Raw genomic sequence first — 72089 nt, forward strand, 5'->3', positions numbered from 1 at the left:
AGTGAAGAAAATAGTTCTTTGGGCAGTCCCAAGAAACAAGAAATTAAAGAGAAACCCTGTTCTAAGTGGGATACATGGGAGACGAAGGAATTAGTGAAGAAATACATTATAGGTTTCCTCACTCTCTGAAAGTAGAGCATTTCTATGAAAACTTTTATAAACTGAAATGGTGTAGAAAGAAGCAATTACCATTAATTTATATGGGAAAAGCTTTGAGCATTCCCAGACCCCAAAATCACTATTCTTAGGCTTTTCTGATACCTTAGAACACATCTTGCTAATGGATCCCGGAGTTAACCCAGATAGAGCCCAGATGCTCATAGACAGTTCCAAGTTATGGCTGCTGGATTCTGAGGCACTGAGTGTAGTTCCCCGGGAAGGAGTTCGGTGGCGCCACTCTCACTGCACAAGGTGCACGCGGCCTCCATAACCGTTTTGCTTGCTGAGCGCTATTTTTGCTTTTTGCCTTTTTCCATAAAAGTGAAAATCTTCCTCAGATTTCTTTCTGTTAGCAAAAAGGGATACTAATGTAGGCAGGCCTTTTGTAAAAAGGAAGTGGTGAAGGCGTACTTTTGAAAGATGGGGGATACATGTATCCTTAACATAAATACAACATAAATACAAGTGTTTTTAAAACTGGTGCCTTGCTAAGTTAAAGGAGATAAACTTTTGTACCATAATAGAGCTTTTTGTAGTATCTCTATATTCAGGAGAAGCTAGAATGTACATCCCAGTTCACCAAGAACAGTCTAATTTATCCTAGTGCACATCTTTTCACTCAAAAATGCCCCAATTTGGACACAAAATTACATGGTCATCTCGTCAAGATTTAGTCAATGGCATTACCATTCTTCCAGCATCCAATCAGAAACATGAGTTTTATCTTATGTTTTCTTAACTTTCATTCATTCATTCACTCAGCAAGAAAGCAAACGAGCAAGCAAGCATCTACTCACTGCTTAGGATGTGGTATTCATTGTGCTTGGGACTAAGGATACAGAGATAAATAGAACATAGTTTCTCTTCCCAGGGAGTTTACACACTTGCAGGAGGAACAAGCATATTTATATTAAATAAATATATTATCAAAATAATATATTATTAAAAATAATGTATCATCAAGGAAACAATAGACGTGTACATATCATACTGTAAAAGAATAGATGAGAATATACCAAGGAAATCTTAGAAGAGGTAACTCTTGAATTAAGTCTTAAAAGATCACTGAGCCAGGTGAGCAGAGGAAGGCCTAGGGAGATCAGTGGAGAGAGCATCCTTAACAGTGGAAAGAACATCCTGAACATTGTATTAATTTTCTATAGCTTCTTAACAAATTACCACAAACTTAGTGGCCTTAAACAATGGACATTAATTCTGTCATGGTTTTCTGTAGATCTCAAGTCTGGGCACAGCATGGCTGCATTCTTTGCTCGGGGACTGAAATCAAGGTGTTAATCAACAATACAGTTCTATCCGAGGCTTGGGCTCTTCTTTCAAGTTCACTGGTTGTTGGCAGAATTCATCTCCTTTCAGCTGTAAGGCTGAGATACCCCATTTTCCTCCCAGCTATTGGCCAGAGACCACTCTCAGAAAGTAGTGGCCATCCTCAGTGTCTTGCCATGTGGCTGTTCGTAGCCACAGTGTGGCTTGCTTCCAGGAAAGGAAGTCTGTGTCTCTGATTTCCTGGTCTGTGATCCACTGGATAAAATTCTCTGCTTGTAAAGGACTCATGTGATTGGATCAACCTACCAGATCATCTCCCTATTTTAAGGTCAACTGATTTGAGATCTTAATTACAGCCACAAAATCCCCCACAGCAGGAGATACAGTAGATAGTGTTTGATTGGTCACATAGAAGATGTGTGTACACCAGGGGTCAGGAATCTGAGTGGACTGGGGGAATTAGAACTCTGGCTACCACAGAGGAGACAAGGGACAGGACCTAGAGAAATCACAAAGAATGGGTTGTGGGACCTTAACATTTCAGACTTTCTCAGTGTTTGTCAGTGTGGCCTATAGCACTCTTGCATAAGAATCATCTGCTGTTATTTACACCAAAGACGCAGGGGTAGTGAATAGAAGGGCCACATGCACCCCAATGATCATAGCAGCAACGTCTGCAATAGACAAACTGTGGAAAGAGTCGAGATGCCCTTCAACAGATGAATGGATAAAGAAGATGTGGTCCATCTATACAATGGAATATTACTCAGCCATCAGAAAGGATGAATACCCAACTTTTACATCAGCATGGGTGGGACTGGAGGAGATCATGCTAAGTGAAATAAGTCAAGCAGAGAAAGTCAATTATCATATGGTTTCACTTATTTGAGGAACAAAAGGAATAGCATGGAGGACATTAGGAGAGGGAAGGGGAAAATGAAGGGGGGGAATCGGAGGGGGAGACGAACCATGAGAGACTATGGACTCCAAGAAACAAACTGAGGGTTCGAGAGGGGAGGGGAGTGGGGGGATGGGTGAGCCCAGGGATGGGTATTAAGGAGGGCACATACTGCATGGAGCACTGGGAGTTATACGAAAAGAATCATGGAACACTACATCAAAAACTAACGATGTACTGTATGGTGACTAACATAATAAGATAAAACAAAATTTTTTTAAAAAGTATCACCTGCTGTGCTTGTTAAAAATGCAGATTACAATTTTAAATGTAGACTTCTGAAGAAGATGGCAGAGTAGGAGGATCCTAAACTCATCTGGTCCTGGGCATATACCTAGATAGCACCCACATCAGTGTAAATAATCTGGAAAAGAGCCCAAATAACAGACTCTTCACAGCTAAACATAGAGAAGGGGCCACATCGAAAGTGGTAGGAAGGGTGGAGATATGACCCCTGAGACTGTCTGCAGGAGGGAGACCCACTGCAAACACAGAAAAGACATCGGAGACACTCGCTGAGAAGACAAATCCCCATAACATTCAGTTTTGAAAACTAGAAGGACTTAACATCATGAGTTTTTATAATCAGTAGGACTTAACAGCTGGAACTTTAAAAATCAGTAGCTCTGCTCTGGGAGAGCCAGAGGGTGATAGGAAACTGAATCCCTGCCCTTAAAGGGACAGCGTAACAAACAGCCCCACCAAAATACAGCATAGAAGCCTCAATTTGAAAAATGCCTGGGGTATATGGGAAGATTTCTTGACTAATCTTAGAACATGTGCTGGAGAGGCAAGGTTCTCTTGGAGACTTATCTTTTTTTTTTTTTATGTTATGTTAATCACCATACATTACATCATTAGTTTTTGATGTAGTGTTCCATGATTCATTGTTTGCATATAACACCCAGTGCTCCATGCAGAACGTGCCCTCTTTAATACCCATCACCAGGCTAACCCATCCTCCCACCCCCCTTCCCTCTAGAACCCTCAGTTTGTTTCTCAGAGTTCATAGTCTCTCATGGTTCGTCTCCCCCTCCGATTTCCACCCCTTTCTTTCTTCCCCTCCTGTTATCATCATCTTCTTCTTTTTTTTTTAACATATAACGTATTATTTGTTTCAGAGGTACAAGTCTGTGATTCAACAGTCTTACACAATTCACAGTGCTCACCATAGCACTATACCCTCCCCAATGTCCATCACCCAGCCACCCCATCCCTCCCACCCCCCCCACTACTCCAGCAACCCTCAGTTTGTTTCCTGAGATTAAGAATTCCTCATATCAGTGAGGTCATATGATACATGTCTTTCTCTGATTGACTTATTTCGCTCAGCATAACACTCTCCAGTTCCATCCACGTGGTTGCAAATGGCAAGATCTCATTCCTTTTGATGGCTGCATAATATTCCATTGTGTATATATACCACATCTTCTTTATCCATTCATCTGTCGATGGACATCTTGGCTCTTTCCACAGTTTGGCTATTGTGGACATTGCTGCTATAAACATCGGGGTGCACGTACCCCTTCAGATCCCTACATCTGTGTCTTTGGGGTAAATACCCAGTAGTGCAATTGCTGGGTCGTAGGGCAGCTCTATTTTCAACTTTTTGAGGAACCTCCATACTGTTTTCCAGAGTGGCTGCACCAGCTTGCATTCCCACCAACAGTGTAGGAGGATTCCCCTTTCTCCGCATCCCCACCAACATCTGTCGTTTCTTGACTTGTTCATTTTAGCCATTCTGACTGGTGTGAGGTGGTATCTCATTGAGGTTTTGATTTGGATTTCCCTGATGCTGAGCAATGTTGAGCACTTTTTCATGTGTCTGTTGGCCATTTGGATGTCTTCTTTGGAAAAATGTTCTTGGAGACTTATCTAATAACAAAAGAGCTGGTGGGGATCATTTCCCTGTCCTCCCCCAGCCTAGAAAACACAGATACCTGCAGGAACAGTACGGCAGAAACGTCAACCTTGCTTGCTAATAGCACAGCCCACCCCTAGACCCACCCTCTCCACCCCACCCTCCACAGCTACCCAAAGCAGCACCAGGTCTCCTCCCACAGCTGACAGCACAAACCTTATTAATGCTGCCCCTGTGCATTCTCCCGTGGACTTGCACCCTCCAACCCCATATTCCTGCTCCTGTTCCCCACATACATACACTACATCAAAAACTCATGATGTACAGTATGGTGACTAACATAATAAAATTAAATTAAATTAAAAAAAAAGAATCACCTGCTGTGCTTGTTAAAAATACAGATTACAATTTTAAATGTAGACTTCTGAAGAAGATGGCAGAGTAGGAGGATCTTAAACTCATCTGGTCCTGGGCATATACCTAGATAGCATATAGAGTGACACCCATGTAGAGTGACTATAGTTTATTTAGTATTGTTACTAATCCACCTTCCGTGTGTCATTAAATATATGCACATCCTTGATAAATACACAATGTTGTTTTGTGGGTGTATGTCTTATTAGATTGGTCATATAAGACATTGTGCTGTAAATCTCGCTCAAGTTCTCTTACTTTGTTCATCACTTTTACTCACTGACTGTTGTAACAGGTTCTGTCGTATTCAGAATCACAATTTGCTCATCCACTCCTCTGGGACTGGAAACTGGATTGCCTCCAACTTTTTGGAATCACATCCTTTGTTCTCTTATGGAGCTGTGTGAGAGTTTCTCAGGGCTACATATCCATACATAACATTGCTGTGTTATAAGGCATACACATACTTGATTGCATTAAGTGCTATCAGATTTGTCTGTAGAAATCTTGCGCTACTTCAGCCTTCCATCGGAAGTGCTTGAAGGCTTTTGTTTGTTTCTCTGTATATCTCCCTACAGTAGGTATTTTTTTTAAACCTATTTTTGGAATTCTAGTGGGATTAAAAGGGTCTCTTGTTAATTGAAGTGCATGTATCTGATTACCAGTGAGGCTGAATATTTCTTCATGTTCTTTGTTCGGTATTCTTTTGGATATTTTGTCTTTCTCTTGCTGTTTTACAGGAAGTTGTTTTATTTATATTCTTGCTTTTAGATAATAGTAAGTTTAAGAAATTGCAAATACCTTATACTGTCACCTATCTGTTAATTTTGGCTTTGATACCTGTAGTTGAATAGAATCTTGAATTGTGATATTTTTAAATTCCTTCTTGTATATATGATGTTTACTAAAATTCAAAGAGTTATTATACACTTTTTCTTTCTTTGGAGTTATATATGGTATGAAATAGGGATCTAACTTAATCATCTCTTCTCCACATTGTAAGCTAATTATTCCATATCCTTTACTGAATCATTTCTTATTTCTAAAACTTATATAATATCATCTCCATCAGATTATTATCTATAAAGTGGCCTGATCCTGAGCTTTCTCTGTTCAATGGGCTTATTGGACAGTTGCTGTGCCAGAACTATAGTGTTTTAAGTGTGGTAGTTTTATAGGATGTCAATAGTGAATAGGGAAAGCCACTTTCTTTGTTTTGTTTTTGTTTTTGTTTTTTCTAAAATTGCCTTTGACATTCATTCAAATACATTTTAGAATCAGTGTGCAAGTTTTAGAAACAAACATAGACATTGTTACATCCTTTATTAGACTCTAGACATTTTTTGTTGTTCTTGCTGGTTTTAGTTTCTTGCTCTTGTGACTTGTATCTTGTTTTCTCTTATAACTTCCTCTTGTTTCTTATGTAGACAAATGCTAATGGCTTTTCTTTGGCGATCTAGTACCATTGCTGAACATTCCTATATTCTCACTATAACAATTCACATGTTCATAAGCACAATTAAGGACAATTCCAAAAAAAAAATTAATATCTAAAGAGAGAAAATGTATTAAACTTGTTACACAATGACCTGGATGAAAGATACCCTTGATAGGAAAAAGAGAAAATGTATCACAGATTACAAAACCTCTTGCCAAAACTTACTATACAAATATCATGTCTTTAATATCATTACTTTAAGTGTAATTATAAAATTAAAATAATATACTCCTGTAACAAAAGATTCTATAACACATTGCATATTTACTTTTTATATTGTTACTTTTTCAAAAACTGTGCAATACTGTATATACTTATGCTTTTTTACTTATTCAGTGAAGATTTTTACTTTATTGATTTTTTTAAATATGGCTTTTAAGTCTTTAACCATTTTCTTTTTACTGTTACATTTTATTGCATATAATACATTATATATGTGTGTGTATATATATACACACACACACACAGAACAGTGAACAAATCATTATTCTACAGCTTGATAAATGTTCATGAAGTGAAAACACTGGTATAACCAGCAGCCAGACTAGGAAACACACACAAAAAGCATAATTTTGAATGTCTAGGTTGTTTCCAATTTCCCAACACATAAAACTTTATTTACAATTCTGATTTTATTTCCTTTGGAAAGATTCCTAGAAATTGAGTTACTAGTTAAATAACAGGAGAATTTTTAAAGTTCTCTCTGTATATTGGCAAATGCCTTTTGGGAAAGATTGAACCATTTCATGGATCCAATAAAGGAGCTCGTGGACGAGCATCTGTGCCTGTGGAGTACTATTGCTTTGTTAATATTTTCCAATTTGTTTGGTAAAAAAAAACAAAAAACAAAAAAATTATTTTTCCAATTTTTACCACTAAAAGAATTGTACTCTTTGGCATCTCTTTCCTTACAATTATCTCTCCTTCACTTATTTTCATTTTCATTTATTTTTTCTACTGAAGTGTTACTGATTTTTTTAATTAATTGAAAAACAGTTTGTATTTTAAGGATATTAATGTTGGGTAATACTTTCTACAAATGGTCTTTTACTTCTGTCTATTGTTTTTCAATTTCTAGATGGTTTAAATTTAGTTTTAATTTTTCAAATATAGACCTGTAATTCATTTAGGGATAAGTAATTCTAGAAAGCTTAATCATTCTATCATCTATCTATCTATCTATCTATCTATCTATCTATCTATCTATCATCTATCTATCATCTTCTCAGTCTAGATTTCAGTCTCCCAGGACAAAATTTTCCTTCTAAAAGTGTCTAACATTTTCTTTAGTTCTTTCTTTTGGCATTCATATTTGCATTTCTAAATAGCATACTTCTATTTCCACTTCTTTTTTTTTTAATGTCAGTCATTACCTTTTGACTACCTCTTGTGAAAAATGAAGATTTATCCCTCTTTCACTGTCCCACTACCATCCACTATCCACAAACACCTTATCCATCCACCCAATACCAATACAATACAATAATACTACTTCTTAGGTCAGGATTAGGTGTCTACATCATCATGGCTGTGCAATCGTGTTCACAGCTATACCATGTACAAATCATAAGATTACCTTTAGTCTTCATTAAAACTTTTTGTTTCCCCTGGAGTTAATATTTCTTGTTTTCTAAATTGTTGTGTCTTGTTCTTCCCCAAACACTCTAGATTGCATAAATTTCTTCCTAATATGTTAGAAATGATGATAGGTATTCTATCCATTTAATCTACCAGGAGATATTTCTTTCTCCCAGAGCCTCTGAGCAGCTGCAGTCCATCCATGCTATTCCCTGGGCCTGCTCTGCAGATGACATCCTAAGAGGTCTTTCTGCCACCTCCCTCGTATACTTGAACTCTGGTTTTCTGGATTTTATGATTCATTCCTTCTTTTTTAGTCACTTGCTTTGATTTAAAACTGCCTTAAAATGTTGCCTATCTGAGATTATTTTCATCCTTCTCTCACACTTTATTGATAGTCTTGCTATATGAAGGTTTTTCATACTCAATGATGAGATATCACCACACACCCTCATTTTCTGGACTCAGCTCACAGAATTCTGGCTACCAGGTTGTACCCTCCAGGCAGGAGATTAGACAATTCTTTTCCATGAAATCTTGACCAATCTAAAAAGAAAGCTAAAGATAATGACATCCTGGACTCTCTAATGAAATAAAAGAAAATTCCCAGATAATAATCCCACAACCAGCAAATTGTAGTTAGAATTTTCCCCAGGATTTTGAAAGCATTGTTCCTTTCTCTTCTAGCTACGAGGGTTACTCTTGAGAGTCTCTTTTCATCCCAATTATTTTATCCTTTGAATAGAATCTGAATTTGGGGGGTTTTTTGTGGAAGCTTTTAGGATTTTCTCTCATTCTTTCTTCAGTGCTTCTGAAATTCCATGATGTTATACCTTGATATGTTTCCATGTTCATCATTTGTAATGAACATTCAGTGTACCCTTTCAATATGGACACTTTTGTCCTTCAGTTAGGGGAAATATCTGATATAATAGCTTGATATTTAGATATCAAGCTTTCTGGACTAATCCATTGATTTTCTTACATTTTCCTTCTTATGTTCCATCTTTTTATCTTTCTTCTCTACCTTCTGTAAGATTTTCTCATGTGTAACCTTCTTCCTTTTAAAAAAAATTGCTATTATACTTATAATTTCTTTTTTGTTTGTTTCTGGACTGGTCCTCTTTTAAAAGTAGAATTTTAAAATATAATCCCATTGATGTGTCTTGACTGCCACATGTCTTTTATCCCTCTGAGAATTACAATTTTTTATAAGTTTCTATGTCCTTGCATTTTCTCTGTTGTTTTTGAGTGGGTTTTTTTCTTTTTATATTTCATGTTAGAGTTTTCTCGACATGTCTAGTTTTTATCGGTTGTCTATTAATGTAAGAGGAAGACCAAAGCACTGACAACAATCCTTCTGTGCCTCGTGGGCTATCACCTGTAGGCTTCACTACAGGGTACTGCGCTGGGCAGTTTTTGTAGCTGTTGATGTTGTTTCAATGGGGAAGCTGTGATGTAAGTATTTTAGGTTTCTTTGGGACTGTGCAGGATGCCACAGAAAAGAATCTTCTATTCTTCTGCCTGGAAGGTTAAATCTGGCTGTCAAAACTCAATGGGCTGACTCCAAACAAGGGGCAAGGGAGTGGTTTCTTAGCTTTCAATCTGTATACTTTCCTTAATCTGCCTGTTTGCAGCATAATAATCTTGCCTACTATTGTACTTGGTGTCCTCCAACCTAGAAAACATGTTTTGCTCTCTTCAGAGAGTATGCCGCTGGTTTTCTGCCAGGTAGAAAAGGAGAAATTCCCCCAGCTGCTTTTTATAGTGGCATTGATTAGGGTTGGGGATAACCGCTTTTTAAACAGAACCTCACACCATCCCTTTTTTTTCCAGCTCCAATCTCACTCTCACTTCCCGAGGTAACTGGTACCAATACCTGAGCTCTGGGGGAGTCTGCAGCACAAATCAAGTTGCTTCTCAGCTTTCTCTGCTGCTGACAGAATTCTCTCTCCATTTGCTAAATCAGTTATCAACAATCCTTTTGCTCCATACTTTCGAGTTACGTTTCTGTGATCTTCACTCCTCCTTGTTCTTGTGAGTTCACTGTTTTTTTTTCTTTAGCATTTATGTCATTTTGGTGGATATTGGAAAGAAATGGAGGCAATTTTTCAGTTCACTCTCAACAACTTAATGTTGGCTTTGAATACAGAAATATTTCATTTTTATAAAGTGGCATTAATTAATCTTTTCCTTGACAACGTTTTATCTGTTTTTATGTTTAGAAGTCTTTCTATATTCCAAAATTAAACATGTTCACTCATGCTTTCTTCTACATTTTATGGTTTCATTTATATTCAATTTTTAAATTCACTAGGATTTATTTGTATGTATGTGTTCTTTAAATACTTGATTTTCCCTTGCCATTTGTTGAATAATTTATTATTTTGCCATTGTTTGATTAGGCTGTGTTTATTATCATTCAATTCCTATAATATCTAGGAATGCTTTTTGTATTTTACGGATGTGTTGGTTTATTATCATGGCTAGTCCATAAAACCACATCATAGAGAGATCTGAGGGCTATCTTTTTTCAAAGAAACAAAAAGAAAACTTGGTGAATATTCTTCCTGGGAAATAAGTAAGATAATTAGGTGCTAAGTGTGTATAATTCTGTTTTTAGAATACAAAAGTAACCTTTTACTTTATAATCTAGCTAATTTAGAACTAAGTTAATTTTTTAAATGCAATTTTTAAATTTAAGTTCAGTGAACACATTTGTGGATATTTTATCCAATGGAAGAATTCAGAGTTCAAAAACAATCAAAAGAAAACTTGCTGCTTAATTATCTTAAAATTTATTTAACCTGCATTGTTACATTTCATCTAGTTAATTCAGGTTCACTGGTTTTAATTCTACTGACACTTTTTGTCTAATTTCTTTCTGTATTAACCTTGAGTCAAATATTTTTCTGTCTCGTGGCAGAAGATACCTGTGGTACTGACATTCACATTAAAAAAAACTGTGGTGGGAGTTTAGATAAAGAACAAGTAGGATTGTGTTATGGACTAAATTGCCCATATATATTGAATTGATATATTGGATTTATATAAATTGAAGTTCTAAGTTTATATATTGAAATTTATGTTCAATTTATATATTGAAGTTCTAAACCCCTATGTGACTGCATTTGGAGATAAGATCTTTAAAGAGGTAACTGAGGTTAAATGAAGTCATAAGGCCAAGACCCTAATAGGGGTCTTTCTATATTCAAAGCCAACACTGGACCCAATAGGACCAGTGGCCCTATAAAAAGAAGATGAGACCCAAAGATGAATGCACACAGGCAAAAAGAAGGCCATGTGGAGACAGAGTGAGAAGGCATCTGCCTGCAAGCTACGGAAAGAGGCCTCAGGAGAAACCAACCCTGCCGGAACATTTCTCTTGGACTCTAGCCCTCCAGGACTATGAGAAAATATATTTCTGTTATTTAAATGACCCAATGTGTGATATTTTGTTATGGCAGCCTCGGCTGACTAATACAGGTAGATAATTGTAAAAGATCTTTATGTGTGTCCCTTCAAGTTCACTGGACATATTTAGGAAAACTGATGTCATTGTATTTGTCTTCTTTAAAAAATAATTCTTATTGCAGTCTACAAAACTGCATTATCCATTAATGGATAATTTGAATTTTAAAATGCAGATTTGTCCTACTGCATCAACATCAGGTCACAGGACAAATAGGAAGGATAGCATATCCACTTGTGTGATCATGAGGTGTGCTTCCAGAGAGGGCAGAATGCTTAGCTGGGTCACTCACATAGACAGGAGAGGCACTTAGACAGATTTCCTGTTGCTTAAGACAAGAATGCTACTTCATCACCATGCCAAAATTTTTGTGTTTGGTTATTTATTTTAAAGATTTTATTTATTTATTTGAGAGAGGGACATCAAGAGGGAGCATGAACTGGGGAGAGGGGCAGGTGGAGAGGGACAAGCAGACTCCCCGCTGAGAACAGAGCTGGACACCGGACTCCAGGAGAGGATTCAACCCCAGGACCCTGAGATCATGACCTGAGCTGAAGACACACACTTAACCAGCTGAGCCATCCAGGCACCCCTGGTCATACCTTTAAATAAAGCAAGTCACTCAGTTGTTCTCTATCCCAGTTTATCAAAAAGTAAAATAGAAATAACTCCCAGCTTAATATCAGACATTGTTTGGGTTAAAATAAGTTACATGTGAAAAACATCTGAAAAGTAAAATTTAAAAACAAGTGCCAGACCATGATATTTAATGGTTTATAATTTATTTCCCTTTTGTATTTTCCCTTGCCAAAATATGTACAAGGAAGAAATCACAGCAATAAAAACAAATGATCATAAAATAAAACAAATGTATGAGTTGGTAAATTTGAGGAATTCTTAACAATAAAGCATTCCATTCTTTGATCTTAACTTTTTTATCAAAGGAAGATCAATTGGATGTATCATGTTATTTTTTAAAAACTGAACATCATTTGGTTATGGTCTGTTAGGTTGATTACATCAAATTAATTGTATGTCTTTTTCAGTATGATGGCTTACTGTTTTGATTTTTTTTCTATTTATGAAATAAGACAAAGAGTATACGAATTCAGAGACTACAGTAGATTTTTTTAGGTTTCTAAAATTACTAAAATTTCACCTCTCAGAGATAAAGATTGCTATCATCAGTTTTTGTCCCAAGATAAAATGGGAAAATATGAAGGAAAGACAAGTGGGAATGGAGCCAGAGAGATGGCAGGCACCATCAATTCTGAGCCTTGGCTTCCAATGCACAACCATTTAGATCTTTAGTAAAGCTCCTACCTGATGTCTTACCAGCTGTGTGTTGATTTGGGAGAACACTAGTGAATGGGTTGTGTTTCTCATAGGAGCTGGGACAGGAGGTAGAAGATATGGGGATGAGGACGGCTAGTCATGGGCTGCAAGGCTATGTCCTCCCCACACATTGCAAATATTGTCCTCTACTTTCCTTGGCTAGTCATCTCTATGTATATTTTAAGATAAATCCATTGATTTTGCATTTGCCCTTGATGTGACATCACTTGCCCCTTGGGCCCCTTCCTTTGGAGGCCCCATGGTCAGTTCTAAGCCAGTCACTTTTCCCCCTGGGGCCTGTGCACCTCAACCCTGAAATGAAGAGTTCGGAAAAGAGTCTTTAAAATCTCTGTCTCTAGAAACCTCTGCTTTCTCTGTGTAGGATCTCTAAATATATGTTTTATTCCTTGAGAGTAGACTTTTTATTTAATCTCTTTATAGTTTCCATAATGCCTAATAGTTCAGTTCCATACACATTTGTTACATTATTAAGTGCCTACCATGATGTTGGCACAGTATATCAGCTGAATAATATCCACTAAATAAATAACAAGTCAAATTCTTCAGATAAAATAACTTTAACAAGAGCCTACATGTTGTAGCTGGTTCTACTAAGTTTCTGTGTATTTGTTCATTTTTGTTTGCATGACAGAAATGTTACAAATTAAAATGTCCCAGGGACAGAATAGATAATACCATAAATAACTCTTTTTTTTTTAAGATTTTATTTATTTATTTGAGAGAGAGAGAATGAGAGAGAGCACATGAGAAGGGGGAGGGTCAGAGGGAGAAGCAGACTTCCTGCCGAGCAGGGAGCCCGATGTGGGGCTCGATCCAGGGACTCCAGGATCATGACCTGAGCCGAAGGCAGTCGCTTAACCAACTGAGCCACCCAGGCGCCCTACCATAAATAACTCTTATGAATTTTTTTTTATTAGAACATAGCTGACTTGGTTATTATAACACATGAATAATCTCAGTCAGAAAAAACCTTTGCAAAACCATTTCTATACATATTTAACCTGTTTTTCAGCAAAATCAGTATCGTTGCTTAAAATAACATAATGTCATAACATAATGACCAATGAAAGCTGAATACACCTGTGCTTGAGGCCTATAAAAAGAGCAAACTTAACTAAAAGTTAAGCGTGTGTTAAACCTTGACTATATTTTTTCAGAATTAATGGAAATGCAAACTTCATATGGAGCCAAATCTCCGGGTGTGACTCTGCCAAGAAAAATAGATCTTTGGGGGCGCCTGGGTGGCTCAGTCGTTAAGCATCTGCCTTCAGCTCAGGTCATGATCCCAGAGTCCTGGGATCGAGCCCCGCATCGGGCTCCCTGCTCAGTGGGGAGCCTGCTTCTCCCTCTCCCACTCCCCATGCTTGTGTTCCGTCTCTCGCTATGTCTCTCTCTGTCAAATAAATAAATAAATAAATAGATAGATCTTTGAAGGGTAAAAGCAGGAGGGAAACAAATGTCTTTCTAAAAATCATTCAATCATAACCCACTTAATGAAAGTACTAGTGAAATTCAATTGCTCAAAACCAGCATATCCTTTTATACCAAGGATATGGCCTATTCTGACACAGGAGGCTTTATTTCTGACATTCCCCATAATAATCCAACTCACCTTATTCACCTGTGTTTTAGTCATCTAACAAGTAGTTTATGTGATAAATGCTTTGTCATAAGTGCTAAGCCAGGTGGCTTTGAAGAAGAGTTGATTTTTCACTAGAATCTTGAAATACATACTAGCAGTTCACCAGTGAAGACATCAAGAGGAGCTCATTCTAGTCAGAGAATAGGGTCAGGACTGATGGATCTTCACATGACAAGGCCATTCATACTGTGGCCTTACTTCTTTGCCTATCTTGAGCCATCTCTTCCTCTCCTCTATTTATATCATAATATCCAATCATGCTCAACTCTAAGCTCTCTACTTCCATGATTTGAACATACAATTTACTCGGATATTTGCTTGAAAACCATGCTCAGCTTTTAAAAATAAATTCAAGGGCGCCTGGGTGGCTCAGTTGGTTAAGCGACTGCCTTCAGCTCAGGTCATGATCCTGGAGTCCCAGGATCAAGTCCCGCATCGGGCTCCCTGCTCCTGACCCTCCTCCCTCTCATGCTCTCTGTCTCTCATTCCCTCTCTCTCAAATAAATAAATAAAATCTTTAAAAAATAATAAAATAAAATAAAAAAATAAAAATAAAAATAAATTCAAGCATTATTTCTTCATTGAATCTTATCTTATTCCTGTCCCCATCCTCAATATAAAACCTCTCCTTCCTTTGTGTCCCCAAATATTTCATGGCATCTATTTGTTTACGTGTGAGTCTCCCCTCCTAGCCCCTTTAGCGTAGAGCCTTACTTTTTAGTAGTCATGGAACCCTGAAGCATAAAACAGTGCCTGGCATAGTGGAAAATCAATAAATATGTATTTAATAAGTAGAATTATTTATTTGTGGAAAAACCATATCAGATGTTTGAAGGAGCCCATTCTTTCCTACAATTTGGAAGATTTTTAAAGGATTAATATTAAAACATGCTGTTAAAACATTTATGTAAAGTTAGACTAGGAGAAAAGGATTTTAGTCATCAGTAATTGGGTTCTGTGTCCTCCTCGATATATAGCTTACATTTTTCTTAAGCAAAATTTAAAAAGGAATTTTTAAAAAGGAATGGTGTGCTGAAATTGAGAGTGGAGAGCCCACTGTCTATTCCTTATTATATATTTAATCTTACATTAAGTACAGTCAGTATCTATTAAAGTAAATAAAAATTAAGTAATTTTTACTGCCTTGAAATTTCGGAATGACTCAAAAGACTTCGAGCATAAGTTAGGTGATGCCAGATACCTATATTATATCATATCATATTTTGTGGCCAGGGTAATTTGACTTTAAATCCAGGTCATTATCTATGTTATATTATTCCACTCTGACAGATCTTTAAAGAATAATTGCTTTTTCTAAGCAAGTTTTAAAATTAAAAGTGAGGTGTTTACTGTAAAATGAGATTTAAGTAATATTCAGTAAAGCATAAAGAAAAAAGTCAAATTTTTTTCTGAAATATCCCTTCAGATATATCAGAAATAATCACTGTTAATGTGTTGATGAACATTCTTCCTAATCTATTATCTATGTATTCTCTCATGCATTCATACACACACACACACACACACAGGTACACACATATACACACACACACCCAATCAGTTAAAGCTATAATGAAAAAGAAGATGATATTTAAAATAGTAACTCAAAAGATGTACCTTTAGGGTTACTATTTTAAATACCATTTTCTTTCTGACTGCATTGTTTCATATTTCCAATGTAATATAAGTTTCCTTGTTTTATCCCTGTCTTTAGCAGGAATGGGTCCCGTGTTTCCAAATTATGTAAAATGCTAGCTTGGGGATTGAGGTATATATATTATAATGTCGAGGAAGGAATATCCTTGAATACTTTCCCAGTATCTATAGATTTGATAAGAATCAAATAGAACTATTTTTTTTTAATATTTTATTTATTTGACAGAGAGAGACACAGCGAGCGAGGGAACACAAGTGGGGGAGTGGGAAAGGGAGTGGGAAAGGGAGAAGCAGGCTTCCCATGGAGCAGGGAGCCTGATGCGGGGCTTGATCCCAGGACCCTAGGATCATGGCCTGAGCTGAAGGCAGACGCTTAATGACTGAGCCACCCAGGCGCCCTCAATAGAACTATTAATATGGTGAATCAAACCAATGGATTTCCTAATATTGAACCATACTTGCAATCTTGAAGTAAACACAGCTCTTTTTTTAATGTGCTATTGGATTCTGTTTCCTATTTTTATCTTAAAATTTTTGCATTGCTATTCATAAGATCAATCTGTAGTCATTCATTTTGTGTACTTTTAATGCAATTTTAGTACCAATAAACAAAAAATTATTGGTTTAAGTGGAAAACTGCTTGATATGTGAAAATAAATGAGAGAATGACCAACAATAATAATATTTAATACTGGCAAAGATAACAGTGAAATTGAGAATATTTTTCTGAGATTCCTTCAAAATAAGATGTTCATCTATCAAATATAATATGTAAACTTTTTTTCAAAAAGATTGGACCCTCAAAAAAATTAAAAATAAATAAAATAAACTTCAAAAAGATTGGACCTTTACTGGGAATTCTTTCCATGGATTTTTTTTATCAGCCTTTTGCTTATGACATGTTTTACATTCATAATCTGCTAAATTAAGTTGTATCATTGGCTATTTAATGTAAAAAAAAAAAAAAAAGCTAAGCCTAGTAAGGATATAAGTACATTCACAGGCCACAGAATTAGTAAAGCAACCAAAACACTTAAGCTCTTTATGAATCTCCTTGTTACTCCTGAAACTCAACATAAAAGTTGAGTTCTCATTTTACTTGGCTCTAATATTAACATTATCATTGTATTGAATTCCACTGTGTGTTGCAAAGCTGAACCTCAAGATGTAGGATTAAATGGCCATAAATTAGAATTATTTGACATGTGTCAATAAAATAACATTGCCAAGCACTAAAACATGTTGGCTTTGTGTCAAGTCTGAGGTCAGGATTTGTAAGAATGACATAGTCCTTTTTCTTGCCTGCTTATTGCTATCACCCTCAGGCTGTAGTAACCAGATGTCTGGCACTTTGCATTTAAAGGTCTCACAGTTTTAGCAGATAAAGTCTCAATTTTTCTTTCTTTAACTCAAGTTATACTGTTTCCATGAAACACACTTCTTTTTATCAATCTTACTTTTTCTATAATCTGTCATCAACAATGAAAAATAAGAAAATTGTAACTTATTATGCATTTGAATTACCCTTTCGACTAAGAATCAAAGAATAAATACATTTAAATTTTCCCTTATGCTGCTTAAATTGTGGCGTGTAAATCTTAGATACTGTTTGAAATTTAATCTCCCCATGCAGTATAAGCAATTTGATGGCAGTTTCTTATCTTCTTCTTCATCTCTGAATCTCCAGTCCCCTAGATACTTAAGCAGTGTGCAATAAATATGTTGAAAGGATAAATAAATGAATGAGTCTGGAACTAACATCATTTGAAACCATGACCTTCTAAGACTACCTCCATATTGTGATTCAAAAACAAAACAATAACAAAAAGAAAAAAAAAGAAACCACCACCAACAAAAATGGGCTGAACTAGTTTTTTGGAAAGATTGTTAGCTAACTCCCTGTAGGGGAATTTATAGTTAGACCTACTGTCATAGGTAAAGATAATTGAATCTCATAGGTATTCAGCTTTATTTTTAGTGGTTTATATGGGGAGATGAGGATCCAAAATGTACTCTCAGGGATGATAGCAACTTTATCATTAAGTTCCCTTTATTAAATTTTAAAATTAAATTTTATTATGGTAATTATGACCAACCATCTGGGTTTTATCTGAGTAACTTAAAGACCATAAGGGCTCTGTTCCATCTACAATAATCTTTATTTCAGGAAAAAAAGCCTTTCATAAAATATAGGAAAAGATTGTAAACACTATCTAATGAACAGTTGAATCCCAGAATAGTCCTATAAAAACAGAGTCAAGGGGTGCCTGGGTGGCGCAGTTGGTTGAGCATCCGACTTTTGGTTTTGGCTCAGGTCATGATCTCAGGGTCGTGAATTTGAGCCCTGTGTCGGGCTCTGCAATGAGCATGGAGCCTGCTTAAGATTCTCTCTCTCCCTCCGCCTCTACCTTCCCCCCCATCTCTCTCACTCTCTCTCCAAAATAAGTAAATAAATCTTAAAAAGAAAAAGAGAGAGAGAGTCAAAAAACAGAAGCCATGAAAGCACCAAGACTGATTTCAGGTCAGTCACAGAAACACCAATGAACCTGGGACATTGAGTCCCATGAGAAATCAAGGAATGTGTTATTTAAGGGGATGTCAAAATCAAGTCGAAGAGGCTCCCACTGGCCAAAAGTGGAATAGTTCGAGCATCCATAGCAATAAGTGCAGTGTATTGAAAACACATGTTTAAAATCCATAATTTACCACACATGTGCACACATACACATCCATTATTGCCTTCATAGATCACCTTTGGAGGATCTTGAGTAAAGCACCTCAGTATTTTTAGAACTGGTAATAAAGGGAAATAAGCAAAGATTTATCCTGCCTTTCCTATATGAACTGTATCTCAAAGTAACCCCGCAAGTAGATAAAAGGAAGTTTCTCAATATAAAACCATCCCAATTAATATATGAAAAAGGAAAGATAGAATAAGACTATTATTTTGCCATTACTTGTGAACTAATACATCTAAGAAATAATTACTAAATGCAGTTAACACCACAAATACTGAGATAACCAGACATTCACATCTGCTGGTGGAAATATACAGCACCACCTAGGAAGCTCTCCTGCCAAAGAATTAATTCTCCATCTGATTGAGGCATTAGATGGCCTACCAGTCTACATGAAATAGGGGAGACAAGGGAATATGCTACATGACATTCTGAAGATTCAGAAAACAGCACGAAGACAGTGATATACTCTAAAACAGTGCTTCTCAAAATGCAGTCTCCAGAGTGAAAGGTTTGGGAATTGTTGCCAGTCCATAATGAGATGAGGAGCTGTGCCAGATTGTAAATCAATTACGTCACTAAGCACACTCTTCAGTTCAGCTGAAGGAAGCTGTGTGTCATTGTCATCCTGAGTCAATCTCCTTATCTCATACAGACCAGCACTATTGCAAAAATGACCTGGTGTCTTTTAAAATTTATATAAAACAGGAAATAAAACTCACAGATTAAAGGAGATTTAATAGAAATATCAACTAATTACAATGTTAAGTGTATTTTTACACCGATTTAAGCAAATTATAATTAAAATGTATAAGAAAATCAAGAAAATTTGAGCACAGGCCAATAATATTAACGAATAGGGACATTGTGGCTATAGTTAATGTTTGGAGACACTTTTTGGAATATTATGGATAAAATTATACCATGTCTAGCATTTCTTCAAGATAATATGGATGGATGTGTGAAGTGGGTAAGAGGGGTCAAAGTAACAGGATCAGACATGTGTTGAAGTTAAGTTGGATGGTAGATATATGTACTTTCTTCACATTATTTTCTCTACTTTTGTATATGTTAAAATTTTCCAAAATAAAAGGTTAAGATCTAAAAAAAAAAGAAGCAAGCCTGAATTTCATCTCTGTAAAAATAAATAAATAATAAAGATAGAATTTGTAGAAAGTGAGAACTAGAATTAGGACCAAAATATCACTGAGTAATTTTTAAATAGGCAGCAATAGCTTATAAACACATAACATGCATGCTGAATGCATACTTACAGTTTTCTTTGTCAAAAACTTTCTTTTTCTAACATTGAAATTTAGCCATTGTGTAAGGACATATATGGAATGCTCCTAGAACCCACTATTATGAATTGAATTGGGCCCTTCAAAAGCATATGTAAAAGCCCCACCCTGGTACTTCTGAATATGACCTTATTTGGAAAGAGTTTTGAAGATGTAGTCAAGTGAAAATGAAGTCATTAGGGTGGGCCATAACCCAATATGGCTGGTGTCCTCATAAGAAGAGGGAAATTTGGATACAGAGAATAACAGGTAGAACACCAAATGAAGATGCAGGCAGAGATTGGAGTGATGCATCTATTAGCCAGGAAGGGACCAAGGACTACCAGCAATCACCATGAACTGGGAGACAGAGGTGGAACAGATTCTCCCACAGAGCCCTCAGAAGAAACCAATCCTGTTGACACCTTGCTTTCAGACTTCTGCCCTCCGGAACTGTGAGACAATAATCTTTTATTGTTTTAAAACAATAAAAGTGGTTCAAAAAACTTAAACCACTCAGGTTCAAGTACTTTGTTACAGCAGCCCTAAGAAGCTAATACGGCCAGTGAGCCTGGTAAGAATGGTGCCTACGTATCTGTGTCTGTATGTTTGAGGGGAGGGAGGCAGGGAGAGGGTGGTTCCCTGTGTTTTTACAAAGACTTTTTTATCAAAAATAAAGTCATTGTTTAACAGTTGACTGAGTTGTCGACTTTTTATTTTCAGATTTGCAATTCTGTGTTCTCATTTTAATCACAAAGCTTAAGAATAGACAGCTACAGCAGGAAGGAAAAAACATCCGAAACTTTTAGAAAGCAAATAGGCATTTTTCCTGCAAAATAAACCATGACTATCCAAAACACAACAATACAACTGGTCATTATAAATGAAAATCTGATTTCTTGATGAACTTTTGAGAATGTGGTCTGCTAATTCTATGGGTATCATCTGGGCCAATGGTTTCTAGTCCTGTGCTCTCCTAGGCACTTCTAGATGGCCAACTTTTGAAAAACATTGTAATGAAATTTTATTTGTTTGTGCATACAGTTCCATGGAACAGGAGACGGTTTTAAAACTGCATTCCTTACTACAATTGGGAGGACAAAAGAAGAAAAGGAAGAGAAAGTGGGACAGGGGTGCAGAAAAGAAAAAAAAAAGACCAAAGAGAAAAGCTTATAATGGGTGACAAATACATGACCCCTTTTTTCTGCTTGTCTTCATGTACAGTTAATGCTGGTTTGCTTTGGGATGAATAGATTTGATGTCTTACTTCTGCCGTATACTGTCTGGAGTGACTAGTGAGTGACTTCTGTGATCTAGCAAGGACCTAAGTAAAACAGATCCCGTTCCTTTACAAAATGGTAGTACGAGCAAAACAAAATCAGTCCTAAGAAAATGAGGACTCAAGTTTTCCTAGAAGAGGATCCCAAGGAATGAAACTCAACCCAAAAGAAGTTTATCTGCTGTTCACAGCCATAAGTTTTGTTGGCAGTTCTTAACTCCTGGCACCATTCAAAGTTTTGTCAGTGGTGAGACAACTCATTGTTATCCTTTCAACACCTTCTCTGAGTGCAACGTATGGTACTTTTGGGCTGCCTTCTAGCAGCTGCTGTCATGCTCCATAGGAAGTCTTCCAAGTTCTTCAGAGCTGCCCCAGGGAAATAAACCTAGGAATGGAAAAACATTGTCACCCCCCTAGGTGCTCCTTAAGCTCTTTAATATCAGAGACCTGATGTTCAATCCAACAGTATTCTGAAGTATCCTAAGGATAGAGAGTATTCACCATCACTCATTGCAGGGCAGGTTGGGAATGAGAGGTGAGTATATTTAAGAAAACATGTGAAAAAGCATCTTGATTTAGATGATGTTATTTCTTAAGGAAATATAAAATATTTCAGCACAAACAATTTCCAAAATTTCCAGCTCAGGGACAAAATTTGACCCAACAATATGATACATGTTTGTGACTCCAGTTTCATGTTTTTTCAAGTCAACATTAGAGAAGAGATCAGATGGTATGAGAAAGAAGGGAATTGAATGACCAAGAAAGATAAAGTGGACTGGCAAGAAGGAAATCAAGGGAGGATACAGAAAGAGAGAGAAGTGGAGAACAAAGGGAAAAGTATCAGTTCAGTGAGTTTTGAGGTTAAATGTTAGTTATTTATTTGGGTTACCTAGAGTCATCTGACCTTTGGAAATGCTAATTAACTTATTAGTCATTGCTCACAACTTTTACTTCTTAAACTTAAACCTAAGGTTCTCAGTTCTGAGTACAGAGTGTAACCACATGGAAGCTCAAAAAATACGATGTCTGGATCCTTATTATTATTATTATTATTATTATTATTATTATTATTATTATTTTATCTGGGCACAGCTTGCAATTGTGCTTTTTAAAAGTTCCTCAGATATATGTAATGTGTGGCCAAGGTTGATGTCACTTCCATGAAGCTCCCATAACTGACTAAACCAGAGTGCCCTCCTCCTAAGCAAGGAGTGAACAGCACTCCCAGAATTGTGGCATCTACCCATATTTTAGACCAGCGGCTCTCAAAACAAGGGATGCATCAATACCTCTATGGAACTTTTTATGAGTATCAATTTCTGAGCCCCATATTAGTGATTCTGATTCAGTAGGTTTTGAGGTTTTCCCTGAGCATTTGTGTTTTCAGAAATCTTCATGGATAACTCTGAAGTAAAACAAGTATATAAAATCACTGACTTAGATGTTTAAACTTCAATTCACTCAGACGTTGAGAGTCGGGAAAGTATCCAAGAAAGAGATGACCTTTACCAAACACAGAAGTTGCTCATGCTGCCCTAACAAAGTAACACAACTTAAACAAGAGAGACTGTATTGTCTCACAGTTCTGGAGGCTAGAAGTCCAAGATCAAGATGTCAGCCTGATTGGTTCCTTTCGAGGGTGGTGAGGGACAATCAATTCAATGCTTCTCCCCTAGTTCTGGTGGTTTGCCGCCAATTTTTGGCATTCCTTGGCTTATAGATCTCTGCCTTCATGTTCTCATGGCATTCCCCCTGTGTTCATGTCTGTGTCCAAATTTTCTCTTTCTATAAGGATACCAATTATATTGGATTAGGGTCCATCTCAATGATCTTATTTTATTTAATCACCTCCATAAAGATCCTGTCCCCACATAAGGTCACATTCTGTGATACTGGTGGTTAGGACTTCAGCATGGATTTTGGGAGGGCACAATTCCACTGGTAACATCAGATGTCTCCGTTTTTTTCTCCAAAGTACTCTGGCGTTGGTAATATCTGCATTGCCAATTCTCAAGGAATTAGAATTCAGTAAAATATAAGTAATGTTAATTGCCCTGAACCTAACCTAACTCTTATTTGTAATCTTAAATACTTTAGAAATTGGATTCTGTAGTTCATGTATGGATTATTCTAATCAGATAAAACTATAGTGAAGACATTTTACAACTGCCTCTCTGTTTGCAAAACATCAACGAGGACTTTATAACATGCTAGATTTTAAGAATGCATTGGCTTAGAGACATTTTTAAACTAAAATGGTGGTGAGAAGGGGCGCCTGGGTGGCTGAGTCATTAAGCGTCTGCCTTGGGCTCAGGTCATGATCCCAGGGTCTTGAGATCGAGCCGCACATCAGGCTCCCAGCTCGGCGGGAAGCCTGCTTCTCCCTCTCCCACTCTCCCTGCTTGTATTCCCTCTCTCGCTGCGTCTCTCTGTGTCAAATAAATAATAAAATCTTTAAAAAAAATAATAAATAAATAAATAAATAAAATGGTCATGAGAAAACAGTGGTGTCTTATGCTAAAACTATGATGCTTTTCCCTAATAAGAATGTTTCTACTGCCCATGAGTTATTTTCCTGGCTTGAGATAAATTTTGTAGGGAAAGCGGTAATCCTGAGGGTAACAGATAGTCTTTGTGATTCTTCATTTATCAAGCTCATTTTGGCTCATATTCTTTTTATCCTTCCCCTCCTTTTTTTCTGACTGCTGAGAATCAGGTCTTTGGACATATATGGTCATCTGAGATAGTGAGATTTGACCTAGGGTCAGCAAACCACCTAGCTAATTAAATTGATCCTCTAAAATAAAATATAGAATATTCTCTTTTCCACCCTACAATTTCTAACAAGAATTTTTAGTTTTTGTAAAGAAACAAAACAAAACAAAACCTGAGAACTTTTTCAAATGGTCTATCTAGCATAAAATCTGAATAAGGTTTTTTTTAAAACTGTTTCAACATACTAATGTTTCATGATTTTTCAAAGGAAAAATTGGAAAATAACATCACCTGAGCACAGAGGAGGATCTAGTTCTTGCATGTTCAAATGTGGACAAATCAGTTAAATTTCAGAATTCAACGAATGAAGAAACACTGAAAGCATTTGTTTTATTTTGGATCTGGGAAAGAAGAGCTAGGGAGAAATAATGGACAAAATTAAGATAAGAACTAGCTTCATCAAGAACTGTCATCATCTGCTCATGTGAAAAACGATGTCAAAGTGAGAGATCTTAAAAAAGAAGAAATAAACAGACTGGAGCCAAAACACTAAGCTGAGGATTTGGGTTTGTTCTGGGTTTTCACAATTTCTCTTTGGGGACTTTACTTGAAGATGGAGATCTGTCTTAAGCTTTCTGCCTCCCTGAAGTGATTCCATATTTTATAAGATAGGGAACAAGGAGTGTGTGTGTGTGTATGTCTGTGTGATTTTTGGATTGTGTGAATGTTGCCTTTTCTCTGATATACAAAAGCAGCATAGTTTATATGCACATACTTTCTACCTAGAGAGAAATGAACCCAGAATGGAGGGGACGTTTTGGCTGAGAGCCTCAGTTGGGATGTGGAAAGCAAACAGAATAAGGTGAGTTGAAGGTTAAGCTGTGTTGTATTGATGTAGTAATGTTGTCTTTAGAACAAATTAGCTCACTGGGACTTGGTGACACAGTGGAGTATTAAACCCTTCTTTACGAAAAGAACATGTGCAGATTGTTTCTAGCTTGAAAAAGGCCAGTGAAAAATGACACAACGATCAAACTTGAAAAATGTTTACTTTGCAGAAAATCATTTAAAAATGGAATCTCAATTTTGTTGGCAGCTCGGTTTTTTAAAAGGGCTATTTATTCTAGACTCCTGCAGCATATGGTTTATTGCAATTTATATGGTGTATTGGAACTCATGAGCTCGAGCACCTTAGGGAATGTTTGTTTTTATTTTTTTAAAGGTGGTTGGACTGAAATTCAGTATGAATCATATAAGAGAGATTTAGAAGCACGTGAAGATAGATGTTTCCCATGTGACACTGAACAGCACATCTGGAAGGTGATCCTATATAAATACTTGAAAAGACCATAGTTTTAACAGATGCCAATAAGGAATAGGACTGTGTCTTTCCTTAATTTGAGAAGGAAATACAGTTTTTTATACTAACAAGAATACTATCATCTCATGCAAATTTCTGGAAGCTCCATTGGTGTGGAACTAGTCTTATTGCTCATTCTTTCATATTGATTCACTGATTCATTTGCTCGTTACGGAGTATCTGCTTATCATAGCTGCTATTCTGCTCGGCTCAGCAGATTTAAAACTTAGTAAGATACACTTCTCGCTCTAAAATAATTCTTAGGTTAGTCATCAATATGTTTTTTAAAACATGTGACTTCCATGCATGCCAACTGATGCCCCCAACATAATTATATGTATTAAGAACCTACTATAATATAATTATTCCTAACCTCTATCCAGTCTTGTGAAGAATTTATCTTTTTTCTTTCACAGTATTTTTCAAATTTTATATTTGCTACACCTCCCTCAACCCCATTGCTAGGAACATACTTGTATTACTTGGTAATCCTTAAAATGTGCTTTTTATTTGTTAAAAATAGAAAATATTTGTCAAGTAAAATACAGGTTTCATTTCAGGTATGAATCAAAGAATCTTCCAGTTTTGCTCCTTCTTAATCTTTTTTCTTTCTTTTCTTTTTTTCGTTTCAAGATTACTTAAAAAAAAAAAGCAGTCTTAGTTCACAAAAAAATTGAAAGGAATATACAGAGGGGCGCCTGGGTGGCTCGGTCATTAAGCGTCTGCCTTCGGCTCAGGTCCTGATCCCAGGGTCCTGGGATCGAGCCCCACATCGGGCTCCCTGCTCGGGGGGGGGGGCCTGCTTCTCCCTCTCCCACTCCCCCTGCTTGTGTTCCCTCTCTCTCTGTGTCTCTGTCAAATAAAATCTTAAAAAAAAAAAAAAAGGAATATACAGAGACTTCACACACGCATATTGTTACATCCATAGTCTCCCCCATTATCAGTACCATTTGCCAGGATGGTACAATTGTTACCACGGATGAACCAATATTGACACATCGTAATTAACAAAAGTCCATAGTTTACTGTACATTTCACTCTTGGTATTATACATTTTAGTGTTTGGACAAATGTATCATGACATTCTTTCATCATTTTAATATAATAAAGAGTATTTTCACTGCCCCCAAAATCCTCTGTGCTCTGCCCATTTATCACTCCCCTCAGTCCCACCCCTGGCAACCACCAATCTTTTTATTGTATCCATAGTTTTACCTTTTCCAGAATGTCATATAATTGGAATCATACACTATGTACCCTCTTCAGATTGGCTTCTTTTGTTAGTAATATGCTTTAAGGCTCCTCCATGTCCTTTCGTGGCTTTATAGCTCATTTCTTTTTAGAGCTGAAAACATTCCATTTTCTGGATGTACCACAGTTTATCCACTTACTAAAAGACATCATGGTTGCTTCCAACTTCTGACAATTAGAAATAAATTTATATGAACACCTACGTGCAGGTTTTCGTGTGGATATAAATATTCATCTTATCTGGGTAAATATCAAGTGCAATTGCTGGATCATCTGATAACAGTACATTTAGTTTTGTAAGAAACTGTCAAAGTGTCTTCCAAAGTGGTTGTACCATTTTGCATTTCCACTAGCAATAAGTGAGAGTTCCTGTTGCTCTACTCACCGGCATATACTGTTGCAGGGTCCCAGATTTGGCCGTTCTAATAAGTATGTGGTGATATCTCCCTGGTGTTTCAATTTACATTTCCCTGATGACATACAATGTGGAGCATCATCCTTAATGTTTTAAACACATACGTACATATAGTTCTGGTTTTAGTTCAGACAGACCTCAGTTTTGTTATTATTGTTGTCATTGTTATTTTATTTTATTTTTTTATTTATTTTTTTAAAGATTTTATTTATTTATTTGAGAGCGAGAGAATGAGAGACAGAGAGCATGAGAGGGAGGAGGGTCAGAGGGAGAAGCAGACTCCCTGCCGAGCAGGGAGCCCGATGCAGGGCTCGATCCCGGGACTCCAGGATCATGACCTGAGCTGAAGGCAGTCGCTTAACCAACTGAGCCACCCAGGCGCCCCGTCATTGTTATTTTATTTTTAAAATCAGCTAAATGTTAGACTTTAAGTACAGTAAAAATTCACACTTGTATTTTTTTTAAACATGATATTCAATATTTCCCAATATATAATTTCTCTAGTCTGGCAAAGACTAGAGAAAGCACATAGTACCTTCATAAAGTGTGCAAACAAGGAATTGACATTGAAGAAACTGGATAGATGCCTTCTTTCCTTTAAAAATATTACATTAAAGGGCGCCTGGGTGGCTCAGTTGGTTAAGCGACTGCCTTGGGCTCAGGTCATGATCCTGGAGTCCCTGGATCGAGTCCCGCATCGGGCTCCCTGCTCAGCGGGGGGTCTGCTTCTCCCTCTGACCCTCTTCCCTCTCGTGCTCTCTGTCTCTCATTCTCTCTCTCAAATAAATAAATAAAATCTTTAAAAAAAATAAATAAAAACAAAAATAAATAAAAATATTACATTAAAAAATTACATCAAATACATTTGATAGTCAGATAATAATGTACAATTATATTGTTAGTCATTGAACACTAGTAAATAATGTTTCTTTTTTTTAAGATTTTATTTATTTATTTGAGAGAGAGAGACAGACAGAGAGAGCAGGAGCGGGAGGGGAGGAGCAGAGGAAGAGGGACAAGCAGACTCTTCAGTGAGCAGGGAGCCCGACACGAGACTCGATCCTAAGATCCTGAGATCATGACCTGAGCTGAAGGCAGATGCTTAACCGACTGAGCCACCCAGATGCCCAAATAATCTGTTTCTAAACATCTCTCTGACTCATTATATCAGTGACCAGACAATATCTAGCACCTAATAGTAGGTATTAAATAACATTTTTTTTGAATGAATGAATGGATGGGTGAGTGAATAAATTACTATAAAACACGTACGTTTTGCAATTGGAAGTTATTCAATATTTATTACTGATACACTTAAAATTTATAAAAATAAAAACTCTTTTTAAAATGCTTGACAGAATAAATTTATTGATCTAGAACTTAAAGACAAATATTTAGAAAAAAATTGTATCGCCTGACTTTCTATGGCCTCTTTTCAATATCCTTACTTTTTTAAAAAAATAGTAACAGGGGAAGAAAAGAAAAAAACAGCCTTTTAACCAGCTCCCAAGAATAGCATTAACATAATTAACATAGTATATGTCTTTAAACAAATACAATTCAAATGAAAGCCTGTTATAGGTTCTTTTCTAATTGTGCTTATGCTTGAGAATACTACAGAGTGAAGCCTTTTACTGTAATTTATTGTTTTTCATATTTTAAAAAAATTAAAATTAATAGGGGCACCTGGGTGGCACAGTCAGTTAAGTGTCCCACTCTGGTTTCTGCTCAGGTCGTGATCTCAGGGTCATGAGATCAAGCCTCGTGTGGGACTCCCTCCTCAGTGGGGAGTCTGCTTGAAATTCTCTCTCCCTCTCCTACCCATCCCTCTGATCTCTCTCTCCCTCAAATAAATAAATCTTTACAAAAATTAAAATTAATAAAGTTGGACCTATTATTCTTGACATTTGATAAATAAGCTTATTAAAGGGGAGTTTCTTTTCTAACAAGCAGTATCATTCCTTATTTGATAGTACCTCATTTTTGTAAGAGACTTCACAAGAAAGAATTCAAATTTTACAACTCCGTTCGTGAGGAGAAACTAGGTTGATTCCTAAAGTATATTTTGCTGATTTCATTACATACTTCCCAATAAAAGCGCTTTCCATATAGCATCTCACTTGATACATTTCTAATTTTTTTATTTATATTTGTTGACATGGTATTTTATGTTTTCCCCAAGTTTGGTCATTAAGGAAATGAACTACTTTTTCATTATAATTACACATGAGAAACTGATTTACTGTGACTTTTAGGTCTAAAGGCTGATTTGAGTTGAATCATTTCAGAGAAGCATTTCTCTAACTAATTGGGTAATTTATATTGTTCTAATAAACTATAATCATATTTTTGGTTGTCTTCAGCGGTGTTTATTTTAATAACTATTGCATGTACTTTTTCCTATAGTACATGTCCCATTTCTTCATTAACAAAAAGGAGAGGATGACAATTATCTTTTCATGATGTTAGAGAAGTAACCATCCATTCATGCCTGGTACATTGTCTGGCACAAAGTCAATGATGCTGTTTATTATAATAAGTAAAAATTGTCCAATATATTTCAGATTTACAGATGCTGTCACTAAGATACAGCAGAAAGAAAAGAACTTTCTTTTCTTTTACAGAAAATAAAGTAAAGGGGATTTTGGGATATAGTATTTTCACTACATGAGCACCTGCGCTGGTGCATTAAATATTATCTTTTTGTTTGCTCTTAACCTCAACCCTTTGAGGTAACTGTATGAGCCAAGATAGGATGGATGTAGCATGCAGCCCACCCAATATCCCAGTGGTTTATTTTATTTTATTTTTTTAAAGATTTTATTTATTTATTTGACAGAGAGCGAGCACAGAGGGTGAGTGAGAGAGAGAAGCAGGCACCCCGCTGAGCAGGGAGCCCGATGTGGGACTCGATCCCAGGACCCTGGGATCATGACCCGAGCCGAAGGCAGATGCTTAACGACTGAGCCACCCAGGCGCCCATCCCAGTGGTTTATTATGATGGATGTTTCTTTCTCATTCACCTCACAGTTCACCGCGGGTCCCCCAGGAAACACTACTCCACTCAGACATCCTAAGAACCAAGCCGTTTTTGTAGAGTGGTTCTATCCTCTTCTAAGGCTTCAGAGTCCTCAAATTGGGTTTCTGTTTCCAGGGAGAGGATAGGGAAGAGAAGGCCAGATTGAAGAAAAGATCAATCTTAGGGTCAAGGTTAAAACAGTAATTGTATGATGTTATAACCTTGCTCTTTCTTAAATTATACTATTTATTTATCTCTGTGTCCCTACCATTTCACATTAAGCATTTGTTTATTGAATTATTTATTCAACAAATTATCCCCTATTGACTCGCACAATATGTTAGCTGAATGAATTAAATATTGAATTTACTAACATAAGTAGTCACTGCTTACCTATAGATATTATCCAGAAAAATAAGAATCTAAAACAGAATCTCTATTGACAACTTCCTCCATATTAGTTTTACTCTACGGTTCTACAAATTTAGTGTCATAATATAATTTAATTGTGCTAGGATTTATCTGTTATTTGAAATTAGGATTACTTTATTTCCAACGAAAGTGAAAATACAAAAAAATATTGGGTTATTCTCTATTTTGTGTTTTTCTAACTAAACAAAAAAGAGAAAGCTAGTCTTCATTTAGACTTAAACCTTAAAAACAAATTATTTCTAATCAAATGTCTCTTCTGCCACCTAGGAAAGATTTAAACGGCAAGATTTCTGATTCTTAGTGGTAATTATGAAATCCAAAAAACTTCTTCCTTAAAAAGAGTGGAACTGATAGAGTAGGGTATTAGATACAAAGCACAGAAGAGAAACTGAACTGGAGGTGAAAAATTGAGATTATAAATTTATGAATTACTTATAAAACCAAGAAATCAGGCCCTATTAGCCTATAAGTAGGTTTAGAATAAGAATAACCAAAGAGGAGCCTGGGTGGCTCAGTCAGTTAAGCATCTGCCTTCGGCTCAGGTCATGATCCCAGGGTCCTGGGATCGAGCCCCACATCGGGCTCTCTGCTCAGCAGGGAGTCTGCTTCTACCTCTCATTCACCCTCTGTGCTCTCTCTCTCAAATAAATAAATAAATAAAATCTTCTAAAAAAAAAAAAAAAGAATAACCAGAACCCTAGAGAACATCAATGTTTATTGTGCCAATAAATGTCTTCTGAAGTAACCGTATTTTAAATGAATGCCAACATTTTAAGAATATTTGGAGCCCGTGGTTCTCCTATTTATTGGGCTTAATGCCCTAAAATTTCTATTAAAAAAAAAAAAACAACTTACCTGGACTCTTATTCCGCTGTATTTTTCAATTATCAAAGCAAAGTTGCGAGATGTCCAAAATTTCTTTCTTGTTGACTCATTGAGAATGAGCTTGTTTTTCACTGCAGGTAGTTTGATTTTTCATTACTAATAGCCTTCTTTTAAAACCGTTGGTATTTTGTTGGTTTGGAATTGTTCTAAATGATCTGTGAAACTAAAGCAAAACTTGGACAACTGCATACCCTCATAGGACAAAACTGGATATAAGAAAGAATGGCTTTCCACTAGATACTTTGGGCCAGTTCTGCTTTTGAGAATGCATTCTCAGTGAGAATGCATACAGAATGTGTGCCACTGAATCCAGTTAACTAAGGAGAGAATTATACAAAGCAGTAGGCAAGAAAGTTTAATTATTAAAGTTAACCTGAGAATTATAAAATCACTGAGGGAAAGCTGAGAACAATAAACAAAATAGCAAGTCCTGTACATTCATTTCTTTGGTTTTTAGTTACAGTTGGTCATGTTGGCTCCGGCAGAACATAAACTAAAATTAGAACCATACAGAGAGGGCGTCTGGGTGGCTCAGTTGGTTAAGCGACTGCCTTCGGCTCAGGTCATGATCCTGGAGTCCCGGGATCGAGTCCCGCATCAGGCTCCCTGCTCGGCAGGGAGTCTGCTTCTCCCTCTCCCACTCCCCGTTTGTGTTCCCTCTCTCGCTGTGTCTTTCTCTGTCAAATAAATAAAATCTTAAAAAAAAAAAAAAAAGAACCGTACAGAGAAGGTTCACGTGGCCCCTGCGTGATGATGACACATAAATTCATGAAACATTCCATATTTAGTTAGTCATATACTTTTCAAATTATGTATATGATATATGTAGACATTATACATTTAATTATTTCTTTTACTTATATATTTTTTTGCAAAATGCATAGCACATTCAGAAAGGACTTGGCAGAGTATTTGTCACAGAGGAAGAACAGATCAATCTTTGTTGCTTTTCGTTAAGCTCTTGGCATGCATTGTCTCGTTCCGTACTCACCACCCTATGAGTACATGCTACTAGGTGCTGCTATTTTAAGGGAGGAAATTAAAGATTTAAAAACTAAATAATTTTTTTATTGAAGTACAATTGAAATAAAATTCTCTATTAGTTACAGGTGTACATCATATTTATTCGGCATTTTTACACATTACAAAATTATTCCCACGATAAGTCTAGTTACCATCTGTCACCATATAAATTATTATAATATTGTTGACTATATTCCCTATGCTGTACATTACAACCCCATGACTCATTTATTTTATAACCTGAAGTTTGTTCTTTGGTCACGCACTCCTACTAGGCCTGAGAATTCCTTTAATGTCTTATGATGCCAGGTGTCTCTTCATTAGCTTCTCTCAATTACTGTCATCTTTATCTGACTCTCCTCCTGTGCGGGCATGGTCCATTTTGAAGCAAAATTTATTCCTGGGTAAAAATACATATAACATAAAGAATAGGTAGGCATGACTGTTTATGGGCCATATATGTGTCTGTTTCAGACATGATTATGTCTCAGTAGGAAATTAGAAATGTGCGAGTAATAGGTGAAATAATTAAAGTATAGGGTTTTTATTAACATCCAATAAGTAGAAGGCTCAAAATGTAAATAGAGGTTGGTTGGATTCTAATCAACTCTTCTTGAGAAATAGTATGTACCAAGTTTTAATGATCATTCAGATTACAGTTAGACATTCCCATAATCTTATTTCAGCTAATGATATATGAAATCACTTCCTGTTATAGCAGCCATTTCCATAAATGCCAATATTTATGTTTCCAGTATTAAAAAAAAATCACAACCTTCTTAGTCTCCGTGTGCTTAAATTTAGTCCCAGATTGCCAACTGAAACCCTGAAATAATACCTGGCCACCTACCTTTATTCATAGACCAATAAAATCTAGAGCCTTAAAAATGCCATCACCTTCTTTGACTGCACTGAACTGTGAAACCTGGAAGGATGTAGAAACCAGAACAGGCTGCTAAAATGAAGTCATCTTGCTAAAGGGACAATTTGTAATGGGGCATTGTGCTGACAGGTCTGCAAGCCTATAGTCTAAAGTCAGTGTGTACATTTGAGCTCAAAATAGACCTTGTGTGTGACAAAAACAGCATTATTCTCAACAGTTGAAGGAACTTGATGGATATTGCTTCTCCAAACTCTGGAAAATTAAAATTGAGGCCCTATGGGAAGGTCTATTCATGTAGCATGCTCTGGTTTCTTAAAGAAATGATGATGTATATAGAAAGAATGGTCTACACATGCTTACTGAACATGAAGAACTATCTCTGTCTTTATTTTTCCAAATTAAAAAAATGACTATATATCTATATATATAGTCTGACATCGTTTTTTTGTGTCCTACTCATTAAAAGGTTTATCTCAGTTTAAACTCTAAACCATATTTCATAATGCATTGCTTAGGGTGAAAAAAATTAAAATGATATTAAATAGCATTGTCCCAAAAGTCTGGGTGGAATTGTTTATCTAGAACCTGATACTTTGTTGCCAGAAGTAGCATAGTATATGGAGTAGTTTCAGAAGACATAAAAGTTTCTTCTTTTTGCAATGCATACTTTAGGCTCTTATGTGTAATCTATATGATCAACATAAGCAGATTTTCACTTTGATTTTTTTAATTGTCAAACAGAAATATGTATGTGCAAAAAAATCTTTCATTTTCAAATATTTGTCTATTGTAGATTTCCAGATGCCTCCAAATTAGACATGCTCCATGTTACTTTATAGATCAGACAATTGTCTCCTAAGTAAAAGCAGAATTTATTTTCTTCAATGGAAAGGATTTGTCCTAACACTCTTTAGCAACCTTCTTGGGTGGATGAAAATCAGAGAATGAGAACTGTAGTCCTAGCTTTGCCAAATTTGTTTATCCCTCTAGATCAGTTTCCTCATCTGAAAGTTGAGGCTTGAAGTCCACAGCAATAGTGAATATTCACTGAGAACTTGCTTTGGGTCAGGCACAAGAGCTCTACAAGGTCACTCCTAATATTAACTTCACTATGTGAATGAGGAAAATTGAGACACAGAAAGAGGAAATAACTCTCATAAATAATAAGAGAGGAAACCTGAATTTGCACCAAGCCACTGGCTCCACAGCCCATGCAAAACTACAGCTCATTCTGCCTTCCCCAAGTGTTTTCTAGCTGTGAACAAAATGAATGATTCTATATCTTGCCTTGTTATAGTTTGCTGTTTAAGTCTTCGTGCTTGAGTTAGGATTATGTTTTCCCACATTTTTTTATAGCAAACAGTCTATTAAAGAGTGAGCATGCAAATAGGACCATATTAAGCATGTGATGTCAAATTAAAGACAGCTTCTTTTTCTTTTCTTTAGTCCTTTTGAAAACGAAGCACTGACCTACTTCCTATACTCAACAGCTAAGCAAAGGGAAAGAACCTAATAGTCATAAAAAAGAAAATAATGTCTGGGAAAAAATGAAAAAATAAGATGGCCTATTTCCACATCCAAGTAACAGGCCTATTAGAAAATAAATCACTTTCTTTCAATTTACCTAGTCCAGCACTGGGAGATACAGAAGCCAAACAAACTTTCTGATCATTTTCAACATTGTATCTAATAGAGGCAAATTCTAGCTGAGTATGTATGTGGATAGATATAATAAGCTTTATAGAATCAAGTCATGTGGAATAGATGAATAGTTAGTAATTTAGATGGCTCCGAGAGCTCTGAAGTACCCCAAATCACACACTAAATTAAAAACACTTGTTCAGTTGAAATGGAAACACTGGCTGGACCTAACTGCACACTAATAAAACCAAACAATTATTCTGAACTCTAGTTCTGAAAAGCAAAATTATCAGCTGTTATTTGGTTTAAAGAAAAGTTTTAAATTTTACCAAATTAGCATACATTTTTTTCCTGCCTTTTGCCATCTCCAAATGGAGAACCCCAGCCCATTTCATAAGATGTTCAATGTGTTCCCAAATACATCCTATCAGAAAAGAAGATTACAGGACAGTATCCCAAAGGAACACAGATGCAAAAATCTTCAACAAAATATTAGCAAACTGAATTCAACAATACATTAAAAGAATCCTACAGCAGGATCAAGTGGGATTTATCCCTAGGATTCAAGGATGGTTCAACATCTGCTAACGAATCGATGTCATAGATCACATTAACAAAATGAAGGATAAAAGTCATGATCATTTCAATAGACACAGAAAAAACATTTGACAAAATTCAACATCCATTCATAATAACTCTCTGCAAACTAGGAATAGTGGGAATGTACCTCAACATAATAAAGGCCATACATGACAAACGCACAGCTAACATGATACTCAACAGTGAAAAGCTAAGAGTTCTTCTTTTAAGATCAGGAAAGATACAAGAATGCTCATTCTTATCACTTTTATATACTACTAGAAGTGCTAGCCAGAGCAGTTAGACAGAAAAAGTAAATAAAAGGCATACAAATTACAAAGGGAGAAGAAAGTTGTCACTATTTGCAGATGACATGATATTACATGTAGAAAACCCTAAAGACTCTACAAAAAAAACCTATTAGAACTAGTTAATGAATTCAGAAAGGTCACAGGATTTAAAATCAATATACAGAAATCAGTTGTGTTTCTATGAGTCAACAATGAGAAATTAAGAGAGCAATCTCATCTACAATTGCATCAAAAAGAATTAAATACTTAAGAATAAGTTTAACCAAGGAGGTAACATATCTGTATGTTAAAAACTGCAAGATAGTGATAAAAGAAATTGAAGAAAACATAAATAGAAAACAAAAGACATTTCACACTCATGGATTAGAATTAATGTTGTTAAAATGTCCATACTACCCAAAGCAATCTACAGACTCATTGCAATCTCTACCAAAATTCCAATGGCATTTTTCATAGAAATAGACTAAACAATCCTAAATTTGGTATGGAGCCACAAAGGACCCTGAAATATCCAAAGCAATCTTGAGAAAGAAGAACAAAGCTGGAGGCATCACACCTAATTTCAAACTATACTATAAAGCTATATCAAAACAGTATGGTACTGCCATACAAACAGATAAAGAGATCAAAGGAACAGAATAGAGATCCCAGAAATAAACCCATGCAAACATGGTCAATTAATTTATGACAAGGGAGTCAAGAATGTATAATGGGGAGAGAACTGTGTCTTCAACAAATGGTGTTGGGAAAACTGGACAGGCACATGTCAAAGAATGAAACTGCACAAAAATCAACTCAAAATGGATTAAAGATTTGAATATAAAATCTGAAGCCATAAAACTTCTAGAAGAAAACCTGGGGGTTAAGCTCCTCGACATTGGTCTTAGCAATGGGCTTTTGGATTTGTCACCAAAAGCAAAGACATCAAAACCAAAAATTAACAAGTAAGACCACTTCATGTTAAAATGCTTCTGCACAGCAAAGGAAACCATCAACAAAATCAAAAGGCAACCTATAGAATGGCAGAAGATATTTGCAAATCATATATCTGATAAGGGGTTAATATCCAAAATATGTATAGAACTCATATAACTCAATAGTGCAAAAAAATATTTTTAAATGGGCAGAGGAGCTGATAGACATTTTTGCAAAGAAGATATACAAATATATACATATACTTATATATATATATATACATATACATATACATATATAAGTCAGAGAAAAACAAATACTGTATAATCTCACCTATATATGGAATCTAAAAAAACTGAACTCAAAAACAGAGAACAGTTTGGTGGTTGCTAGAGGCAGGCGATGGGGGCTGGGGGTCAAAACGTACAAACTGCCACTTATAAAATAAATAAGTTCTGGGCATGTAATGTGCAGCATGGTGACTATAGTTAACAACATTGCATTTTATATATGAAAGTTGCTAAAAGAGTAGATCTTAAAAGTTCTCATTGCAAGAAGAAATAATTGTAAATACATGATGTAGTGGATGCTAACACACTGACATAATCTTTTCACAATATACACATATATCAAATGATTACATTGTAGTTTAATTTTATACCTTGTTACATTCAGTTATATCTTAATAAAACTAGAAAAAATAAAATTCCAAAACTATTAATTTAGAAAAAAAAGAGTATGAGTACATTGAAAAAATAGATTAGAATAAATCAGCCAGACTCCAGTTTATAGAGGAAAAGAAAAGATTAAAGAGAAAAGCAGGTAAGAGCCAAGCAGGATATATGTTAGAGTCTAACAGTAGGTGCAGTTGCAGTCCCACAGAAGAGCAAGAATGCAATACCAAAAATATTCAGTGCTAAGAACAAGAATTTCTACACCTATGGGGAAATCAAGTCTGAAGTTCTAAAGCATATTCTAATAAGAATTTTTTTGTTTAATGAGGAAGGAGCACACCAAATCCTAATGGAGTAAACAAAAGGGAAAACAGAAGACAGAGGGATGCGTGGGTGGCTCAGTCGTTGAGTGTCTGTCTTCGGCTCAGGTCATGATCCCAGGGTCCTGGGAGGTAGCCCTGTGTTGGGGGTCCTTGCTCAGCAGGGAGTCTGCTTGTCCCTCTGCCCCTCCCCCTGCTCGGGCTCCCTCACTCTCTCTCTCATAAATAAATAAAATCTTTAAAAAAAAAAAAAAAGAAACAGAAGAGGAAAAATTCTGAAAGCAGCCTGCGACAAATAGCACAGCACTCACAGAAGAGGAACGATTAATTATAAACTGCTGAAAATCGGTGGTACAGTCATCATTAGAGTTATAAGCCACTATACTGTGGTTTTGTGAATTTCTTCTTACATCTAACGGTTTTGCTTTACAAATTTTATTTATTTATTTATTTATTTATTTATTTATTTATTTATTTATTTATTTTTAGAGAGAGAGCGCACAAATGTGCAGCGGGGCGGGGGGGGGGGGCGGGGAGGAGCAGCAGAGGGGGAAAGAGAATCTTAAGCAGGCTCCACGCTGGATCTCACAGCCCAGAGATCATGACCTGAGCTGAAAGCAAGAGCCCAGCACTTAACCGATTGAGCCACGCAGGCGCTCTTATAAATTTTAATTTCATATCATTTAGAGCATAAACACACATCGCTGTTATAACTTCTTCTTGATAAATTTCATCTTTTAACACTGAGTTATCATGCTCAGTCCAACTGAATGCTTTTCATTCAGAAACTTATTTAATAGTTATTACTACCACCACCGCAGGTATTAATAGGTTTATTTTGTCCATTCATTTTGGGTAATTCATCTGTTATGTGTATCTAGTAATGAAAGAAATGTAACTGATTTTTTAAATTGGATTTTTAAAATGCATGCCTTTTTATATGAGGATTTAATTCATTCAATTTATTATGTTTATTGATATGTTTGACTCTTCCTGGACATTTCTCTGCTTGTTTTCTATTTACTATATGTAAATTTCATTTTCCTATTGGTAGCTTTTGATTATTTAATCTATTTTATTCCTTTTGTTATCTCATGGGTTTAAAACTATGTGTATGTGTATATTTTTCTCCAGAAGGTACCCATAATTTTTTATAAATGAATTTTAATTTGTCTTTCGGTATCAAGGATTGAACTATATTTGTGCTGTCTCTCTTGAAACAAGACAGTCATCTTATTACCTACCCTCTTCAACATATTTAATTGAAATCATATTGAAATTTAGTCCCAGATTGGTTTGGTTTGTTTGCATGTGCATAATGTCTCGACCAGTTTGGAAATCTTTTCTTACATTGTATTAAATTTCAGATTTATATTGGCAGAGATTGGTTAGATATCCCTACAGGTTTGCTTTCTCTTTGCTCATCACTTCTTCTTATATTGCATGTCCCACTCTTTCTTTTTTCACTTTTCCTTTCACCAGATTCTATTGTGGAATAATTTTGTGCAGAGACAGTGGGTATATACTTTCTAAGTACCAGTACATCTGAGATAGTATTTTATGCATATGTACTGTTTTCCCTTAGCACTTTGAAGACTTTCTTTATCTTTATCTTCCTGCATTGTGCGTTTCATAGAAGTCTGATGAGAGCTTCAGTCTCACTCCACAGTAGGGGGCTTGCTTCTTGGTTATTCCTTTTATTCTCATTGCTCAGAAATTACAGGAGGTCTGCCTAGCACTCCGTGGGAAGATATGAGTTTCTTAATCTCAATGTAATTTTTATATCTTGCCTTTGATTGCCTTTCCCCTAATGTCTTTTCATCTTGTTCTGAAACTCCTGTTGAGTGATACTAGGTATGAGATATTACCTTTTCTCTAGTACTTCAATGTTTTGCCTCCTTTCACCTTTGAAAGATATCCTTTTCTATTGATGTCCAATTCAGTCTTTGTCTTAGCCAGCTTAAGCTGCCGTAACAAAATATCATAAACAGGTGTCAAAACAACAGAAATTTATTTCTCACAACTCTTGAGACTGGGTGTTTGCGATCAGGGTGCCAGCACAGTGAGGAGAGGGCCCTCTTCCAGGGTGCAGACCGCTGACTTCTCCCTGATTATTAAATGGCAGAGAGAGCTCTTGTGACCCTTATAAAAAAAAAAAAAAGGCACTCCTCTCATCATAAGGGCTACACCCTCATGATCTGATTTAAACTTCATTACTTGATTACTTTCCCAAAGGCCCTACCTTCTAATACCTTCTAATACCATTTCATTGAGGGATAGTGTTTCAACATATAAATTTGGGAGGGACACAAACATTCAGTTTATAATAGTCTTCAATAATAGACTGTTATTATTTAGCCCTTCTATTAAACTTTTAATTTTGGCCATCATATTTCAATATCTAAGAAATAGTTCCAATCATTCTTTTTCATAGCAGTCTGCTTATATTTGATGTATGTACACTCCTCTGGTTTTCCCTAAAAGTACAAATTAGAATTTTCTTTTTTTTTTACTTCTTGAAATTTTTTTTTGTTTTACCATTATATCTATTTCTTGTGGGGTCATTGTTCTAATTTCACCTCTCTTCGTCTTCTTCATATTATTGGCTTTGCAGAGACCCTTCTGGCTCTTTTATTTCTGTGCTCCCTACTCCTCTTTTCCTTGACCCTCGGCCAATAGCCTCATATGTACTTACTCTGATAGAGATCTCTTTGAAATTGTTGTCTCCAAGTTCAGCATTTTTCCTGGAGTTTTGATAGAAAGCACTAATCTTACCTCTATAGTGATCCTCTCTCTTCCTCTTTCCCTCTGTCTCATAGTTTTTATGTTCATCTGCCTTAATCTCCCAGAGGTATCTCAATATTTCAGATGCAGTCATGATAGTCTTATTTTTTCCCATCATGTCATGATTGTGGATAAATTCCTTTAATTAATACATATTTTATCTTAACTTTTTCACAGAATTTTGGCAGTGAGAGATGAGAGATACAAACAACATGAATTTGCTTGGCCAAATTGAACCAGAAGACTTGAATTGCTTTTTCTTAGAAAAGCCTTACCTACATCCCGTTGTTAGAATAATGTATGCAAAACTAAAATACAGTTGCTTCACTTCCTGGGAAAGAAAGTGTTCCTTCTACTGGCAGTCTTGATATGCTAAGAAACAAAGCTAGAGATGTAGGATATACATCCTCAAGTTTATTTCAGGGTGGTGACAACTTTTACAAGAAAACATTAGAGGATTAAAAACTTGCTACCTCTGAGCTTTTAGGAGCAGAAATCATTTTTGCTTGTTTGTTTTCCTTTATGTGAGCAGTTCTTAGCAGAGTATGACTTGATGTGCCCTTTTAGAAAAACTATATCTTTATACTCAATAAATTTTATTTTGAAAAAATAGTCTAGAACTTGAATAGAAAACATTCCTACTAGAAATAAACAAAAATATGGGGAGTTGTTTTCTTTTTTTAAGTAGGCTCCATGCACAGCATGGAGCTTAGTGGGGGGCTTGAACTCACGACCCTGAGATCAAGAACTGAGCTAAGATCAAGAGTCTCATGCTTAACTGAGCCACACAGGCGCCCCATAATATGTTTTTTTTTTTCTCTTTTTATTACTCTATTTTCCAATATTTTTGGTGCAATAAACTCCATTAAAAAATTTTTTTTAAAGGTTGAATCTTTCTGGAGATACCAAATAAAACTAATGGTCCTCCACACTGCTGGTGGAGATCCTGAGTATTGGGGCTGTGGATTTCACTGCCATTCACATCACAACTTTAAGCAGGAAGACCCCCTCAGGATTCATCAATACAGACACAACGATTTGGAAGCCTGGTCGAATTATTTGTCATTGTCAACTTTGTGCAAGTTGATCAGTGAGTGGCAGGAAGTCTAGATTTAATAGAAGGTATCGGCAAGGAATCATTGTCACCGACATCCATCTCATGACCACCTCATGCACCCCCTTCGTTAAGTCCCCTAATAACCCTTCCTTCTGTGAGAAAGATTACATTATGGGAATGATGCTGCTGCAAGCGCTCGCTGGTCGGGCAGGCAGCACTGTTTTGTAATTTGTAGCCTTCTTGGAAGGAAGCTGTGGGACCAGGTTTCAGGTACAAGGCCCTGAAAGAAACTACCAGTGGTGTTCAGATTGTTCCCCATTCAAACCTGCAGCCTTTCAGTTTCTCATTGTTTTTGCCTTGTTAGCATTTTCACCTAGAGGAGAAAAAAGCATGGTTTTTCTTAAAGAAATGTAAGGCTACATCCCTGGTTTAAAATGCTATAAGACGGGATGCCTGGGTGGCTCAGTCGGTTAAGCGTCTGCCTTCAGCTCAGGTCATGATCCCAGGGTCCTGGGATCGAGTCCCGCATCGGGCTCCCTGCTCCACGGGGAGCCTGTTTCTCCCTCTGCCTCTGCCTCTCTCTCTCTCTTTCTATCTCTCATGAATAAATAAATAAAATCTTTAAAAAAAATGCTATAAGACTATTAATCATGAACTCATATTTTTCAAACAAAATGTAGTAGTCTCTATGTCCCCAGTGTGTATCTAACTATTTCTAAGGGAGCATTAGTCATTTGTCCTGGGGTTTTCCACAGTATTTTCCATGAACTTCCATATGCTCTTCTAGTTATTTAGCTTTTTGTTTTCTCCCCTAGTATTCTGTGTAAGGAAAATTTCTCACAATAGACGACATGCACTCTAGTTTTGCAAGGTACCTGTCGTGAGCACGTGTGCAATTGAATACCTAAATGCATATTTGCAGGGCTTTGTTTTGGTTTTGGTTTTGGTCCTAATGAAGAGATAACATGATTTAAGGATTTATATTTGGAAAGTGTACCTGGAAATTTACAATAAACCAGCAACTAGAAAAATTTCACGTCATAGAAAACTTGTCTTCATTGTTTTCAGTTTTTCACTGTATTTCACTACTTGTCTGTTTAAAGAGAACAGACCAAAAAAGAATCACCACCACATTATTATTTGCTTTTAGCATTTCTTTGAGCTCTATTAAGAAGCAAAATGTTTGCCCATACTGACCACTGGCCTTTTTATGCTGGCAAAAATACAAACTATATTACAAAAAAATTTTAGATTTAATGACACGTAGAGAGCCATAAAAGGCCTTTATGATTTTATCATTCAGTATCAGTGTTGCAAGTGATTAAAAACAGAGAGAGACTGATTGGTTCATGGCCTTCATTTTTTTTTTAAACTGAGAAGTCTACAAAACCTCATCCTTTCAATTAAATATTTGGTTGGAACTTCTGAAACTGATTTGAAACGTAGGATTTCTGTCCTGTGTTTAATGCTTTTCTACTTTGCATTACCTGGAAGGCTTCGTAGGTCATAGTTTCTTATTTCATCTAAGGTAAGAAACTCCTCTCTTTATGTGTTGCTTGTGCTTTTCATTTCCATCTGCTAAAAAGAACTCTCCAGGAGAGTAACAGCAAAAAATAAGCACCACTAATGAAATAGCACTTGTGTAACAAGATGCATCTAATTTCGTATTTATCCAAGCCCAGAGAGCACATTTTGGTTTGCTGTGTCTCCAAGTTAAATGACTGGAAATCTGGATTTATCAGAGGTGCAGATGTATTGTCTGCTTTCAGCATTTCTGCCCTGGAAATATGACTTTAAAAATTATTGGCAATGATGCTTCATTCAGTACAACGAAAGGAGAGCTTTGCTCTGAAAAGGGAAAACTTTGTAACAATTAGTGCTGCAAAATAATGAGATGGACGACCTCCATGATTCATAAATTCCATGTCTCCAGGGGTGTTCAACAACCCCTTATTGGGAAAATTATAGAGTTAAACAAGGTAATCGTTAAGTGTCTTCTAACTGATTTCTATCACACACACACTCACCATGCCTGCAGTGGAAGATAGAGAAGATAAAAATATGATATATATGCTGAACCATCTCACTTCATGAACTCAAGGAATTTACTCTCCCACCTGTTAGACAAGACAAATTGAACAAGAGGTGCTAATATCACCAATGGTGACCAGTGTTCTAGGATTTCAGAGGTAGCCAGAACGAATGAGAAGTGAAGTAATCTGGTTAGTATTTAAGTAGAAACGAGAACATTGCCTGGTACAATAAAAACGGTACAGATTAGTTGGGCGATATTGAAGAAACCATCTTCCAGGGACACAATAACACAAAGAGGAAAGAAGAGGGAATGAACACTATAGTCAAGAAAACCTGTTGGGATAAGTTGGGAAGACAGATCCCATGAATTATTTTGCTCTTCATCTCATTCTAATGTTAGCGACAATAGAATCGCCTGAAACAATTTCTGAAACACTCAGATTTGGGGACTTTCCCAAAGAATTGCATTAGGGCTAACCACCCTCTATATTCTACCCTTTAGCCTCACCCCCCCCCCCGCCCCCTAGGCCCATGTCATAAAGGACGGAACTACCACCATTCATACCCGTTCATTGATCTCTACTTAGAATTTAATAAGAAGATTCCAATACCAATATGCCTTGACATTTTTATTGCGTAGCCATGTACAAAATTGTTGACAGCGCGACTGAACACAAACCAAGAGAAAACAATAAATAATTGATGAATGGGTGAATACAAGGTGTGATTTTACTGTGTTTAGAAAAAGAAGTTTTTGTCCCCAAAGCTTCAAATTTCCCTAACTCAATATGATCAAAACACAATAGCAGTCATCCCCTATGATTCTTTGTTATTTGAAGGATTAATTGGCTATAAAATGGTACACTGATATTTTAAATACAGGAAAAATACTCCACATCCGATTATGGTTTGTGGTGCTCTTTTTCAGCTTAAAAAAAAAATAGCTTGTTTTTCTTAAAGTAACTGGCCTTTGAAATCATATTTTGCTGGCCACAAATTGGTGTTAGTTTACATATAAGCCAGACTTCCAATGCTGACTTCAGAGGTTAACTATTAAAGGGTGAGTCAACAGAAGCCTGCGTATAAGAACGTTATAATAAAAAGCAAGTCACAGAGATCAGATTCTCATTAGGAAAATCTCCGTCTCTTTATAATTTCTGTGAAACATTGTTTTGAGTAACCTTTGAAATCCTGATGGGGGAAAAACAAACCAGGCTTTGGCTGACATTTACAGCAAAATCGGATCCTTCATCACAACTGGAGGGTGTATAATGAGTGGGTGTTTTAGCATAGACAATGCTGGGAGTTCTTCAAGTCTGTTTTACATCAGCTAATGTTGGCAGGTAATGCCCTTATTGCTGCCACTGTTTTGTTAAGAAGGAAGAATGTGGTGTAAATCCCCTTAAAATTAAAAATAAGGCACCACCTCTCCCACCCCACAACATGAGTTCATTCCACTAAAATGACTTCTTTTAGAATGGTTAAGGAAGGTCTCAGACCCACACCTTGCTCCACCCAATTACTGGAAGTCTTTTATTTTTTTTTTCCTCTGTGGGCTTCATGGTGACAGCCTTAGAGTGGAATGTGAATGCCTTTTCTATAACCTGAGTAATGAATCATACCAGATTTGTGAATAATGCCTAAGCTCAATTTGAGACAGAGGCAAACAAGCCAGAAAAACCAGTGTCAGGAGAACTTGAACTGAATCAGACAAGATTATTTACTGTCAACATTTGAATCAAAGGCAGTCAAAAATCCAAGGTGAAAGCATGCCATCCCTAAAGATTACAGTTAGAGACTGCATCAGAACCAATTCCTTGTATTTCTAAATCAATGTAGTTGTTATGCTATTTGATTTTTACAAATGTTTGGCTGGCTCCTATCAGGAGAGCATAAGTTTGCACTGAAAATACAAGAGATAATAATCAATAGCGTTTGGACCGAGGAAAGAAATACTCCATACAGCAAGCCACCACCATTCTAAAACCACCTCTGAAGAATTCCAAGGACACAACAAGAAAAGCAATTGCCTTTCAAAACAAATGCAATAAATGCCACCCCACCAAAGGAGCTAAGAAAGTTTAATAATGATCTCTAATTAATTCAAATTTTACCAACTTCACGCAAGAATATTTTGATGCTAAAGTAAGTGGTTTCTTGTTTTTAGAAATGTATGCAACAAAACCAGGGATAGGTGCATCCTTGCCTTCATTTGCAACGTAGCCTTCAAAAGACAATTCCAGCTTTAGACATTTAACACATAAAAATTTTATAATGATCATAAAATTAAAAAGCAAATGTGTGGAGGTAATCACTAATTTATTTCTGGTTTCTAGTTGTTTTTTTTTTTTTCAGACTTTGATGAATTAATAAGTTATTGAGTTCTCATCATTGCAGGTACCATACAGAACATTCAAAGTGGTCAAGAAGCCAAAGGAAAGAACTTTAACCATGCCTTCTGTTTTGCTCTCTGCTTCACCCTGTCCTTCTGGTCATTTTTATTATCCTAAAGGGAGTTTTTGTGAGTTAATTTGTCTCAGAGATCCTTAACTCATGCCACTTAATAGGATGGAAAAGTCCTTAAGAACAACCATCACTAACCTAATAATGACTACCATTTACCGGTAGTTTGTTTAAAACAAAATATGAGCAATTTGCATACATGGTTGCATTTCTCTCTCAGAAGATAAATTTTTTTTTATCCTAAGAAGTAGATCTTATTATTACCCTCAGTTGATGAGGAGGAAACAAAATAAAGTAAATTACACAAAAACAGAAGACAAGATGATGAAATAAGAGACAAAGTTAGGATCCAAACCCAGGCCTGTCTACTTGAGGGCCCACAGTTTTAACGATTACATTATTTTGACTGTATATTGCTATAGTATTTCATTGTTTGGGGTGAGCACAAAAATGCTATGTATGAAAGGTATATACTCTAGACACAGAGTACATTTGAGACCGTAAGAATAATCCAATTTGATGAGACTAGAATTAATATGTAGGATATATAGAAGAAAGAGGAAAAAAAGAAAAATAAAGGGTTTTGATATCTAAGGTAAAGAATGATTAAAGTAATGCATAAGACTATGAAGAGCTGACCATAAATCATTGATCCAATTTTTTTTCCAACCACAAATAACTGAGCATTTATTAACTACTGTGTGCTGTATGTCACCACAGAAGATATAAGGATGAGTCTAACAGGGTCACCGCCTAACCTGCAAGCACCAGGGTACAGGAGATAATTCACTAATGCCTTCAGAGCGTAGTAAGCACACTGAAAGCAAGAAACCACTTCTGAATGTGAAATGTGATATATGTGGCCTCCACTAAACAGACATTAGGTAAGAAAGAAGAGACTATAAGCAAAGAGAATCAGTACAAATAAGACTGAGTGAATCCAAGCATGAATGGAATGGAGGACCGAGAACCAGTTGCTGGGAAAGAAGTTTATTTAACATGGAAACATGTGCCCAGTATTCAAGTGGTGGGTCTCGGACATGCTAGAAAAAGATGAGGAGCAATTGTCATTTAGTCATTCCTATACAGGCTGAAGAGCAGCAATCAGAACAGAATAATTTCTATGCTGTTTTATCTAATTTCCTATTAATGAGAACCAAAGTAAGTAAGGCAGTGGATTGGAATTAATTGTTCCAACAAACACTTCTTGACTGAGCACATTTCAAGGCACTGTGGGCCACACTAAAATGAATGCATCACATGACCTAAAATCAAAAAAACAACCTGATTAAAAAACGAGCAGAGGACTTGAATAGATACAGTCTATATCTTCAGGAAGTTCCCATTCCTATAAGAAAGATATGACCAAATACACAAATCCTTCTTCAGGGCATAATGGAGAAAGTGCCACAGGCAGGTAGGAAGTGTAATGGATGCTCAGAATTATTTGCCAAGACAACCGGAAGGTAACATAAAAGGGCTGATATTTGAGCTGTGCTTGAAAGAAAGGGCAAGATTAAAGACATGTAGATGATAGGAGAGTTTCCAGGTAGAAGAAATCAGTAAAGTCAGAAACACCAAGAAGAACAGATATTTTGAGGGAAACAAAACTCAGAACAAAAAATACATGTTGGGAAAAAGCAGTCCAAGTTGGAAGAGTATGGTAGAAATTGATCTGGAAGTGCCCTAAAAGCTGCTGGACTTCCTTTGGCAAATAATTGCCTAAAGTCCTTCCTTAACCTGATGTAGAAGAGGCAAGTTTGGCAGAGAGTAGCAAAATGCAATTTATGCTTGCAAATAATTAACGGAGACATGCTTTTCAACTAAAGGTGCAATTTTGAGTATTTTGATCTGTGTGAATATGGAAATTTTAAGTGGATCCCAGTTTGTGACAAATAGGTGGTGCTAGGCAACAACTAGATTAGGCTTTTAAGAAATTTAAGTGTGAAAAATGCAGTTCTGAAACCTGAAGTGTGTTAATTAATACATACAATGTAGTGTCATGTGTAGATTCAGAGAATGATGAAAAAATATTTGGTAATAGATGGAGTCCCCCACTCCCCAAAAAAGGTGAAGAAATTTATTTTCAGTCCAGTTCCAGGAAACTAGAATAGCAGGAATCTTAAGGAAAACATAAGTAAAATTGTAGTCCAAATAGGATTTTCATTATATAGTGAAGAAAAAGCAGACAGCTCTGTTTTAGAAGTATATGTGAGTCTATAGAGGTGTTTCTATATGTATGTGAATATACTCTCACAGAGCAGTACTTCTCCATATGCTGATATTGTTATATTTTGTAATAACCATTTGACTGTGGATAAATAGCAAGTGGAGAATGGAAGCCAGATGTTTACACAAAGTCCAGCCAAGGGAAGATGTCCATAACCAATTCTTTTGACTGCTTATATATAAGAAAATATGAATTGTCTTCTGTAGATAAGACTCAAAGTTAATTGATTTTAAAAAATTATATAGCCATAGAGGGGGATGAGCAAGATGGCAGAGGAGTAGGAGACCTAAATTTCGTCTGGTCCCAGGAATTCAGCTGGATAGGGATCAAACCATTCTGAACACCTACAAACTCAACAGGAGATCGAAGAAAAGAATAGCAGCAACTCTGAACAGAAAAGCAACCACTTTCTGGAAGGTAGGATGTGTGGAGAAGTGAAACCGAGGCGATATTCAGGAGGATAGATGGAGGGGCAGGGGGCCTCTGTCAGCCACTTCTGCCAAGTGATAGAGCAGCAGAGCACAAAATCATAACTTTTAGAAGTCTGCTCCACTGAGGGACGTCACTCCAGTGGCTAAGCGGGGGGTGGAACCCTCGTGGGACAGTGTGGTCTCAGGACCCTGGGGGTCACAGGAAGACGGGGGGTGCCTGAGTGTGGCAGAGCTCCCAGGTATTGGAGTGGGGAAGCCGGCTGCAGAGACGGAGCCGAGGTGTGGGCTCTCAGCTTGGGGTTGCCATGAACCGTGATCCGAGGCACAGTCGGGCCACTGCTCCTCCAGCAGGGACCCAACAAGTGGCAGATCCGGGGATACTCCCCTTCCTCCCCTGGGAGGAGCAATGCGGGAGCGCACCACAGGGATCTGCTCGGTTTGGAGACTCCACACGGGGTCGGGTGCCAGAGATGGAAATGTTCGGTCACCGGCCAGCTGAGCACGGAGTGCGGCCGGAGACCGGGGAAACGGGAGTGACTGACTGCTTTTCTCTGGGGACTCACTGAGGAGTGGGGCCCCGAGTTCTCAGCTCCTCTGGGGTGGAGATTGGGAGGCTGCCATTTTCACTCTCATCCTCCAAAGCTGCATAGAAACTTAGCCCAGACCCGGCAAGGGCAGGGCAATTCAGCCTCTGGCAAAGACATTTGGGAACCACGGCAACAGGCCCCTCCCCCAGAAGATCAGCAAGAACAGCCAGCCAAGACCAAGTTTACCAATCAATGAGAACGGCAGAACTCAAGCGCTAGGGGAATACTGCACATAGAATACATGGCTTTTTCCCCATAATTCTTTAGTCTTTCAAGGTTAATTTTTTTTAACTTTCTTTTCCTTTTTTTTTTTTGAATTTTTCTTTTTCCCTTTTCAACCAACATCTTCTCCATCCCTTTTGTAAAAAATCTTTTTTATTTTTCATTTTTAGAGTCATATTCTATCCCTTCATAGTAGTTAACTGTATTTTTGGTATATATATATAAATTGTTCTCTCTTTAAAATTTTGGGATACAGTTTCTTCTAACAGACCAAAATATACCGAAAATTTCTAGTGTATGGGTTTGTTCTAGTCTCCTGCCAGATCACATTCCCTCCCCCCCTTTTTTTTAATCCTCTTCTTTTTTCAACCAACTTCTTATCAATTCCTTTTATACAATCTTTTATAATTTTCATCTTTACAGTCATATTCCATCCCTTAATCATATTTACCCTTACTTTTGTACACATATGTTTTTCTTTCTTTAAAATTTTGGAAGGCACTTTCTTCTAACAGACCAAAATATGCCCAGAATCTACTGTGTGGCACTGATCTATGCACCAGCCTGATCATATTCTGTTTCTTTTTGTTTGTTTGTTTGTTTGTTTTTATCTTTCTTTTTCTTTTTTTTCTTTTTTCTTTCCCTTTCTTTTTCCCTGGTTTCAGGTTTCTTCTGATTTGTTTAGTGTATATTTTTCTGGGGTCGTTGTTACCCTGTTAGCATTTTGTTTTCTCATTCATCTAGTCTTCTCTGGACAAAATGACAAGATGGAAAAAATCACCTCAAAAAAAAAAAAAAAAAAAACAAGGGGCAGTACCAACTGCCAGGGACCTAATCAATACGGACATTAGTAAGATGTCGGAACTAGAGTTCAGAATGATGATTTTAAAGATACTAGCTGGGCTTGAAAAAGCATGGAAGATATTAGAGAAACCCCTCTGGAGAAATAAAAGAACTAAAATCTAACCAAGTCGAAATCAAAAAGGCTATTAATGAAGTACAATAAAAAGTGGAGGCTCTAACTGCTAGGCTAAAGGAGGCAGAAGAGAGAATTAGTGATATAGAAGACCATATGAAGGAGAATAAAGAAGCTGAGAAAAAGAGAGATAAACAACTACTGGATCATGAGGGCAGAATTTGAGAGATAAGTGATAACATAAGACAAAACAATATTAGAATAATTGGGATCCCAGAAGAAGAAGAAAGAGAGAGAGGGGCAGAAGGTATATTGGAGCAAGTTATAGCAGAGAACTTCCCTAATTTGAGGAAGGAAACAGGCATTAAAATCCAGGAGGCACAGAGAACCCCCCTCAAATCCAATAAAAATAGGTCAACAACCCAATATCTAATAGTAAAACTTACGAGTCTCAGAAATGAAGAGAAAATCCTGAAAGCAGCTTGGGAGAAGAGATCTGTAACCTACAATGGTAGAAACATTAGACTGGTAACAGACCTATCCACAGAGACCTAGCATGCCAGAAGGACTGGCATGATATCTTCAAAGCACTAAATGAGAAAAATATGCAGCCAAGAATACTATATCCAGCTAGGCTGTCATTGAAAATAGAAGGAAAGATAAAAAGCTTCCATGACAAACAAAAACTAAAGATATTTGCAAACACGAAACCAGCCCTACAAGAAATATTGAAAGGGGTCCTATAGCAAAGAGAGAGCCTAAAAATAACCTAGACTAGAAAGGAACACAGACAATATACAGTAACTGTCACCTTACAGGCAATACAATGGCACTAAATTCATATCTTTCAGTAGTTACCCTGAATGTAAATGGGCTCAATGCCCCAATCAAAAGACACAGGCTATCAGATTGGATAAAAAACAAGACCCATTGATATGCTATCTGCAAGAGATTCATTTTAGACCCAAAGACACCCCCAGATTGAAAGTGAGGGGGTGGAAAACCATTTACCATGCTAATGGACACCAAAAGAAAGCTGGGGTGGCAATCCTTATATCAGACAAGTTAGATTTTAAACCAAAGACTATAATAAGAGATGAGGAAGGACATTATATTATACTTCAAGGGTTTATCCAACAAGAAGATCTAACAATTGTAAATATCTATGCCCCTAACATGGGAGCAGCCAATTATATAAGCCAATTAATAAAAAATCAAAGAAACACATCAACAACAATACAATAATAGTGGGGGGACTTTAACACCCCCCTCACTGAAATGGACAGATCATCTAAGCAAAAGATCAACAAGGAAATAAAGACTTGAAATGACACACTGGACCAAATGGACTTAAAGATAGATTCAGAACATTCCATCCCAAGCAACAGAATACACATTCTTCTCTAGTGCCCATGGAACATTCTCCAGAATAGATCACATCCTAGGTCACAAATCACGTCCCAACTGGTACCAAAAGATTGGGATCATTCCCTGCATATTTTCAGACCACAATATTTTGAAACTAGAACTTAATCACAAGAGGAAAGTCGGAAAGAACTCAAATACATGGAGGCTAAAGAGCATCCTACTAAAGAATGAATGGATCAACCAGGAAATTAAAGAAGAATTTAAAAAATTCATGGAAACAATGAAAATGAAAACACAACTGTTCAAAATCTTTGGGATGCAGGAAAAGCAGTCCTGAGAGGAAAATATATAGCAATACAAGCCTTTCTCAAGAAATAAGAAAGGTCTCAAATACACAACCTAACCCTACACTTAAAGGAGCTGGAGAAAGAACAGGAAATAAAGCCTAAACCCAGCAGGAGAAGAGAAATAATAAAGATCAGAGCAGAAATCAATGAAATAGAAACCAAAAGAACAGTAGAACAGATCAATGAAACTATGAGCTGGTTCTTTGAAAGAATTAATAAGATTGATAAACCCATGGCCAGACTTATCAAAAAGAAAAGAGAAATGACCCAAATAAATAAAATCATGAATGAAAGAGGAGAGATCACAAACAACACCAAAGAAATACAATTATAAGAACATATTATGAGCAACTATATGCCAGCAAATTAGATAATCTGGAAGAAATGTATGCATTCCTAGAGATGTATCAACTACCAAAACTGAACCAGGAGGAAATAGAAAACCTGAACAGACCTATGACCACTAAGGAAATTGAAGCAGTCATCAAAAATCTCCCCACAAACAAGAGCCCAGGGCCAGATGGCTTCCCAGGGGAATTCTACCAAACATTTAAAGAAGAATTAATACCTATTCTTTTGAAACTGTTCCAAAAAATAGAAATGGAAGGAAAACTTCCAAACTCGTTTTATGAGGCCACCATTACCTTGATTCCAAAACCAGACAAAGACCCCATCAAAAAGGAGAACTACAGACCAATATCCTTGATGAACATGGATGCAAAAATGCTCACCAAAATACTAGCCAATAGGATCCAACAGTACATTAAAAGGATTCTTCACCACGACCAAGTGGGATTTATCCCTGGGCTGCAAGTTTGGCTCAACATCCACAAATCAATCAATGTGATACAACACATTAATAAAAGAAAGAACAAGAATCATATGATCCTCTCAATAGATGCAGAAAAAGCATTTGACAAAGTACAGCATCCTTTCTTGATCAAAACTCTTCAGAGTATAAGGATAAAGGGTACATACGTCAATACCATAAAAGCCATCTATGAAAAACCCACAGCGAATATCATTCTCAATGGGGAAAAACTGAGAGCTTTCCTCCTAACGTCAGGAACACGGCAGGGATGTCCACTATCACCACTGCTATTCAACATAGTACTAGAAGTCCTAGCCACAGCAATCAGACAACAAAAAGAAAGAAAAGGTCTCTGAATTGGCAAAGAAGAAGTCAAACTCTCACTGTTTGCAGATGATATAATACTTTATGTGGAAAACCCAAAAGACTCCACCCCAAAACTTCTAGAACTCATACAGGAATTTAGTCAAGTGGCAGGATATAAAATCAATGCATAGAAATCAGTGACATTCCTATACACCAACAACAAGACAGAAGAAAGAGAAATTAGAGTCGATCCCATTTACAATTGCACCCAAAACCATATGATACCTAGGAATAAATCTAACCAAAGGGGAAAAGAATCTGCACTCAGAAAACTATAAAATCCTCATGAAAGAAATTGAGGAAGACACAAAGAAATGGAAAAATGTTCCATGCTCCTGGATTGGAAGAACAAATATTGTGAAGATGTCAATGCTACTTAGAGCAATCTACACATTTAATGCAATCCCTATCAAAATACCATCAACTTTTTTCAAAGAAATGGAGCAAATAATCCTAAAATTTGTATGGAACCAGAAAAGACCCTGATTAGCCAGAGGAATGTTGAAAAAGAAAAGCAAAGCTGGTGGCATCACAATTCCAGACTTCAAGCCCTATTACAAAGCTGGCATCATCAAGACAGTATGGTACTGGCACAAAAACAGACACATAGATCAATGGAACAGAATAGAGAGCCCAGAAATGGACCCTCAACTCTATGGTCAACTGATCTTCGACAAAGCAGGAAAGAATGTCCAGTGGAAAAAAGACAGTCTCTTCAACAAATGGTGTTGGGAAAATTGGACAGCCACATGCAGAAGAATGAAACTGGACCATTTCCTTACACCACACACAAAAATAGACTCAAAATGGTTGAAAGACCTCGATGTGAGACAGGAATCCATCAAAATCCTAGAGGATAACACAGGCAGCAACGTCTTCGACCTCAGCCTCAGCAACTTCTTCCTAGAAACATCACCAAAGGCAAGGGAAGCAAGGGAAAAAATGAACTATTGGGACTTCATCAAGATAAAAAGCTTTTGCACAGCAAAAGAAACAGTCAACAAAACCAAAAGACAACCAACAGAATGGGAGAAGATATTTGCAAATGACATATCAGATAAAGGGCTAGTATCCAAAATCTATAAAGAACTTCTCAAACTCAACACCCAAAGAATAATGATCCAATCAAGAAATGGGCAGAAGACATGAACAGACATTTTTCCAAAGAAGACATCCAAATAGCCAACAGACACATGAAAAGTGCTCAACATCACTCAGCATCAGGGAAATCCAAATCAAAACCTCAATGAGATATCACCTCACACCAGTCAGAATGGCTAAAATTAACAAGTCAGGAAACAACAGATGTTGGCGGTGATGTGGAGAAAGGGGAACCCTCTTACGCTGTTGGTGGGAATGCAAGCTGGTGCAGCCACTCTGGAAAACAGTATGGAGGTTCCTCAAAAAGTTGAAAATAGAGCTACCCTATGACCCAGCAATTGCACTACTGGGTATTTACCCCAAAGATACAAATGTAGGGATCCAAAGGGGTATGTGCACCCCGATGTTTATAGCAGCAATGTCCACAGTAGCCAAACTATGGAAATAGCCAAGATGTCCATCGACAGGTGAATGGATAAAGAAGATATGCTATATATATATACAATGGAATATTATGCAGCCATCAAAGAATGAAATCTTGCCATTTGCAACAACGTAGATGGAACGGGAGGGTATTATGCTGAGTCAAATAAGTCAATCAGAGAAAGACATGTATCATATGATCTCACTGATATGAGGAATTCTTAATCTCAGGAAATAAACAGGGTTGCTGGAGTGGTGGGGGGGTTGGAGGGCTGGGGTGGCTGGGTGATAGGCATTGGGGAGGGTATGTGCTATGGTGAGCACTGTGAATTATGTAAGACTGTTGAATCACAGACCTGTACCTCTGAAACAAATAATACATTATATGTTAAAAAAAAAAGGGGGAGGGGGCGCCTGGGTGGCTCAGGTGGTTAAGCCACTGCCTTCAGCTCAGGTCATGATCCTGGAGTCCCAGGATCGAGTCCCGCATCGGGCTCCCTGCTCAGCGGGGAGCCTGCTTCGCCCTCTGACCCTCCCTCCTCTCATGCTCTCTCTCTCTATCTCATTCTGTCTCTCAAAATAAATAAATAAAATCTTAAAAAAAAAAAAAAGAAGATAGCAGGAAGGGTAAAATGAAGGGGGGGAAATCGGAGGGGAAGACGAACCATGAGAGACTATGGACTCTGAGAAACAAACTGAGGGTTCTAGAGGGGAAGGCAGTGGGGGGATGGGTTAGCCTGGTGATGGGTATTAAAAAGGGCACGTACTGCATGGATCACTGGGTGTTATATGCAAACAGTGAATCATGGAACACTACATCAAAAACAAATGATGGAATGTATGGTGATTAACATAACATAATAAAAATAAATAAAAAATTAAATAAAAAAAATTATATAGCCATATAATCCAAGAAACTAAACTGATAGTTCCCTTTGTAATTGTCTTAATTAAATCATCGATATTATAATTTTAAATTTTATGCAAAAGCAATTGTCAGTAAACATTTTAAATTTACATTCTAGTGTAATATGGTCTTTCAGTAACCATTCTGTAACTTAAGCCTGGTGGTCCTATAATTGAAACTAAACCTGAATTTACCCAACTTCAAATTAAAGTCCAAATCTTACAAATGCTTAATTGAAAATTAGCTCAATTTTATTTTTCAGATTTATTTTGAAAGCAAAAGATGACGGTGTGGGTAAATTGGCATCAGTAATACTTTTTTTCTGTAGAGATATCTATATTATCTTCACCATTTTTCTGTCTCCTTAGAAGATGTCATATTCAGCCAAAGAGAATAACCATTGCATTAACATGGGCACACCACAGCAACAAACACAGGTTATTGCATCATTGCTTTCATTGCTCTATGATGCTGAGTAACATTTGCTGATTCAGGAACTGCAACTAAAATATCTTATGGGCAAAAAAAGGGAATATTTTGATAACAATGTGGTGGTCCCTTAGTATTGCACATATCCTGTCAGATCTTATTTTTAAAAAATCATGCTTTGTACAGTATACCAAGTGATGTGTTAGATCACAGCAACAACAACAACCAAAATTTTTTTAGTTCTTTGGTACTCTGAACAATGAACTTACAATATGGGTGAAACTGGAGGACATTGTACTAAGTGAAATAAGGCATTCACGGAGTCAAACACTGAATGATTCTACTTATACGAAGTATCTAACATAGTCAAACTTAGCAGAGAAGAGAAGAGAATGGTGGTTGCCAGGATCTGGCAGGGAGAGAAATATAGGGAATTAAGTCTCAATGGGTATAAAGTTTCAGTTACACAAGATGAATACATTCTAAAGATCTGTACAACAGAGTACTTATAGTTAATAATATGGTATTGTGTACTTTAAAATACGTTAAGAGGATTGATTTCATGTTAAGTGTTCTTACCACACACAAATAAAAGGACACAAGAAAATTTTGGAAGGTGATTGATATGCTTAGTACCTGGATTATAGTGATGACATCATGGATGTTTGCAATGTCCAAACTCATCGAAATATTAAATATGTGCAATTTTTGTATATCAGTTATATTTCAATAAAACTTTTAAAAAACAAATTATCTTCTGGACTTCTGAGAAGATTTTAGTGAAATTACAGAAAACATAAAACAAAAAATTATTTTTTCTTGTCCAAATACAAACTAAACTTTGCTAATTTATCTGCATATTTGATGGACAGTGTAAATGTAAATTTTGGCCATTTCCATTTAGTCTATAAACTTCTTACTAAAGAGAAGAAAAAGATCTTACTTGCAAATTCCTGCATACCTAGCACACAATATTGCCAAAAAGAGATGCAATTTGCTTACTGGTGATATTTAGGTTTACATAATGAAAGTTTTGGGTCACTTTCCAGTTTCTTCAAAATGTGCAGAAGAAATTTTTTTAAAGATTTTATTTATTTATTTGATAGAGAGTGAGAGAGAAAGAGAGAGAGAGAGAGAGAGAGAATGAGAGGGGGAGGGGCAGCGGGACAAACAGACTTCCCACAGAGCTCAGATCCAAATGCGGGGCTTGATTCCAGGACCCTGAGATCATGACCTGAGCCGAAGGCAGATGCTTAACTGACCAAGCACCCCTTTGCAAAAGCAATTAATAAAATTTTGACTTTACAGAAACGAAAGAAGATACCTTCCTTAGACATATGCCTACAAGATGGCTCTCATTGCTAGACATAAAAAAGATGTTTAAATGTGTGCCTGCTGTAATATATTTTCAAAATATGGGACAAAAAGATGTTCTCCAATTTGGAAACATATTGAGAATGAGAATACAGAAAAAGATAATAGTAAAACATAAATTTATATGCTGAGTCTCCAAAAATTGTTTGTTGATCTTTGAAGAGGGCATAAGGAACCTAGAAAAGTATGAACTGATTGCACTTGAGTGGTTCAATATTATCTGTAGGTTGTTAAATTCACACGGCAAAAAGTTACTTGTTTTGAGGAAAAAAGACTGCTTCAGAATTCAAAAAAAAAAAAATGTAAGCAGTGAAGGGCAGTCAAAATAAGCAGGAGTTTTCAACTTCTTTGCTAAAACTCTAACTTCATTTCACAAGTTTAAATTATGAATGTAATAAAAATAATAATTTGCCCTGAGAAAGAAAGTTATAACTTAGGATGACATTTATTGTGCCTCCCAGGATTTAAAAATGATGGACATTTTAGACTCTGGGGGCCTACATGATGTATTTGCAGACCCAAAGGCCCCAATTGACAAATGACTGGTCTACCAAAATGGGATATAGATACAAAGTGGATAGACATTTTTTGAGATCTGAAAACTAATTTTATACAATCTCAACTTACCTGTTGTTGCTATGAAGTCAAATGCTAATATTCCATGCTCAAATGCTTTTTGTTGAGAGGTGATTTAGCTTGACATTATCACATTGCAAGGACACCAGGAATCAGTGTAATCTGGGCTTGATTAAAATAGAAGTGCAAGTCAATGTGCATTTTTTTTTTTTTACTGTGTTCAATTCACCACTACATAAAAGAGAAGAAGAATGTCCTAAAGTTTTCAGGCAATTCAGGGAGTATTTTTGGCAGAAGAAATAGAAATAATAGAAATATCCTAATGTACCATGGGTATGAAAAAAATTACTAAAATATTGTTATATTTTTCACACACATATCACTTTTAATAAGTTCTAATACTTGTTGATTTTAGCTATTCTGACTGGTGTGAGGTGATATCTCATTGAGGTTTTGATTTGGATTTCCCTGATGCCGAGCAATGTTGAGCACTTTTCATGTGTCTGTTGGCCATTTGGATGTCTTCTTTGGAAAAATGTCTGTTCATGTCTTCTGCCCATTTCTTGATTGGATCATTTGTTCTTTGGGTGTTGAGTTTGAGAAGTTCTTTATAGATTTTGGATACTAGCCCTTTATCTGATATGTCATTTGCAAATATCTTCTCCCATTCTGTTGGTTGTCTTTTGGTTTTGTTGACTGTTTCTTTTGCTGTGCAAAAGCTTTTTATCTTGATGAAGTCCCAATAGTTCAATTTTTCCCTTGCTTCCCTTGCCTTTGGTGATGTTTCTAGGAAGAAGTTCCTGCAGCTGAGGTCAAAGAAATTGCTGCCTGTGTTCTCCTGTAGGATTTTGATGGACTCCTGTCTCACATCGAGGTCTTTCAACCATTTGGAGTCTAGCGAAATAAGTCAGTCAGAGAAAGACACGTATCATGTGATCTCACTGATATGAGGAATTCTTAATCTCAGGAAACAAACTGAGTGTTGCTGGAATGGTGGGGGGTGGGAGGGATGGGATGACTGGGTGATAGACATTGGGGAAGGTATGTGCTATGGTGAGCACTGTGAATTGTGTAGGACTGTTGAATCACAGACCTGTACCTCTGAAACAAATAATACATTTTATGTTAAAAAAAGAAGATATTAGGAAGGGAAAAATGAAGGGGGGAAAATCGGAGGGGGAGACGAACCATGAGAGATGATGGACTCTGAGAAACAAACTAAGGGTTCTAGAGGGGAGAGGGGTGGGGGGTTGGGTTAACCTGGTGATGGGTATTAAAGAGGGCATGTACTGAATGGAACACTGTGTGTTATACGCAAACAAGGAATCATGGAACACTACATCAAAAATTAATGATATGGTGAGCACTGTGAATTGTGCAAGACTGTTGAATCACAGATCTGTACCTCTGAAACAAATAATACAATATATGTTAAAAAAAAATAAAAAATAAAAAAATAAGAGAGAATCGAAAAAAAAAAAACTAATGATATGATATATGGTGATTAACATAACATAAAAAAAAGAAAAAGTCTTAATACTAATTACTCCTAAGTGCCACTATTTACTAGTTCTTACTATAGCTTTGTTTAAATAATAGCACTTATATAATAGAAGAATAAATAAGCAATAATTACTTAATTTCAAATAAATGCCAATTTTAATCACACATGTGTACTTGATTATTTATTACATATTATATTGTTATGTTCTTTTTTGTTTGATATGACTGTGTCCCAGATGGGCTAACAAGTTGGTTTCCCTAACGCAAATCTGAATTCTGGTTCAGCCGTTTACTGGCAATGTCGCCATGGGTAAATCACGTAAATTTCCTCAGCCAAATACTCCTCATCTTACAAAATAATTATAAACAGTAATAGCCCTTTAGAGGTTGTCAAGGTGGTTAGAGATGGTAAACTGTCCTATAGTAAAGTGATCAATAAATATTAGCTCTTTTTTTCAGTATAATTGTCCCATCTGAAACTATAAATCCATGGGGAGGTCTGCAATGGGGGTTTTGTTTTCCATTACAAAGTTCATCTTTCTTGGCTCTGTGGCCTCATGGACCTCAGTTGGCTTGTTGTTCAAGTCCTTCTCCTCTGAGGTCTTGTAGTGCTCTGTGTGCAGATTTAAATTTGGACTAAGTCATTTCTGACTTTTTCTCTGATCCACTTTTGAGTCCATTTGCACAGTTTAATTGTCCAAATTGATGTACTTCTTTTTTTATATTTCTGAGTACCTTCCATTCACATCAGTTCCTTTCAGGGGGAAAAAAAAAAAAACAACTATCATCTACTTCTGATTCTACGACTTTGGCTACTCAGTTTGCTCTATATTGTCAACCAAAGTTGGATACAAAGGATATCCGTACATCATGGGCAGGAAAGCACTGAAGGCTGGGAATTACCAAATGGTTTCTGCTCAGGAAAAGTAGTGATTTGGAGGAAGATTTTTCTGAAGCCTGCTTTTTGTTTCTTAAGTGTGCTAGCAAGGAACATTTCTAAGTGGAGAAACAGGAAAACACCAGAGAGAGATTGTCAGTTTGTTTCCTAAAGGGATAATTTTCTAGTGGCATTGTGCCAGGAACTGGTTTTTCCCATAGTCCTTTCCCACCCCTTAAACACAGTTGCAGACTTGTGTGTAGAGTCAGTGCAAACTGTGTCATCAGTCAGAGAAGCCAAACTGGAGAGAAATGTGAGGTTCAGCTTGTGGTTAGTGTGACCATGAGGCCAGACTGACTGGAGGAGCCAGGAGGTTCAATGTGGTGTCATCAGAGGACGACAAGGATGTGACCAATGCAATCATTTGCTTTATGACTCTCAGGCCAACACGGGGTCTTTAGAAAATGAGACAGCCTGAAACCTCTCTTAAGGGAGGATGTGGATAACATTTTTTTAAAAAGTAAACTTTGGAGAGATCAAGTAGAGTACACTGCACAATAACAGAATCTCATAAAAAAAAAAGAAGAAAGAAAGAAACCCCAAACAAATAAATATAATGCAAAAATTAGCTAGTAAGAAAAAAAGTATCATATGAATTACTAACCCATGTCCTCTTCCAAATTTAAGTATGTACAAGTCAATGGAAAAACCCCATTACATAGGAAAAACCTTTAGAATGTTAAGTCACTTCATTAAGAGAAGGTAGGTTCTTCCAGAGGTGTTGTTGGCTTAAGAACTTATGGGGTCATGGGGGTACCCTCTTTTAGGGATGGTGGCAGGGGCAGTGGTTAAGTCTCATTGACCAAAGAATGAATATATATTAGGTTCTATGTTTTTGAGGACTTAAATTCCCAGGCCTTAAAATTTGAATTTTGGGGGTTAGGAAATAAGATAGAGAATCCCAGTTCATGACAGACTACAGACTTATTGCTTCTGGAGCCAGCTGCTTCCTTGGGTATTTGGTTGGTAGTGGTATAGAAGAGGGTGAATATAGGGAGGTATGTATGTAGTCTAAAGGAGTTCAACATTGACAGTTGAGATTTAAAGAATCCAAGCATGGGACATCTTCATTAGACGTTAGTCTAGAGAGAAAGGGATTATACTTGATTTTGCAGAAAGAAAGAGAGAACAAATGAGATCTTGAATTAGAAGTATCAAACCACAGAAGACCACCATTGTTGCATCAAGCAGGGACAGTTTCTAAAAATGACACCATGTGACAAGAAGAGGTATGTGCATAGACTGACTGATAGACTGTAAAACTAACCTGATTTTGATACAGAAGCCAATTACTACCCCATTTTCCATTTTGGGTTGTGTAATACCCTTTGGTTCATGGAAAATCCAGGGAGAGGAGAAGAACTAGAATTCTTGCTATCAAAGTAGGTATTGAATCCATTGATTACATTGAAAATTAATAGAGACAGGACTATATTCTCATGCTAAGTAGTAGAGCATATATTCAGTCTGCAAAAAGTACAAATTGTTTATTTTTAGAGAAATCTACATTTTTAATGAACTCGCTTTTGAAGATACCACCAGATTCCCTAGTGTTTCACTGGAATATGAGTTTCATGAACATAAGGAATCCAGTACTGTATTTTCAGAACTTAGAAATATAGTAAGCTGCCAATAAATACTTATCCTGTAAATGAATAAAAGGTCTGTTCATTATAATATTTTGAGCTTCAAAAATACTAATTAAATATATAGGTCACTAAAATGAACAGAGAAAAAATACAAACACATTGGTTGATTTTTTTGCATATCAGAGATAATTAAATATTTTAAATTTATTTAGGCTTAAGAAAATAAAACATAATTCAATTAAATATATACAAACATTTATTGGATATTTATATTTACCAGATACTGTTCTAAAATTTAATGGAAAGAGCAGGTTCCTGTTTTTAAGCAATTTACTGAAGGAGATGTACAACCCAAAGAGACATTGCCAGTCACTTTAAGAGTGGTATATGGACAGTATTCTGGAAGACTGCAGGGACTGATCTAAAGCAAACTGAAATGAAGGGGCTTATGACAGGCTCTGTGGAAGTGGTAACTGAGCTAACCTTTAAACAACAGGACAAAGAATAGTCAGCAAAGAACAGGAAAAGATCCAGGTACAAAGTGTGCTCAAACCATGGATAGACAGAGCACCTAGTGTTTTAGGAGAGCTGAGGGTAGTTTGATAGATAGATGGATTGATGATAGATAGATGATAGAGATAATGGATAGATGGTAGATGATAGATGATAGATGATAGATAGATAGATAGATAGATAGATAGATAGATAGATAGATAGATGATAGATGATAGATAGAGAGATAGATGATAGATAGATAAATGATAGATAGATGATAGACAAATGTAAAATTTAATAGTTACTTGACCTGATGCAAGTGTGGAAACTGATTAAGCAGTTTCTGTAGTGCTGAGGTCTTTACTGACAAAGGCTTCCTACTACTTCTGCCACTGGTGTCCCACTGTACTCGTCCATCATATCTGCTGACCTTGGTCGCAGCTGATTTTGCCTCATTCAGCCACAGCCACTCATTCCTTTCTCTGTTGTTCATATCATTCATCCCAACTCCATGCCTTCCTTCCCCTACTCCTACTGTTCTACATTTTCAGCCTAAGATGTCACTGCTTTGAATCTGCTGCTGTTGGGGAGGATTCTCATCATTCCCAGCTCTTTATTAAAAGCTAAAAAAAAAAAAAAGAGCTACAATGGTTCCTAAGAAATTTGGAATATATTCTGCATAGAGCGAAATTTGAAGGAAGACAGCTGAGTGCCTCAAAAGCATTTATTCCCGCCAATAATCACTAGTGGATTGATACAGGCATATGTGTTTCTGGTTTGTCATACAATAGAGGAAATACCCTTTTTTGTTAGGATACTTGTCTCCCCACCTAACACCCAATCTCCACCCCTCTCCTGCCAGCTCGCCTAGCATTGGAGTTACCACCTATCCCTTTGCTGAGGATGCTACTCCCAATACCAAAGGTCTATGATTTATTCCCCCCAATCCCTTACATCTTTTCAGTGAGTTCTTCTGGGGATGGTTGGTTCCTGAGGTAAGTAGGTGTGCAGATTAACCCAGGTCTTACCCCTCACCACCTACTACCACCAGACATTCAATACACAGAGATTTCCATTAGCCCCCTAAATCTTTATTCTTCAAACCAGATCTACAATATTAAAATAAAAATTACTCTTTTATATATAAAAACCCTAAATTTTGAAATTTTGTTTTGTACTTTTAGAATTCCCTTTTAGAATTTCAATAAAATAACTTGATTTACCTCCTTCCGCCATGTAGCTTGTTTGTCTTTAAAGAACAACTATTCAAGATTAACTTTAAAAAACGAATTAATTGTCCTACTATTACTCTGTTGCTCTGGTTTTTTTCTTTTTTATTATATTATTATATTGTGTCATCATAATAAATACTATTTTTCAGTATTTTGTGGCAAATATAATCTAGCCAGGAAACATAATCTGGTATGAGAAATCTCTGGGAAGTATATTTCAATATCTAGACAACTCTGACAAATTTTGTTCCAGTCTTTTTGTAATGTGACTATTTCTGCAGTCTTTAGAAGACTATATAAACTAACACTTGAAAAACTCTTAAAATGTTAATACACACTGAGATTTTCTTACTATCAGATAAAAAATGGTGGTATTTTAAGAGTGGAGTCAAAATTTGAGGACTAATTAAAACAAGAATAAAGAGGCAGTTTTATAAAAGATAGTATTGTCATGGAATTTTGGATTGAAGGAAATTTCCATGTAGTTCAACTATTCACTATGTGAAAAATTCCCTCTTCAGCATAGAAGATGCTCAATTAATGTTTTGGATGAAAAGACTGTGTTGAAATGGATGAATAACTGAACTCTACCTCTGAAACTAATGATACACTGTATGTTAATTAACTGAATTTAAATATAATAAAATTTTCAAAAAGACCGTGTTGAAGGTGACCTGAATTAATTGATTGATGTTTATTAATCTCAGTTATTTATACCCATAAACTCTATTATATTTTATTCCCTGAAGAATTTTGTTGAGTCTTATATGAGATAAGTCAATATGGCCAAATACACGCACAAACGTATGCATACACTTCTAGATTTACGTGTAATAGGTAAAATGTGCCTCTTTTTTAATCCAATAAGTAATCCGTTTAAAGATAAAATTCTTAAATCTCCCTGACTAAAATTAAATAAAATCTAGACTGATTTTTCATAAAAGCAAACATAACTCTAATGTAAAAATATTTTAGATTATAGAATAAACGATTTCTATTTTTAAAAAAGAGCTAGAGCCTTTTAATTGCTTTAAACATAGCATTTCAACTGTGATCAAATCCAATGTTGAAATCCATCTTTTACCACAAAGAAAAGATGTCCAATGTATAAAACAAGTAAGTTTTTATATATTCATAGCCATTTTCACAATTTTCCTTTCAACTTTTTAACATCCGATTCTTCTGGAATGGACAGTCAGGAACTCCAAGCCATTTTGACATAGATCCAGGAGGTATTGTATATTCTAGATTAAAATTGAGTCAATAGCCTTTGATACACCATCAAAGCATTTCAGAATCATACACTTCTTCTGTGATCATTTATGTCAAACTTAAAGTAGCATGAAAATAGCTCTTTTTCTCAGTACTACCTCAAAGCCAACTGCTAACAGCACACGTATTAAAGAAAATTTGAGAAATAATTTCATTTTTGGTTTTGGATTTGCATCATTTTTAGTTCACTTTTCTAAGTGTAGTTCTTATATTCCTGCCAGATATCAGTTTCAGCAGACACTCTAGAATGGTGAGACCCTTAAAAAATTAGCCACAACTACTTCTCATTCTCAATAATTAATAGGATTTTAGTTACGCCTGACAGTTTCTCAGGAAGATCTGAAATAACAGGCTTAATTTACTTACTTCCTTTTTTTTTTTACTTCCTATTTTTTGACAGCTGGAGCCAAAAACATTGGATGCTTCTCTTCAGCTGCTTTTCAAACTGTACAAGTGGAAAAATAAAAGACAAGGAAGGTTTAGCCCCATAAACAGCTTCCATTTCAACTTGCTCTTTTAAATCCATTTAGTGGATATAGGCTCACCAATTGAGCCTTCAAGGCTGTATAATTTATTTTATGAGTGCTGGCTTGTTTTTTGAATATTTTAACTTTTGCTCCTGGCAGGACATACCATGACAACTGTGTGCAAAGGAAGTTTGGATCCTAGTACATTGCCAGACAACATTTGGGGAGTTTATTTTTTTTCCTTTGGGAAACTTTTAGGACAATATCATCACAGTGAGAACTTAGGTGAAGTTTGATTTTATATTGGATCATAATATGGTATAAATCTAATCTCCTCTTAGTTGTGCTTACCTATATGGAGATGGATAAAGGTAACAAAATGTTCTTTAAAGCATGAGTACTTAACACAACTCCACTTCTAATAATTTATCTTAAGGACACAAATATGAAAAAGAAATTTTTCAAGTTATGTTTATCATAACATGATTAATTATAAAGAAAGTTCTTAGTAATCCAAATATCCAGCAATGGATCACATATGTACTAATGTTTGGGGAGCATGACTCAGGATTCTTAGGAAATCAGGAGGCCCATAAGCTACTGCAACTCCATTAGTTCCCAGCATCTTAGCATTCCATCAGGGAAGAACAGGAAAATTTAGCTTAGTCAAGTTGGCACATAAAATTAACCACTATACCATCCTTCTTTTTTATTTTACCTATTCTCCCTCCTCTGGATTTTTACTTTTTCAAATCATGATATCTATTTACGTCAATCTCAACTCTTTTCTATCTTCGAAATCAAGATAAAGGGAAGAAAATTTTGCTTTCTGTAGTCTGCATAACTCAACAACCAAAGGAATTGTTGATGTTGTTTGTTGTTTTACCCAAAAGTCATCAAACAATGCATACAGGCATGAACTCTCTTTTGCTGCAACTTTCTGTCCTAGGAACATTCTGCTATCATGAATCTCTTGGTGGGGCCAACATGGCTGCACAAAAGGCCATACATGAAGGTTTTGAAGACACAAAGTTTCAGAGTCATAGTTTAAGTATTTCTGTTGTGGGCGGTTTTACTTGTCTAAACAAGTGATTTTTACCTAAATTGCTTGCATTCTTCCTCCTCTGTCAATGTCTTATTAGCCCAATGAGAAGAGTGACTTTGAGTTGTGAAAGGAGAGAAAAAGAACAAGTCTGAGCTCAACTTGTAGCAACACTACCTTCTGGAACTGAAAAAGATTTACTCGAGATGCAAAGTCAGCTGAAAGATTAATTATTTAATAAATTATTGGAGGAAGGGATTCTGCATTTTTTGTTTTTGTACTTAGGCAGGAGCTTTTGTCATTTAAAGATTGCTCGTATCAGAGACGCCTAGCTCTGCAAGGAACCAATGCTGGTGGACCAGCCATAAATTGCTAGCATCTATTTTAATTGGTTGGTGTTTGAGTCACTGTGAAATGTTTCAAATGCCACTTTTGCATATAAACCAAATTCAGGTCATATTTAAAGATACGGTTTAGCTAAGTCCTTTATGGGATTTCTCTGAAGCAATGTTACACATTTTTTTCATCCTGAAATATTGCTACTTAAATTTATTAGATGTATATTTTGCAGCCATGTGACAACTTGATAGTTGTAAATCTATTTGGCTTATACTGCTTCACAATTTAGAAATGGCCCTGCTGAGAAACCCTTATTTTAATTGTGTATTACTTGACAGAGTGGAAAAATAAGAGTTTAAATACCAATTCAAAGGGTAAGGACTCAGTTTGCTTTTCTAAATGGCATTTAAGTTTGTCTCCCCCATTATGAGGTCAACAGCAATCATTCCTTTATTTTGAGAAACATCCCAATCTATTTGACCTTCTTACCTCATAATACTGCGGTTGCTATGAAGACATAAATTTGATGCCTAATCTAATTTTTAAAGGGCTTTTATAAATTATAGTACAATCTGTGCATGTTGTAAAACCATCACACACACACACCAGTATTTAATTGTATAAGGTATAAAGTAAAATCTCCCATTCATTTTTCTGTCCATTATATATTCCCCAGAGGAAGCCACTGCACTGAAGGGAAAATTCAGTAATGCAATGCTCATCAAAGAACATGCTGCTTTACCTGTATTTGTAGGTAACCACACAGGCCATGCAGGAGCCAGTCTTGGCAGGATGCCTTGTGATTCTCCTGGAACACAAGAATACAGGAGGCTTGTGAGGAACTACTAGGAGGCTGTGTCCCACCCCTTCCCCTCTCTCCCCTAGGAGGTTGTTATGAAATTTCTCATCCCCTCCCAGGTTTGGAAGGTGTGAGCTGTTCTTGTCCACTCCCACCCCCTCAGAGCATAGCTGCAGGCTATAAAACTGCTTGGCTATGGTCTAGAATTGGCTCCTCAACAGCAGACTATCTCAACAACTTGTACGGCACTCACCTGGCCCTTTTTGTTTTGGTGTCATCCATTTTGGTTTTTGGGACAAGGGCTGGGTTACTGGCACCTTTGGCTATTCTTCCTTTTGCTGTTTACGTATGTAATAAATGGTCTAAATTTCAAGGTGCCTCACTATATCTTTACCAGGGAATCTGTCTGGTCTTGGATTTGACCTTCGTCTTGCCTTTATTTTTTGTGCTTGGCATATTAACCCATTTAATCCTAAAAATAATTTTATGATTTTTATAAGGATGGATAAACTGAGGGCTGTAGACTGAATGTTTGTGTCCTCCCACCCCAAAATTCATATGTTGAAACCATAACTCCCAATGTGATGGCATTAGAAAGTGGGGCCTTTGGTAATTAGGTTTAGCTGATGTCATGAGGGTGGAACCTCCATGATGGCATTTAGTGTCCTTTTAAGAACTGGAAGGAAAACTAAGTTTTCTCTCTCTTTCTCCAAGCAAAAAGTAAGATGGTGGCTGTCTGCAAGCCAGAAAGAGAACCCTCAACTAGGAACCAAATCTGCCAGCACCTTGATCTTGGACTTCCCAGCCTCCAGGCCTGGGAGAAATAAATGTCTGTTGTTTAAAGCACCCAATCTGTGGTATTTTGTTATAGCAGCCTGAGTGGTCTAAGACACTGAGATATAGACATAACATAGGTCATCTTGACAAGTGGTAGGAGCCCATTTTAAACCAAGATGATTTTGTCATAGAGACTGTACTCTTAACCACTGCACTAAGCTGATTTTTATATCTATCCAAAACTATATTTAAAAAAAAAGGAAAGAAAAAAAGAAAGGAAGAAAGCAAGCCAATCTACCAGGGTGGCTATAATCAAAGACACAGATAGTAAATATTGGTGGGGATATGGAGGAATTAGAACCCTCATGCACTGACGATAGGAATTTAAAATGGTGCAAGCCATTGGGGCATCTGGGTGGCTTAGTCTCTTGAGCATCAGACTCTTGATTTTGGCTCAGGTCATGATCTCAGGGTCCTGGGATTGAGCCCTGCATCAGATTCCATGCTCAGCGGGGAGTCTGCTTGCGGGATTCTCTCCCTCCTCCTCTCCTCCTCTCCCTCTCTCTCTCAAATTAATAAATAAATGATAAAATAATAAAATAAAATTGTGCAGCCACTTTGTAAAACAGTTAGACACATCCTCAAAAGGACTTAGCAATTCCACTCAGGTATATACCTAAGAGAAATGAAAATATATGTCTACACAAAAACTTCCATGTGAACATTCATAGCAACACATTATCTTTATCCATTCATCCATTGACAAGACCCTTAGGTTGCTTCCATAGGTTGGCTATTTTGAATAATGCTGCAATAAACATGGGAATACAGATATCTCTTCAAGATAATGATTTATTTTAGTTTTTGTTTTGGACACCAATCTATCTGTTATTATTTATTTTTCATGGTCCTCAGATAGTTGCTTTATGTATTCTGCCTTAGCTGTTGAGTTGTAATCAGTGGTATAGGTAAAAAAGAATGTACACACTCCAATTTAGCCAGAATGAGAACTGTTCCTGGACAATGCCCACACCCCAAGGAGGGAGTTGAGGTATCCAACCCAACCTTTATAATAGATAAAACAACCTTTAAAATAACTTCTTATATAACTTCTTATTGTAAAGGTTATTTTATAACAAGAATTTTGCAATTTTTTTTCAGTATACTTGGCAGAGTGCTACACACAAAAGGCTATTTGGTAACTACATTTTTAACAAGAATTAAGTAATGGTCTTATCACTGGTTTGAGCTTCCTTCCAGTTTTGTGTGGCCATGCAGGAAATCTTTTCTAGTCTTCTATTTTCTCTGTAAGTCAACAAAGAAATGGCAATGTGGTAAAGGATGAGTAATTTCAAATAAAGGTAATTTCAAATAAAGTAATTTCAAATAAATAAAACAATAGTATCGACCCAATTTAAACTTTTTTTTTAATTTAGAGTACAAATATATTACCTGTAGATAAGTTGGAAATGTTTAATGGTAGCCATATTTTCAAAGGCAAAACCAAAATATATGAGTATCATGGAGAATAGTGAAAAATCACTTCCACTGTAACCCATCTATCGTGTCTTTATAAACAGGATATCATTTTTTATGTCTATTTATGTCTATTCTGAGTGAATGTGTGTATGCATTAATTAATGCCAGAGTTTCAGCTTTTGAACCTGGAAACAAGAAAAAGATCTCAGATAAACCATAAAAATGAATAACCCTAACTGTGGTGCGGAAAGCAAAGAAGAGTGAATGAATGTAAGAGAAGAGAGAGAAAAATCATTTTTCTTTAGAGATTGAAAAAAAACTTAGTAAGGTCTCAGGGACTCAAGGGCAGTGCAGCCATCTCCAAGAGCCAGAGATGGGAAATGAGAAATCAGGCTTAGTGACTGTTCTCTTGAGATCCAGTAGAAATGAATCAAGATTCACCATTTTATCTCAGGCAGAACGGAGTGGCTTTAGGGATTAGAAGCTTCCTGGAAATCTTTGGAGAGAAGGACCAAGGGCAAGAAAAGAGTAGATTTAGGAAAATAAGCTGGCAATCCGAACCAAGTAAACTCTTGTATGTTCCTCTAAATTCTGCCTACCTACTGTACAATAATGTTTTCTGCTTTAAAGGTAAGTGACTGAGACGGTGCCTCTATTCCAGACATACCATGGTATGTGTGAGGGGCCAGATTGGGGGAGGGAGCTAGGCTACAAGTTCCAGCAAGCAAGTACTCAAAGAGTGGTGATTGCAGAAGGAACCGAAAAGGCAGGGACCCTGGATTTCTTGTACCTGCACACCTTCCTTCAAATGCTTATGAAGAATAAAGCAATAGTGGGAGGTTCTATAAACACATTCTACTTTCATCTTGCTTTCAATGTGTTGCTTCTTGTTTTAGAATTAAAACTCTCTCACAACTGAGAGAGGATGATTGGAGAACTGTGTAATTTTGGTTATGGCTATGTTCAGACCGCTATGTTTTCCAAATCATATGTTACTAGAAAATAAATTACTGCAAATGAGCTATAGGTAATCTATATAAAACTTTTTATTGACCCTTAGAGGAATGCTTTCCTCTTTGCAATAATGCCAGTCAATATTAAGAATTTGAGGTCTTATTAAAAGATTTTCTAAAAATGAAAGCTCTGAGAGATAAATCTGTAGCCACAAAGTAAAGCAAAGCATGTGATATGACAGCCATATAATGGGAAATTCACTATAAATTAGCCACATGAAAAAGCACAACTAGGAGGATACATTATCTTTTACTATCAAAAATGTGCTTTGTACAGCATTGCAACATAGAGTATCTTATTGGCAGGAAAATAAAAGGCTGTTGGGTTTGTCCCAGCTGTGTACTTAACAAGGCCCCACAGCTGCTTTTTTAGATCTTTTGTGGTAAACCATTTAAGAAGAAAAGGAGTGTGTTTTATCATAAACATCCTTATCCATGTTTTCCCCAATTCTTTCTCCACCTCAGACTTCTTTCAAAGTGCAGATCTTGGCCTATTATCAGAAAGTAAAGAAACCAAAGTTTTGCAACTAGAACTTATAATAAATTTCTTGGACTTTTAAGTGTATCAGTGAACCAGAGAGTGAACCAGCAGCCAGTGACCAGGGGAACAGAAGGAAGTAGTTCTCTTCCTGGACACACCCCACACCGCCTAGTCAGAAGCTTGGCTGGCAGTGCTGGTAACTGTTGGAGTAGTCACAAGAACCCACCTTCCTAGCCCTGGCACCTGCTCTAACCATAGTATGGCTACCCAGGTGCATCAAAAGAGCTCAGTCACATGCAGTGAGAATTGACCAAGTGGCCCCTGCCACATTCTTATACTCTTGACGAGTAGAGATACATCAGCCTTTCTGGGTTACTCAAGAGTTTTGACCACATAATATCCAAGGAAAAGAGCACAATATACTAAAAGCTCCAAAACTTTGATGGGGAAATCCACAGAACTTTTGGACAATTGCCTTTCACTGAAACTAGGCTGACTCTATAGCTTTTAGTACAAATCAAAAGCAAGTACTCTCCCAGGTTATTCAAAATGGCACCACCAGCTTTTCTCTATTGCCCTTACAAGAAAGACTCTTGAAGCAGGCTTCCTGTTGCTGCTCCTCTTTGCTCCTTGATTA

General features: G+C 36.5%; 1 non-coding gene across 1 annotated transcript; it reads left to right on the forward strand.

Moving 5' to 3' along the window:
• The first annotated feature begins 31939 nt into the window (after nucleotides 1-31939).
• LOC118015468 lies at nucleotides 31940-32043 on the forward strand. The gene has a single exon (XR_004680637.1). It is a non-coding gene; the product is annotated as a U6 spliceosomal RNA (small nuclear RNA).
• The last annotated feature ends 40046 nt before the right edge of the window (nucleotides 32044-72089 follow it).

This window comes from Mirounga leonina, unplaced genomic scaffold (assembly GCF_011800145.1).
Source record: "Mirounga leonina isolate KUSES-001 unplaced genomic scaffold, KU_Mleo_1.0 Mir_165, whole genome shotgun sequence".
Classification (NCBI taxonomy): domain Eukaryota; kingdom Metazoa; phylum Chordata; class Mammalia; order Carnivora; family Phocidae; genus Mirounga; species Mirounga leonina.